This window comes from Onychomys torridus, chromosome X (assembly GCF_903995425.1).
Source record: "Onychomys torridus chromosome X, mOncTor1.1, whole genome shotgun sequence".
Classification (NCBI taxonomy): Eukaryota; Metazoa; Chordata; class Mammalia; order Rodentia; family Cricetidae; genus Onychomys; species Onychomys torridus.
This window is the reverse complement of record NC_050466.1, coordinates 85,465,059-85,525,983: the sequence shown is the minus strand read 5'-3', so window position 1 is coordinate 85,525,983 and position 60,925 is coordinate 85,465,059. Positions and strand designations below refer to the sequence as shown.

General features: G+C 38.3%; 1 protein-coding gene and 1 long non-coding RNA gene across 2 annotated transcripts; one reads left to right on the top strand and one right to left on the bottom strand.

Annotated features, from left to right (window-relative positions):
* The first annotated feature begins 15,119 nt into the window (after positions 1 to 15,119).
* Vsig4 (V-set and immunoglobulin domain containing 4) lies at positions 15,120 to 40,245 on the top strand. The gene is made up of 7 exons (XM_036175310.1): positions 15,120 to 15,224; positions 17,651 to 18,007; positions 27,138 to 27,200; positions 28,202 to 28,351; positions 36,497 to 36,598; positions 38,921 to 38,942; positions 39,569 to 40,245. Exons 1-7 carry the CDS (start codon positions 15,137 to 15,139, stop codon positions 39,804 to 39,806), a joined length of 1,020 nt encoding a protein of 339 aa, XP_036031203.1. The 5' UTR covers positions 15,120 to 15,136; the 3' UTR covers positions 39,807 to 40,245.
* A 3,040-nt stretch (positions 40,246 to 43,285) lies between these two features.
* LOC118574569 lies at positions 43,286 to 47,349 on the bottom strand. Its single transcript, XR_004943747.1, has 4 exons — positions 47,303 to 47,349; positions 46,783 to 46,883; positions 45,118 to 45,340; positions 43,286 to 44,120 (listed from the first exon to the last, which is right to left on the bottom strand). It is a non-coding gene; the product is annotated as an uncharacterized LOC118574569 (long non-coding RNA).
* Positions 47,350 to 60,925: the final 13,576 nt, after the last annotated feature.

Genomic DNA, 60,925 nt, shown 5'->3' with positions numbered 1-60,925 from the left:
CTTCATCTATGGGTCTTGTGAAATTTCCCCCATCCACAGTGGAGTGTCAAACTGGTGTCACTGTGCAGGTCTAATTTAGGAAGCCATATTGTTAAGATTCCTCGGGTTTGGCTTCCCTTTCATAAAAATAAAACAAAACACTGACAGTAGATATTCTTGTCCTCTGGTTCTTACAATCTTCCCACTCTCTTCTCTGTAACCTAGATGTGAGAACTACATTGTTGGTGTATCAATGGGGGATGAATAGCCCACAGTCAGTTATTCTCTGCTCTGTAAAGTTATGGATTTCAATAATGGTCTCTGTCTGCCTCAAAAAGGAGCTTATCTTTTTTTTTCTAAAAAAAAAAAAAAGAGGGGTAATAATTACATTTATCTGTGAGTATAAGGATGGGTATTTAGAAACAGTTAGAAATTAAACTGGTTTAGGAAGCTGACAGCAGTAGGTTCACCTCTGGGGACCATGAACACACCAGCCATGTTTAGTTGGCTAGGCTGGCAATAGCATTCCCTCTTACCGAGTAGTCCTTAAGTCTAATTGGACAACTGTTGGGAATCCTATGAACTATAAGTGCCACTATTGTACCCTTGGGTATAACTTTCACTGTGGGTCATTGCTGTTGTTTATAGGCTTTATAGTTGGGTAGGACTATTGACTGCTTTTCTAACATGGCAGCTTGCATAGCACTTTCTGGTACTGATACCTAGTGCTAATGGAGGAGTTTCCAGATCAGTTCTAGATCAATTCTTACAAGTCCTCTATCTGAGGTGTGTGGTGTCTTTAGCAAAAGGGACTTACTTTCAAGTTTTAGAAGGCAACCAATGGTAATAGCAATAGCCTGAAGGATTTGGGAAGGCTCTTGAATTCCTCTACTGACTACCCAAAGAGAGACTTCCCATGCCTCCCTGGCTCTGGCGTTTAAATTTGAATAGTCTGTGGAACTTGTGGGGGAGCAGTATCATTTCCAGTAGTATGATTTCATTAAGTACATTTGTGTACATACACTTATATCACGCACACATACACACACATAACAAAATAATGTTTCCCTATGGCTTTTTCAAAAAAAATTTTTTGGAGCTGAGTATCGAACCCAGGGCCTTGTGCTTGCTCTACCACTGAGCTAAATCCCCAACCCTTTTTTCAAATAGCTTTAGTGCTCTTTGTCCATCCTTATTCCCTCTTTCCTGTATTGCCTTCCTCAGATAGACACCTCTCCGCCACATGTTTTTCTTGTTTCCCAGAACCTGTGTTTATTTTCCTGTGGTTCCTTTTTATTCTGTGTTTTCTGTGGTTACTCCATGTTATATACTCAGATCTATAAATTTAGAACTACAGCTAACAAATAAGAGAGATCATGTGGCAGTTCTTTTTCTGAGTTAACCTCACTCAATATGGTCTTTTACATCCATTTACCAGCAAATCTCATTAGTTCATTTTTATTTACAGCTTAATACTGTTATATTGTGTATATGTGTATATATATTGTGTACCACATTTTCATTATCCATTTTTCAGTTGTAGGGCATTTAGGTTGTTTCCTTTTCCCTAAATGTGAATAGAGCAGCAATGAACATGCCTGAGCAAGTATCTGTAGAGTAGCATGTCAAATCCTGTAGGCGTGTGTCAAGGAGTGGTATAGCGAGGTCATATGGTAGATTTATTTTTAGCTTTTGGGGGGATTCTCCACACTGATTTCCAGAGTGGCTACACCAGTTAATAGTTGTATTAATGGTGGATAAGAGTTCCCATTTCCTCACATCCTCTCCAAAATTTGTTTTTGGTTACTTTCATGACCATAGACATTCTGATTAGTATGTAGCTAAGGACATTTAGCACCTTTTAAACTGTTCAGTAGTCTTCGCTATCTCTCTTCAGTTAAATATTACATGTTTTAATAGGGCTGTTACCTTTATTCTTAGTTTTTTCTAGATACTATGTATATATGTTCTAGACAGTAATCCTTTTTCAGATGTGTGGTTGAGGAAGGATGAAAAGTTCTTATGGGAAAGAATTTCAATTACACAAAGAGCTGAAACTTCCCACAAATGAAAAACATATGTATCTTAAACTACATAATTTTATATATCTAGAGATATATGTAGAGAGAGAGGCATTAACATTGTTTTTATTTTTAATTTTCCATACAAAATATGTTCATTCATACATATTATGCACATACATTGTTTTACTCTCTTCTTTTTTAACAGTTTTATATAATTTAAGTTTATTTTAGATATTGTCCCTTCTTATATTGCAAATAAAGTTTTTCTTTTCATATTTTCTTTTTTATTATTATTATATTTGTGTTTTAATTTTACACATCAGCCATAGATTCCCCTGTCCTCCCCCCTCCCGCCCCCATCCCCACCTTCCCCCCATCCCATCCCCTCCATTTTATTCTCTTCTTATTCATCTCCCTCACTCACTGCCATCACTTATCACCAAGGCCACCATCTTCCTGATATTCTCCTCCCTCAAATAATCCCTCAATCTATTTTTATGTCACATTTATTCTGATATTCATTTTTTTCTCACTGTCTCCTTACTTGAGACATGATAGATGATGATGATAGATAGATAGATAGATACATAGATAGATAGATAGATAGATAGATAGATAGATAGATAGATAATCAGAAAAACAGAGACACAAAGACAGAGAAAGAGATTGCATATGATATAGAAAATGTGGTTTGTCTTTTCTGAGTCTACATTTAATTAAGGTACTGAACTACAAATACAACCGTTTGCTTTCAGATGCTACTATTTATTTTTCTTTATCACTGCATGAAGTTTCACTGCATATCATACTTTTTGCATCCTTTTACTTGTTCATGGACATCTAGGTTCAATCTATGGCTTAAGTATTATGAATACTGTAGCAATAAATATGAATATACAAGATTACAATGTTTTTCAAGTCTTTAAAAAGTGTTCTTCACTTAAAGAAATGTTCAGCAACCTAAGTCATGAGGGAAGTGCAAATTAAAACTGCTTTGACATTTCATTTGACACCCATCAGAATGGTTAACATCAATAAAACAGGTGACAGCTCACAGTGGCAAGGATGTGGAGTAAGGGAAATACTCATCCATTGCATTGGAAATGCAAACTTAGACAGCCACTATGGAAATCAGTATGCTGGTTCCTTGGGAAGATGAGAATAAATCTACCTTAAGATCCAGCTACAACACTCTTGGGCATATACACAAAGGATGTGTCATCCAATCACAGAGACACTTACTCAAACATGTTCATTGATGCTCTATTTATAATATCCAGAAATTGGAAACAACCTCAACAGAAGAATGGATAAAGAAAGTGTGGTACATTTACAAAGTTCAATATTACTTAGCTGTGAGAAAAAAGAAATTCACAGATAAATGAATGAAACATATTATCCTGAGAGAGGTATTACAGATCTAAAAAGACAAATACGTTTTCACTTATATGTGGATGTTAGCTTTTAACTCTATGATAACCAAGCTGCAATCTGAAGAACCACAGAGGTTATGTGTAGATCTCCCTAGGAAAGGGAAATATCATAGAGAGCTATGAATGGTGGGTGGATGGGTGGAGGGAAGATCAAGTGGGGAGGAGACCAAAAAAGAACATAAGCTAAAACAGCTGAAAGTAAGTGCCATTTGAGAGGTAAACCTGATACAGTTGAAGCATCATAAAATATATGCATATGTTAAGGTGATTTAAATAAAATTACCAAATAATGGCAGAATCTGAGCCCCAGCTGGCCATCTCTTGTCACCAAATGAAGCTTCCAGTACCAGGATTGGGTTACATCTAATTATGTTGTTGGCCAAAGGGGTCCCATGAGAATCCCTAAACGACCCAGGCTGTTGCCAAGACCGTGTGTTGCACTCTACAAACTAATGACAAGGCCCTGTTGCTGAAGACAACACCTACAAAACTCATTAAACATGGAGAAGTTAAATTGGTACCTTCACCCCTACATTCTAGACTTTACTAAGGAAGACACTCTGTATACTATCAAAAGAGAAACATAAACACTAACCCAGTCACACCAAAAAAAAATGTGCTCTTGAAGATGCATTTATTTATTTACATCTGAAAACTCACACTTGGAAGGATTATAACAACTTAAAAAGTAGCTCAGTGGAAATATTAACTAAAAGACTTTGATAAAACTGTTTCTTTCATTGGCTTCCAAAGTAGAGACACGCAACAGCTAGATTTTAGTTGTTGTATGAGTCATATATATTAGAAAGCCATCTGCTATAAGATTTTACCTCCTCACATGGCTCAGCAGCCAGCCAGTTTTGCCACAGATGTCTTGGATTTTAGAATTGTTTGTTCATGCTTCATCCTCACTAGTGCCAGCCAAAACACCTCAGCAACAAAAAAGTAGTAATGAGTTTAAGAATACCATTTTTTAATCTTGGTAATTATGTGGGCTAGTTTTATGTCAACTTGACAAAAGCTAGAGTTATCTAAAGGGAGGGAACCTCAATTGAGGAAACGCCTCCGTAACATTTAACTCATTGTGGTGGCATACCATCCCTGGGCTGGTGGTCCTCAGTTCTATAAGAAAGCAGACTGAGCAAGCCCTGGGGTGCAAGTCAATAGGCAGCACCCCTCCATGGCCTCTGCATCAGCCCCTGCTTCCAGGTTCCTTCCCTGACTTTCCTCAGTGATGGAGTGTTACCTGGAATTGTAAGCTAAAACAGATCTTTTTCTCCCCATATTGCTTGTGGCCATGGTGTTTCATCACAGCAATAGAAACCCTAAGACAGTAACTAAACCATCAGGAAGAAAAGTGCTGGTTACTTCTAAACCTCAGGCACTCTGATGACCCTATTAAATCTTTGTTGGTTATTAATTTGCTTGTTTCACTTGCCCTCTCTGAACCCCAGTTTTCTTCCTGTTGGGGTACTTTCATAATTGCTTCATTTTTCATGCAATTATGATTTTACTATTTTGTCAACAAGATCATTTTTCCACTTTAGTCAGCAAATAATCTGGGTGTGCTTGAATTTCCCAACAACGCTGTCATGAGTTACACTGCCATATCTTACTAGAATATAGTTATTAACCAAAAAAATTGGGGTTGGGGATTTAGCTCAGTGGTAGAGCACTTGCCTGGCAAGCGCAAGGCCCCGGGTTTGATCAAAAAAAAAAAAGGAGAAAAAAATTAACTACTCTGAAGTGCATGAAACCACAAGACCATGATTTGTGAAGTTAAGGCTAATAGAAGTAAGGTTTTACATATAAAACAGAAGAAAAGATGGGGGAAATAGAAAAGTATCTTGCTGTCAATATGTGAAGCTTGGAAATTAGGCCCAAAGCAACTAAACTATTCCCTTGTTAAGATTTCTGTGGGCTTAAGCTGCTAAATAAACATATATTTTACCTCAATTCCTTTTCATTTTTCCTTCCTTCTCTCACTCCCACCCTCTCTCCCTTCTTCCTTTCTGCTATTCTTTTTGTCATTTTATTTGTTTCTGATGGGATCTTGACTCATGACCCAAATTTAATTAGCTTTCCTCTATAGCTGAGACTTAAAACTCATGATCTTCCTGCCTCAGCTTCTCAACTGGCTAGATTACAGGCATGAAGTACTGTGTCAGACCCACATTTCTCTTCTAATAGCAGAATTGATGATCTCCCTCTTTCGTACTTCTGGATTACTTAGTGTATATTACATAACTATTAATCCATATGCACCAAGAAGTCTGGTTATGTTTATTCTGGATTCTGAGTTTCCCCAATGTAGGGATATGTTGTATTCATATTTGTGTTGAGTACATTTTTTAGTCAGCAGTTTTAGAAACCAGAAAAGATTTGGACGGAAAGCTGTAGGGCCATCTGTATCAATAAAGTGCATGTGGTACAAGCATGAGGACCCAAGCTTGATACACAGAATCCATGAAAAAAAAAAGCTGGTTGTGATGGTGTAGACTTGTAACTCCAGCCCTAGTGAGGCAGAGATAGAAGGATTTATGAAACTCAATGGCCAGCCAGTCCTTCCTACTACTCAGTGAGTTCCAGGTTAATGAAAGACCCTGTCTCAAAATGACAATCGTAAAACATGGGGGATAGCATCTGAACAGAGACAGAAGATGTTGACTTTTGGCATTCACATGTATGTGCACATGTGTATGTACACATTCATACCTGTGCACCAATGCAGACATGAACACACTTCCCCACATACACACAGAAAATTCATGGTGTCTTATTCCTTAGAATGTATATCCTATAAACATTAAAATGACAGTTTAAAATTCTAGTTAAATACTACCAAAAAAGTAAATTAACTACAAAATATAAAGATGGTCACCCAGTCATTTGTTTAATAAATGATTGAGCTGTCAGCAAAGCACCCTTCTTAAAACTTAGGACATATCAAAACATGTATAAAATCACCCCATCATAGCAAATACAGTCTATCACCCAATAAAAATCAGATGCAAACTATGGGGCTGATGATGTAGTTTGGTGGTAGAGCATGTTTCAGCATTCTCATGGTCTTGGGTTTCAGCTCTAGTACCAAATATTAAAAGGTAAGTAAATTATATTTCCCACTCCTACCTCATCTTCTAAGAGAATTCTAAGATATTCCAGTTGATATTTAAGTTCTTAGACTGAAAATCTGGGTTATAAGGAGTAATTGTTAGTGAACTTGAGAAAACGTAAAGCATTATCAAAATATTATTTGGGATAAATTTAAGTCTAAATTTGAGATAGTTAGGACCATGAGAAGAAATTGTCTAGTTATGAGCTGCATATAACATCAATGAGAAATTTCATTATAAGGCTGAAGAAAAGAGATCAACACAATGAGGCACTTGAAAGATGTGAGCAAAGGTAAGGGAAGACTATATATTTCCAGAACGAAACATAATACAACAAAATGTATTTACATAAAAACTGGAAAAAAATTAGAATGTTCATATTGGTCACATTCATAAAGACACCTTGTGTCATTTTGATGTCTTTTGACATTGTCAGTTTTTTCCAATTCTCCTTTTCTCCCAAACAAGTGAGATGTAAGAACTATGTTCGCATAAGAGTTTTCAACATCTGTAGTCAGCCCAGAAGTATAATTCCATTTGTACTTTCTAGTCTTTAAAGCCAAGTGATAGTCTGGGTATACATGAAAGATAATGACTTTGGAAGTGGCTATGGGATATATTAGGAGATCTGAATTGTCTTCCATTTGAATAACTCTGGACAGTGTTGTGTGACATGAAAGAACATTGATTTGGAATCACATAAAACCCAGTAAGATTCCTGGTTCTGCTTATGTGTGATCTTCAGCTGACTGAGGCATCTCAGTTTGTTTCTTTCCTTCTTTCCTTTCTTGCCTTCCCCTTCCTTTCTTCCTCCATTACTTTCTTTCATTTTTCTTTCTTTCTTCTTCCTTCCTTGTCATCTACCTCTTTCTCCTTCCATTGTCCAACCCACTGACTTTTTAATAATTGATATTTCCACTTTGAGTTCTTATAAGACTTTTATGTGGCTTTTTGCAAATTTTATGCTCTTATTTTTGACATCATAATATCATTATTTCCTTCTTTCCTTCATTCAACCCTTTCCATATCCTTTTCAAGTTTATTGACTCTTTTACTTTAATTATATATATACACAAAAAAATACATAAATAAAACCTGCTAGGTATTTTGCTTGTATGCATATATTTTAGGGCTAACCACTTAGTATTAAATAGCCTACTAGGTGACTCAACCTCTGGAAGACTAATTCTCCCTCTCTTACCAGTTGTTAATTGCTCTTCCTTTTTTGTGTAGGACACCATGAGATTTCTCCTTTCCACATTAACATGTTGGTTGATGCTATCTTTGTTCAGATCTTATTTAGGCAGCCATGTCCTTGACATATCAGAGATACAGCTTTCTTGTCTTTTCTAGAAGACACTACTTTCATGCACATTTACTGATCCTCTGGCTCTCACAATCTTTCTGCATGCTGCCCACACCCCATTCCATGATAGTCCATGAACCTTAGGTGCAAAAATTCTATTGTATTTGTATGAATTGGGGCTGAGCACACCAGAATCATATGTTCTCTGAATTTTGACCAGCAGTGGTTTTCTGCAATGATCTCTGTCTGTTGCAAAGAGACTCCTGTTAAGTGGGCATTAAGTCCAATTAGACAGCTCTTCATTACTGTCAATACATGAGTGTCACTATTGCACCTTTAGGGATATATTGTCATGCTGGTCATATTGCAGTTCATAAACATCACAACTGATTAAGACTATTGATTGCATCCCTTCCTTGACAGCTTCCAGTAATATGAAAGCAAGTCCTGAAGAGAAAGTTTTGGGATCATATCTATCTCCATTCATCCGAATCCTGTATCTAAAATACATACTATCTACAACAATAGGAAGTTACTGTTAGGAGAGTGATACCTGTTTGCTTCCTTGTCACTGTTTTGGTTCATTCTTTTACTCTACGATAATGTTGATCATTAAAGCTAAGAAGTGTTTCTTGTAGACAAGAAATAAGTAGATTTTGTTTCTTGATCCATTTATCCAGCCATGACTTTTGATTGGAGAACTGAGGCTGTTAATATTTATCATTATTATTGAAAGTTGGGCATTGATTCTAGTCATTATGTTACTGATTTTTGGTGTTGTTATTTGTGTCTCAGTGCTACTTTGTGTTTTTGTAATTATAGTTTTACATTTCATTCCACAGTCTCTTAGATATGCTCATTATTCTATTCAGCCTGAAATATTGCTTACTTTATTTTCTTTACATTTAGTGTGTGGATATAAAATATTTAAAGCTGTTTATATTGTGGAAAGTTTTTCTTTCTCCTTCAACTATGGTAGATAATTTTTCTGGGTTTATTAGTCTGTGTTGGCCCTCATGTTCTTTTAAGGCTTGGAATGTATTGCTCCAGCCTCTTCCAGCTTTCAGACTTTCAATTGAGAATCAGCTATTTTGACAGTTTTCCTCTTGCATTTTTCATCTGTACACTTAATTTTTTAACTATAGTATACTATGGGGAGTTTCATTTCCAATCTTACCTACTTGGTGCTCTATGCTTCTTTGTGGCTGTATAGGTGTATTATTCCAGAATATGGGGAAGTTGTTTTTACTATGTTGAAGATCTAGTCTATGCCACTGACTTGGAATTATTCTTCCTCATCTATGTGAATAATTCTTGGTAGAGGGAACCATTAGGGGGTTAAGGAGAAACCTTGTGCTAGAGAAATCCCCAGGAATCCACAAGGATGATATCAACTAAGACTCCTAGCAATAATGGAGAGGGTGCCTGAACTTACCTTCTCTTATAATCAGATTAGTGACTACCCTAATTGTCATCATAGAACCTACATCCAGTAACTGATGGAAGCAGATACCAAGCAGTGAGCTGAGCTCCTAGGCTTCAGTTGAAGAGAGGGAAGAGGGATCACAGGAACAAGTGAGGTCAAGATCATAATGAGGAATACCACAGAGATAGCTGAACCAAGCAGGTGGGAGCTCATGGACTCTGGCCTGTCAGCTGGGGAACATGAATGGGACCGAACTAGACCCTCTGAATGTGGGCAACAGTTATGTGGCTAGATCTGTTTGGGAGCCCTGGCAATGAGACCAGGATTTATCCCAGGTGCATGAAATGGCTTTTGGAACACATTATCTAGGATAGGATGGATACCTTGCTCAGCCTTGAAACGGGGCGGGGGAGGGGGTGTGCAGGAGGTGTTGGTCTTGTCTCAACTTAGTATGCCAGACTTTGTTGACTCTCCAAGGGAAACCTTACCCTCTCTGAGGAGTGGATTAAGGGGTGGGATTGGGGGAGGTGGGGAGGGCAGCAGAAGAGGAGGGAGGGAAAACTGGAATTAGTACATAAAATTTATACGAAGTATTTGTATATATAAGTATTTCTGTATGTAACAATAACTAAAGAAGTTATAAACTTGGGAGGGAGTGGAAAGTGAAGCATGTTTCTAATTAGTCTTAACAATAAAAGCCCCCAGAGTCAGATGGGTAATGATCGAAAGGTCATTGAGAGTGAAAGGTCACAGAAACAGAGCAGCAACCACTAGAAGCTTCTTAACTCTACAAATCCTCAGACCAAATAGGGGGCTGAGATCTTGTCTCCACCCGCCTTATATTCCTGTCTCCACCTCCTAGTGCTGGGATTAAAGGCATGCAGACCCATAACAAAGGAAGATATTGAAACAATAAAAAGCCTTCTGACTAAAAACAAGGTCCAGGATTAGATAGATTCTACAAGATTTTCAAAGAAGAACTACAACCAATCTTTCTTAAACTATTTTTTTAAAGAAGAAAAGGAAGGATAAAAACTAAAGTATCACTCCCAATCTTGTTCTCTGAAACCAGTAGTATGCTAGTACCCAAACCACACAAAGACAATACAACAACAAAAAACTACAAAATAACATCCCTGATTAATATAGAACCAAAAACCATCAACAAACACTAGCAAACCAAATGCAAGCACATATCAAGGAGATATTCACCACAATCAAGTTGGCCTTATCCTAGAAATGCAGGGTTGGTTCAATCCAGATATAAATCCACACACCTATGTATATCTGATTTTCAACAAAGAAATCAAATTATACAATGGAAAAAAAGAAAGCAACTTCAACAAATGGTGCTGGCATAACTGAATGTTGGCATGTAGAAGAATGTAAATTGATCCATATTTATCACCCTGTGCAAAACCAAGCCCAAATCCACTCAGAGACCTCAACATAAGTCCAGATACACTGAACCTAATAGGAGAGAAACAGGAGACAACTCCCTGAACAGAACAATAACACCTGCACTAAGATTGACAATTAATAAATGGAACCTCATGAAATTGAAAAGTTTCTGTAAGGCAAAGGACACTGTCAATAAGACAAAACAGCAGCCTACAGAATAGGAAAAGATCTTCATCAACCCCACATCTGACATAGGGCCGATTTCCAAAACATATAAAGAACTCAAGAAACTAGATATCAACAAACCAAATAATCCAATTAAAAATGGGGTGTAGATCTAAACAGAGAATTCTCAACAGATGAATCTCAAATGGCTGAAAGACGTTTAAGGAATTATTCAACATCCTTAGTCATCAGGGAAATGCAAATCAAAACGACTCTGAGATACCATCTTATACCTGTCAGAATGGCTAAGATCAAAAACATTGATGACAGCTTATGTTGGAGAGGATGTGGAGCAAGAGAAATATGCCTCTACTGCTGGTGGGAGTGCAAAGTTGTAAAATCACTTTGAAAGTCAGTGTGGCAGTTTCTCAGAAAACTGGAATCAACCTGCCACAAGACGAAACTATATCTCTCTTGGGCATACACCCAAAGGATGTTCAGTCATACCACAAGGATACTTGCTCTACTACATTCATAGTAGCATTGCTTGTAATAGCCAGAACCTGAAAACAATCTAGATGTCCCCCAACCAAATTATGGATAAAGAAAATGTGGTACATTTACACAATGGGTTATTACTCATCAGAGAAACAATGACATCATGAAATTTGCAGGCAAATTGATGGAATTAGATAAAATCACCCTGAGTGAGGTAACCCAGACCCAGAAAAACAAACATGGTATTTACTCACTCATAAGTGGAAAATAGTTGTAAAATAAAGGATAACTATGCTACAATCCACAGACCTAGAGAGACTAGGTAACGAGGGTTGATGGGGGAATACCCAGATCTCCCTGGAAAGAGGAAGTGGAGATTTCATGAATGGACTGAGGTTGGATGGAAATAGTAATATGAGCAATCAGTTTGGGGGTGACATGGAAAGGTACTGCTGGAGGGGGAGCACTTTGGGTGGGCTGGAAGCCTGGTCGGCAATCTCCCAGGAGTCTACAAGGAGAAACCCAGCTTAGACTAGCAATCGTGAATAAGTAGCCTGAACTTACTGCCTTCTTTGACCAGATTGGTACCTGGCCCAATTATCATCAGACAGGTGTCATCCAGCAACTAATGGAGACAGATTCAGATACTCACAGCCAAACATTAGGCGAAGTTCAGGAATCCTGGTGAGGAGGAGGAGAAAAGAATGTAGGAGCCAGAAAGGTCAAGAAAAGCATAAGAATACCCACAGAATCAACTAACCTGGGCTCATAGGGGCTCACAGAGACTGAAGAACAACAAAGGAGCCTGCATGGGACTGACCTAGGCACTCTGCATATATATTGCAGTTGTGTAGCTCAGTCCTCTTGTGGGACTCCTAACAGTGGGAGCAGGGACTGTCTGTGACTTTTACTGGCTTTTGGGACCTACTTCTCATACTTGGTCACTTGCCCAGTCTGAATACATGAGGAGGTGCTTAGTCTTACTGCAGCTTGATATGCCATGTTTTGTTCATACTCATGGGAGACCTGCCCTTTCCTGGATGGATTGGGGGGTGAGAGCAGGGAGGATGGGAGGGGGAGATGGGAGAGGCTGCAGCTGGAATGTAAAATAAATAGATGACTAAAAAAGAAAAACAGAAAAAAAATTAAATCTAAAAACTTTTATGTATGTATACACATGTACATGTATTTCATATACATATTTTAAGTAAATATAAAATGTTTCCCTATGACTGTTTCAACTATCCTTAGTGTCTTTATCTCTCCTACCTCCCTCTCCATTAGTATCAGTATTGCCCTCCCCAGCTCTCCCCAGATAAAGCTCTCGCCCATTTTCCCATTTCTCCTTTCATAGCACCTGTGTCTTACTACCCTCTTATCTAAATCACCTTCCCCAACTCAAAACCATGCTAGTAGGAAAATGGATACAACTTGAACTCATGTTAAGCAAAAGAAGCCAGAATATGAAAGTCAAATTCTGGTAAACATAGGCTATGTGATCTCTGAATATGAGGATTGAAAAAAATTGCATTATTTTTTCTGCTGCTCACCACAATATGTGAGTTCATTACCCCTGGAAGCACTAGAGTTGAAGTAAATTCTCTGGATTAAAGTAACTTTCCATATCCCTCCCTTCTCCCACTCAAATACCCCATACTTTCTGACTTAGCTCAAGTATTACCCTGTGATTTTGAGATCAGGCCAAATCTGAGAGAAAATCTCCCTTTTGCTCATTACATTTGATTGTGTGTAGGTTTCATGGTGCATCTCTACATAGATTTCTTCTACCAGCAAAAGATATTCAAGAGCTTATTTTTACAATGGAAATTTATTTAATTCAGAATGTAAAGTTACAAATGAGAGAGTCAGTATATATCAAGTACAAGCACCACAAAGAAAAGAGAAGCAATGTAAGAAACTAGATGAAACATATAATGATACAGGAGTAAGTACATAAATATTCATCTTAGTACAGTGTCTGGATGAGTACAAAAATGAAAAAAGTACCAGTTGTTATTGCTACAGCTGTCATTACATGAATAATGTGGTTTGATTTTTTAATTTAGAATATACAATATCAAGTCTCATGTTCATGTTGCAATTGAGAAGCTAATTAATATTCAAAGATATTTGGCTTTTTCAAGGTCTGGAAATCAAGCGGTATGGATCCTGGCCATCTTCATACTTACTGACTTCCCAACTATTTTTTTAATGATCAACAGACTGATGAATTCATTACATGGCTGGAAATCCTATGTATGTTCCCCAGGCAATTTTTTTATCTTCAGATCCAAAACCACCTAAAAAGATTTAGGATGCAGCACAAAAGATACACAATTACAAGCAGACAAGCTGGTGCAAGCTTGTAAGTTCAGCATTGGAGCTGAGATATGACTATCATGAGTTAGACACAGTCATGCAGAGATTGGTGACAGTCCAATGGGCTTCCAGTTTATGACAATGAAAGTTACAGTGAAGAAGTGTGTGTGTGTGTGTGTGTGTGTGTGTGTGTGTGTGTGTGTGTGTGTGTGTGATGGTAGACCTGGTAGAGTAGTGGTTGTAAATTTCAAAGAAGTTTCTTTGAAAGTCAGGATTCCCTAAGTGAAGACTAAATGGGGGGAAATAAAACCTTAAAATCTTAGTGAGGGAGACTGAATGAAAGAGCCATAGCATGAAGTTCAACCAGCCAAGAAGATTAGTTCTGGATGAACACAAGCTTGAAAGAATTCCATATAACAAGGTCTCCTCCTATCCTTTGCACATCATCTATATGCAACTATTCCTTAGCAAGCACATCTCTCCATGGAATCTCATTCTGCTTCTCTGCCCAAGTGTCTATCCATGACCTATTACATACATCTAGCAAAGAAAGGAAAATAAATATGAGACATTACACACAATGAAGAATTAATTTCTGTTTTTAGAATTGCTTACATTTTCAAAGTTAGTTGATTGAAGATCTGATAAACCTGTAATTAGACTATGAATGAAATTACTATCACTCTAGGGTCTGTGAAAAGGGGTGATATTTAGAGCAACTACATTTAGTTAGGGAGCTCATGTCTTCATTGTCTTGTAGCAATGCGAAATAAATTAAAAATTGCAACCTAATACAGCATACCCCTATTAAGTCTAGCAAACTACAAATAGGGCTTGTCTTTTTCTTCAGTGAAAAATAGATGCCTTTACAAAAGCATCATGTGGAGTATTAATTAAAATGAATCATTCTTGCCATCAGAGATAGGGCTACCAGCAAAAGTCAATCAATAAACTTACCCACTATGAGATATGAGACACCCTTCTATAACAACTGTACCTCAGGCTTGACAATTAATAAAAATTTTCTGCGTAGAAAGCCTCCTAACACACTAAACTCATACTATGAAGTGTTCAAATGTCCCACCTCCCATATTGTTCATTTATATTGAGGAGTGTGGGTTAATAGTATAACTGATGAAGATTACATATGCAAGAACAGTTGATTTATCATCCCTGGATCTACCATAAAGAAAAACATCCCTGCACTGGAATAGGCAGACTCAAAAATCTGGCACATCAAAGACCAGAGAATAGCACTGGCCTCTGAGAAAGTCCATTCCTAGCAGAATGAGGAACTCTTTCAAATCTCCAGCCTTAGGCAGGGTGAAAGGCAAGATCCCCATGTGATTATTCTGAAATACGGAAAGAGGGGGTGTATATAGTAAGACTGGTGTTTTGGAAAAAAATATAGAGAAGTAAAGCAGGAGCTGGCAGCCACCCGAATTACTTATCTCTTCAGCAGCAGGAGCATGGAAGAAAGAAAAGACGTATCTTCACATAGGATGGAGATCTTGTTGGCCCTGCTGTTCCTGGGCCACCTAAGAGTGCTCACCTACGGTAAGGTAGCCTACTGATGCCTGACTACCACTTCTACCTCTGGCAGAGGATGTGGGTGTTGATGTTGAGTGTTTACTGAGAAAAGCTTGTTCCTAATGGTCAGTCACAGTTACATGCAGTTCTGCAAGCTCTCTGAACTTTGGGCAGAAGGGAGGGAATCATTGAAATCTGGTAAAAGTTCCAGAAGCTGCCTTGGGTAGAAACTGAAAAGGTTCTTCTCTTGGAAAGTATCTGCATGATTTTCCAGTATTTCAGGGATGTCAGAAGACTTCAAAGTCACCCAAACCTCCTTTATTCTTCTTTTCCCTTGAAATTCTACAATAATAACTAACTTCTCACTTCCAAGATTTGACTCTTCTACACTATACAGCCCCCAATGAATAAACGTTTAATAAGTAAGTATGACCTTAGAAATAACCTATAGCCAGGAATGGTGGGACACACATTTCATCCTAGCACTGGGAAGGCAGAGGCACTCTGATTGATCATTGTGAGTTCAAGGACAAATTGGTCTTTATAGAAAGCTCCAGGCCGTCTTGGGCTACATGGTGAGGCTCAGTTTTTAAGTAAATAAAAGCAACATGCACCATCAATTAGAATTATTTACAAGTGCTTAGCATTTGCTGTTCATACACTTTCAGAGCACAGACATTTAATGATCTCCACCAGACTCTATCCAGGAGCATTTCCAAATATTACTTGTGTTGTACTAAATCCACTTCTCTGTTGTTTCTGTCCAAGGACTTCTCACTATCAAGTCAGAACACACATCCTTCCTTTTTCCATGCCAGCACTTAAAATGTCTGATGAAAAGAAGAAACTATATCCCTTTAGCTCTCCTCTTTTCCAAGCTAAACATCTCTAGCTTCTTCAACTAAAGGACTTCGTATATTACTTGCTGCTGAGATAGCTTGCTTCCTTCTGGACACAGTAGCCCAGTTGTAGGGACTGTTTGTGGGAACCTAATTCAGAGACACAGCCCAGCAGCGGCTGGGCTAGCTCAGGGGAGCATTCTCTGAATCTTCCTCCACACTCATTTTCAACTCAGGGAAATGAAACACCTTTCAGAGAACTAAGCACAAGGAAGAACTAAGACTCCGTGCAGGGGAAATGGACTCCTGCCGAACTTCTGCTTCATTTATCTTCCTAGAGGGCAAGACCAGATCAACCATAATTTCAAGTATCTAGCAATATTAAATTATGTTTATTTGCTTTTTTTTTTAACCAAAGTTGGCCTATCTAATGGCTAGAATATGCCATGGATGTTCTAAGAGTTTCTGGTGAGAGCAAAGGCCTTAGACTCAACTTCAGTGTCCCCATTAATAGAAGCCCTGATATCCAGTAAGCTGGATAGCATACCCTCACTCTGTTCACAGGACATCATATTCTACCTGCTTCACTGAAATATATGCTAAATAAAAATAATGATTCAGTAATACCTTGCATTTTGAAACTACATCTACCAGGAAAGACATTGCTGAAATACAACTTCTGGCCCTAGTTGAATAAAATACAAAATCATCAAGATATGTGTTTATGTATGAAAAATTCTAATAAAATGCAATGGGTCCCCATTTTTCCTGCCTCTGGGCTGCTCTCCCCAGCCCATCAAGGAGTGATTTCCTTTGTTCCTACCACAATCACTGGCACAACCAGCTCTAGAGATTACTCAGGTTCATTTCTTTTCCAGACCAAGCATGGATGAAATCTTTTCCCCCCTCAGGATATAATTTTCCAATATTTTTGGTAAGAACTAAAAGAAATGAAAAAATGAAAGAAAGAAAAACGAGAAATGAGGACAAAAAATCAGCTAGGCTAAAGTATAAGTTTCAAACCTAATAGCTAATGGTTTGGTTAAATAGGAATATGCATCCAGTCTTTTTGGTTCACCTGTAGATTCTCCTATTGATTATTTTCCAGAAAAGAACTTGAGTGTGTGTCCCAACCACTGAGCCTTTTCTCTTGAGTGAAGAAAAAATATAGTAGAGCAGAGGGCTGTTTCAAGCATGTATCTATACAAAATAAACTACTTCAGTTCCAACTATTCACCCTTCTTTTCCCTACATCTCATCTGAAGGTAGTGAAAGAATAATTGTGGATGGGTAAAATATCATAGAATCCCTAAAGGCTAGACTACCCTAACTCTCCACATACTACTTGGGAAAAAACATTGGTCCTTCAATTTACTTAGAGTCACCTCCTAGCAAGACAGTGACATAAAAGGACCTGAAAGCACTATAGCTAAAGAGTGTTAAGGACTTAATCCCCCAAGCTCCCTTGGATTGATGAGAAAGCTAACAATATGCCAGAGATGGTGAAAGTATGCTTGAGAGAAAGGGTTTCTTACAAAGCTATTGAGCCTGTCATTCACACCCTCACTCAGGTGAACATGTGTTTGCTCATTTTACTTTGTTCCCTGTCTTTAGGCCATCCTATCCTAAAAGCACCAGACAGTGTGACAGGAACCTGGAAAGGGGACGTGACATTTCAGTGCATCTATGTTCCTGTGAGAGGCTACAGTCAAGTTTTGGTGAAATGGCTGGTACAACGTGGCTCTGACCCAGTCACCATCTTCCTACGTGACTCTTCAGGCGACCATATTCAGCAAGCCAAATACAGAGGCCGCCTGAAAGTGAGCCACAGAGTTCCAGGGGATGTGTCTCTCCAACTGAATGCCCTACAGATGGATGACAGTAGTCACTACACATGTGAGGTCACCTGGCAGACCCCTGATGGAAACAAAGTGATGAGAGATAAGATTATCGAGCTCCGTGTAAAGAAATGTAAGTCACTGCAAAGAATAGAAATGCATTTGTAAACAAAGACACAATAGAATAGTGTAATCCTAAACACGTCTGAGGAATTAAGAGTCCTTGGTTTATATGTTCTTAGGTTCTCTCTAATTCTATATGCTAATCACAGGATCCTTGAGGTCATTACCTCATTTGAGAACTTAATTGTGTTGGGAAATACAAATGCATTACTTTTAAAAATCTCAGGGGTTGGGGATTTAGCTCAGTGGTATAGAGCGCTTGCCTAGCAAGCACAAGGCCCTGGGTTCGATCCTCAGCTCAAAAAAAAACAAAACAAAACAAAACTCTCCCTCTGCCACTCCTTCTCTCCTACATTTACAAAAGTCTTTCTGAGGGAGGTAGTTCCCCATTAGCTGCACTTCCCAGTTCACCACAAAACTTTGCAAACTGAAATCAGCATTGTCCTCTCCATAACAAAAGCACAAACTTTATCCACTCCCATCCAACCATATAAAATTCCCTGCAGCAATAGACCCTGCTGCCATGCCTCCTCCTTTTAACCACTTTTACTTGGCTTTTCCAGTTTCTCAGAGTGATCCTTCCTAGATTATTTACTGGTTCTTTTTCTATTCACTACTTTAAGTATAGTTATCCAAATTTATATTACTGCTGTTGTATACCTAGAGTAGAGGACTTTACTCACTTCACTAAGCTTGAATATTTTCATTTCTAATATTCCAGTCCACAGGTTGTGTCTCTCTTCACTCTTTGAATATTTATTTTCCAGTACAGATACTTTTTAATTGGATGTAATACCATGAGAATGTAATGTTTTCTTCTCTGTGTGTTTTAGATGCTGTAACCAGAAAAATCATTGCCTCTACTCATATCTTGAAGTGTTTTTTTTTTAATATTGGCTTCTAATAGATTGGGAGTTCCCAATCTCACATTGGTGTCTTTCATCCACTTGGGTAGATTTTTTCCCACAGGGTAATTAATGGAAATCAGGTTTCCATCTTAGTGATACCTACTTTTCTCAGCACTATTTATTGAAAAGGCTATTGATTCTCTGATGGTATTTTGTCCATTTACAAGTAATTAGTTAGTTTCAGACATATCAGTTCATTTCTGGGATGTCTACTCTGTTTTACTGACCTATGTGTTTTTATAGCCGTATTGATCTGGTTTTGGAAATTAGACTTCTATGATATGTCCCCAAATCAGATATTGTAATGACTTCAGCATTCTATGAAAACTATGTATCCAAATACTTTAGTCATTTGAAAATTACATTTGCCTAATTATTCTTGAGTTGTGAGTATAATTTATTTATTTGAAATACTAGAACATTTTAAAATTATTATTATTATTATTATTATTATTATTATTATTATTATTATTATTTACATCCTGACTGCATTTTCTCCTCCCTCATCTCCTTCCAGTCCCTCCCCCACTTCCTACCCCCATGGCTCCCTCAATCCATTCCTTCTCTATTTCTATTCAGAAAAGGCCAGGCCTCCATGGATATCAACCAAATATGGCATATCAAGTTGCAGTAAGACTAGGCACTTCCCCTTGTATTAAGTCTGGGCAAGGCAATCCATTATGAGAAAAGGTCCCAAAGCCAGCAAAAGAGTTGAAGATAGCCCCAACCCCACTGTTAGGAGTCTCACAAGAGGACTAAGCTACACAACTGTCACATATATGCAGAAGGTCTAGGCCAGTCCCATGCAGGCTCCCTGGTTGTATGTTCAGTCTCTGTAAGCCCCTATGAGCCAACGTTAGTTGATCCTGTGGCTTTTCTTGTGGTGTCCTTGACCCCTCTCACTCCTATAGCTCTTCCTTCCCCTCTTCCACAGAATTGCCTGAGCTCTGCCTAATGTTTGTCTGTGGATCTCTGCATCTGTTTCCATCAGTTGCTGGGTGAAGCCTCTCTGACCACCATTGGGCTAGGCACCAATCTATGAGTATAGCAATATAACATTAGGAATCATTTCATTGACTTTTTTTCTAGTCATGTTTGGTTTTATCCTAGATCTCTAGGCTATTCACCTCAGAGTCCTGGCACTCTAGGCAGTGTCAGGGGTGGGCTCCCTCTTATGGCATGGGTCCCAGGCTGGACCAATCATTGGTTGTCTATCCTCACAATTTCTGCACCACATTTAACCCAGAACAGCTTGTAGGCAGGACAAACTGTAGGTTGAAGGTTATGTAGCTGGTTAGTCTTATGAAATATATTATTCACAAGTATTTCCCTCCATTCTTCTTTTACAGTTTTTGAGATGCAGTTATAGGCTAGTACCTGCATGTATGCCCATGTACCATATGCATATATGGTGCCTGTAGAGGTCAAACGAGGGATCAGATGCTCTAGAACTGGAGTTATAGATGTTAGTAAGCCATCATGTGGGTGCTGAAAACCAAACCCATGTCCTTTGCAAGAGCAGCCAGCACTCCTAACTGTCAAGCCATCTCTCCAACTGAACATGCTGTCGCTTTACTTTAATGATAGTAACCTTGAAGACCCCAAAGTTTTTAGTCTTGTTGAAGTCTAGTCTACTTAACTTTTTTATTAAGTTTTTTATTTATTTTTCATACCAACTATAGATTCCCCTCCTTCCTCTCCTCCTGTTCCCTCCCCCAAGCTCTTTTCTACCCACCTCCCATCCACTCCTCAGAAAGGATAAGGCCTCCCATGGGAGTCAACAAAGCATGGCATATCAAGTTAGGGCAGCACCAAGCTCCTCCCCCCCCCCGAATCAAGGCTGAGTGAGGCATCCCACCATAAGGAATAGGTTCCAAAAAGCCAGCTCATGTGCCAGGGACAGATTCTGGACCCACAGCTAGGGGCCCTACAAAAAAACCAAGCTACGCAACTGTCACCCACATACAGAGGGCCTAGGTCAGTCCCAGGGAGGCTCCCTAGTACTTGAGCTCCACAAGCTCTGGTCAGCTGTCTCTGTGGGTTTCCCCATCATGATCCTGACTCCCCTTGCTCATATATATAACCCCATCTTCCCCTCTTTGACTGGACTCCTGGAGCTCTACTCAGTGCTTGTCTATGGATCTCTGCATCTACTTCCATCAGTTACTGGAGGATGGTTCTATGATGACAATTAGGGTAGTCACCAATCTGATTACATGAAAAGGCCAGTTCAGGTATCCCATCCACTATTACTAAGAGTCTTAGCTTGGGTCATCCTTGTGGATTCCTGAGAGTTTCCCTGGCACTAGGTTTCTCCCTAACCCCATAATGACCCCTTCTATCAAGATATCTTCTTCATTGCTCTCCCTCTCTGTCCCTCCCCTAAGTTGACCATCCCACTTCTTCATGCTCCCATCCCCAAACCCCACCCCTTATCCCCCTCACCCAGAGTTTACCCAGGAGATCTCTTCTATTTTCCCTTCCCAGGGTGATCTATGCATCCCTCTTAGGGTCCTCCTTGTTACCTAGCTTCTCTGGGGCTGTGCATTATAGTGTGGTTATCCTTTGCCTTACATCTAATATCCACTTATGAGTGAGTCCATACCATGTTTGTCTCTCTGGGTCTGGGTCAACTCACTCAGGATGATTTTTTCTAGCTCCATCCATTTGCCTGCAAATTTCATGATGTCATTGTTTTTTTTTGTTTGTTTGTTTGTTTGTTTTTTAACCACTGTGTAATACCCCATGTGTAAATGTACCACATTTTCTTTATTCATTCTTTGATTGAGGGGCATCTAGGTTATTTCCAGGCTCTGGCTATTATGAATAATGCTGCTATGAACATAGTTGAGCAAGCATCCTTGTGGTGTGATTGAGCATCCTTCGGGTATATGCCCAGGATTGGTATAGCTGGGTCTTGAGGTAGATTGATTCTCATTTTTCTGTGAAACTGCCATATTGATATCCAAAGTGATTGTATGAGTTTGCACTCCCACCAGCAGTTGGGGAGTGTTCCTCTTACTCCACATCCTCTTCAACATAAGCTGCTATTAGTGTCTTTGATCTTAGCCATTCTGACAGATGTTAAGATGGTATCTCAGAGTTAGTTCGATTTGCATTCCCTTCATGATTAAGGATGTTGAGCAATTCCTTAAGTGTATCTCAGCCATTTGAAATTCTTCTGTTGAGAAGTCTCTGTTTAAATCTGTACCCTATTTTTAATTAGATTATTTGGTATTTTGATATCTAGCTTCTTGAGTTCTTTATATATTTTAGGTATCAGCCTTCTGTCAGATGTGAAGTTGGTGAAGATATTTTCCCATTCTGTGGGCTGTCGTTTTGTCTTATTGACAATGTCCTTTGCCTTACAGAAGCTTTTCAGTTTCAGGAAGTCCCATTAATTAATTATTGAACTCAGTGTCTGTGCTACCAGTGTTATATTCAGGAAGTGGTCTCCTGTGTTACTGCCCACTTTCTCTTCTATCAGGTTCAGTGTAACTGGATTTATGTTGAGGTCTTTGATCCACTTGGACTTGATTCTTTGAGAAAATCGACAAGATAGATAAAACCTTATCCAAACTAACCAAAAGGCAGAGAAAGAATATCCAAATAAACAAAATCAGAAACTAAAAGGAGGACATAACAGACACCAAAGAAATCCAGGGAATCATTAGGTCATCTTTCAAAACACTATACTCCACAAAATTAGAAAATCTAAAACAAATGGACAATTTTCTGGATAGGTACCACATACCAGAATTAATCTAAGACCAGATAAACAATTTAAATAGACCTACAACCCCTAAGGAAATAGAAGCAGTTGTTAAGGAACATTGCCAAACTCCTTTTATTAGGCTACAGTTACCCTTACACCCAAACCATGCGAGATACAACAAAGAAAGAGAAATACAGACCAATTTCCCTCATGAACACTGATGAAAAAATACTCAATAAAATACTGTCAAGCTGAATCAAAGAACACATCAACAATATCATCCACTATGATTAAGTAGGCTTCATCCCAGAGATGCAGGGATGTTTCAACATACAAAAATCTATCAAAGTAATCCACCATATAAACAAACTGAAAGAAAAAAAAACACATAATCATCTCATTAGATACAGAAAAGGCCTTTGACAAAATCCAACACCTCTTCATGATAAAGGTCTTGAAGAGATCAGGAATACAAGGAACATAGCTAAACATAAAGCAATATGCAGAAAGCCAACAGCCACCATCAAATTAACTGGAGAGAAACTCAAAGCAATTCCACTAAAATCAGGAATAAGACAAGGCTGTCCACTCTCCCTTTATCTATTCAATATAGTACTCCAAGTTCTAGCTAGAGCAATAAGAAAACAAAAGGAGATCAAAGGGATACAAATTGGAAAAGAAGGAGTCAAATTTTCACTATTTGCAGATGATATGATAGCAAACGTAAATGACCCCAAAATTTCTACCAGGGAACTCCCACAGCTGATAAACACCTTCAGTAATGTGGGGAGATAGAAGATTAACTTAAAAAAATCCCAGTAGCCATCCTATATACAAATGATAAGTGGGCTGAGAAAGAAATCAGAGAAACAACACCATTTACACTAGCCTATTTTTGATCTTAACACTTGTGTTTTTGTAGCATGTCCTGCTAGATCCAGCATTCCTTAACTTGACTAAGGTCTGGTAGAACTGAATAGTGAAGCCACTTTGGCTTGATGTTTTCTTTCTTAAGAGCTGTTTAACTAGCAATCCAATAATTAGTTACTTGTTTACATTCCATAATTTAAAGTTTCCCAGTTCATCTTTAGAAGTTAACATTTCCTTTTATAATTTATTTATTTGTTATTTTATGGATATGAGTGTTTCAAAGGGTTAGAGTGTGTGACACCAGAGCAAAGGCATGACTACAGGAACAGTTAGAGCTCACATCTTGATCTGAAAGCAGGAGGCTGAGCAAGAGAAAACTGGGAAGGGCACAAATCTTTTGAAACTTCAAAGCTGATCCCTAGTGACATATGTCCTCCAATAAGGCCACATCTCCTAATCCTTCCCAAACTGTTGTACCAACTAGGGACCACAGTTTCAAATATATGAATCTATAGGAGCCATTTTCATTCAAACCAGGATAATATGTATGTACAAAGTACTTGCCTGGTGCCTGTGGAGATCAGAAGAGCACATAGATTCCCTGGAACTTGAGCTCTATACAGTAATGAGTGGCTATGTCAGGGCTGGGAACCATACCCAGGTCCTCTGCAAGAGTAAAAAGAACTCTTAACCAGTAAGCCAACCCTCCAGGCCCTACTTCTAATTTTATTTTCTTTAGCTGGAGAAGATGCATGTTATTTTGGATATTTTTTTAATTTACTGAGATGTATTTTATATACAAACTATCATCTGTTTCAAATAATGTTCCCTGTGTACTTGATAATATTATCTACTCTGCTATTATTACATGAAGTGTTCTATATATGTCCCTGTTGGTTAACAGTGTTGTTCAACCCTTGAAGCTCCTTAATTACCTCCATTCTAGTTGTTATACATATCATTTAAAGTGAGATATTGAATGCAAATTATTATTGGTAAATTGACCATTTCTCTCGCCAATTCTACTAATTCTTTCTTCATGAATTTAGGGGGCTGTATTATTATCAGTATATGTTTATAAATGAGTTTTATCCTTCACAAAAATAATTTTGTGATTACAAGTTGTTCTTCTTTGTACCTAGTAAAATTTTTTCTCAAATATAATTTGTCATATATCAGTATAGTCATTCTACCTATATCTTGACTTTTTTTTTCTTTTGAGTAAGCAAGCATATCATATAGTTAGATGTGATACTCTGAGACTCTCTGCCTTTCAATCTGAACGTTTCTACTTACATTTAATCTAATTATTGATAAAAGATTTACATCCAATTTTCTATTTACAGTCTTTATCCTTTATACTTCTTCCTATATTCGTTCATTGCTTCTACCTTTGATGCTTAATAGATAATGTCTAGCACATTATATGCTTCAATTATTTTTTAGTTTACTGTGTTGGCTAGTTTTATGTCAATTTCATAGAAGCTAGAGTCATTTTGGATGAGAAAACCTCAACTGAGAAAATTTGCCCACTAGACTGGCCTTTGAGCAAGCCTGTGGTGTATTTTCTTAGCCAATGATTGATGTGAGAGGGCCCAGTTCACCACAGGCAGTACTACCCACTGGGTTGGTGGTCCTGGGTGCTATAAGAAAGCAGGCTGAATAAGCAATGGGGAGAAATACAATAAGCAACGTTCCTCCATGGCTTCTGCTTCTGAAGTTCCTGCCTCTAGGTTCCTACCATGAGTTCCTACCATGACTTCTCTATGTGACAGAGAACCCAAGGTTTGTAAGCTGAAATAAATTCTTTCCTTCTCAAGTTGCTTTGGGTCATGGTGTTTTATCACAGCCATAGAATATTAACTAAGGCATGTACTAAGTGTTTTCATTATTTCTGTCTGTGGGATATCATCAATTCCTAATTTATTGGATTTATTCCAATTTAATTTCATAGTATACAAAATGCTGTTTGTGTACAGCTCAATTTCTTATCATTTAATTCTATCATTACTGCAAGTTACATCTTAGTATATTATAATGATATGAGCGTTGATTAGAATTATTGTTTTGCAGGGCTGAAGAGATGGCTCAGCTGTCAAAGCCTAGGCTCACAACCAAAAATAGTATTGTTATGTAAAGTTGTTTTTGTTTTATGTCAGGTTGGAAAACTATGTTTACACTTGATATTCACCTATATAGTTACCTCTACAGGTGCTTTTTTGTTTCTTCATGTTAGTTTTGGATATGATCCACTGTCCCTTTATTTTAACTTGAAGAGTGCCTTTTGACATTTCTTATGGGTCCTATCTACTAGAGAATCTCACAATCATTATTTATCTGGGAAATGTCTTGGTTTCTCCTCTTTCATTTGGGGGTTGTTTACATTTTAGGTGGGAGTTCTCTATGCTGCCCAAACTAAATTTATACTTGTTGGGACTACAAGCACATGTTTGTTCTTCTTATTTGGATTTTATTTATTTAATTGTTTGCTCAGGACTTTTGTTGGTGATTTTTGAAAACTAATTTTGTATAGTCTTGTGTATTCATTGTCATGGGGTAGCCACTGAATTGACTATTTGATTAGCTTAGAACTCAGGTAATAACTGGGTAGAGATTTTCTTAACTGCCAGGAGCAAATGAATCATGCATTATTTACCAGAGAACTATGTTACTTGTTTAGCAATGATATCAATATGCACCCATTTTACAATTGTGGCACATTATTTATTTTATTTTAATGTGAAACCTCAAGGCTAACCATAAGCGTGACCTTATGCCTTTCTTATATTTTTTCTGAATATACACAAGACTTTAAGAAAGGCTATGACATCTTTGACTCTGGGGAATTGTCAAACTTTTCAAACTTCCTGGAGATACCTAATTTGTGAGCATTTCCTTTTAAAATTATTGGTTACTCTCTTCTTTCCCCCAAACTGTATGACAAATTTCTTCCTAGCCATGGAGAGAGACTTTTAGTACAGATGCTAAATAAAACAAGCATCTGAAGTCACATTTTTCAAGAAATCATTAGATAGGTCAAATAAAGGTAATATTTCTGGAATGAACTGATTTCTCTTGCACCTGAAATAGGGTATTAATTTTTATTACCTCTGAGTTAAGTTCAAATGCCACAAAGCTTCATGTTATTACTAAAACTTGTCTGTTTTTCTTCCATAAACACCATAAGTTCCTATGAACCAATTTCCAAAATTCTGGGGAAAATGACAATATCAAAATATTTCAGCTATGCCTTGATTTCTGTGAGGGGGTAAATTTTTAGTAGCCATTACTTGACCATTTTCATTGAAGTCACTGACTAACACCTTCTTTGTTATACTTTTGAAATCTTTCTCAAGAAAAAATCATTATATTTCAGTCAAAAGTTAGTGATTATTAAAATACATTTCCTCAACCAAGTTTTCAGACTCCCTCAACTCTAGATACAGATTCATTGCAAGTCTTTGAACCTTGACTTATGAACTTTACCTTAGAAAGGTGTGTGAGGTAATAATGAACAGGCAATAGAAGTTGCCAGCATCATAAGGGAAGGGTTAAGAGGTCAAACCTAATTCCTAATTTTACTAGTATCTTCAATTGTTTATCTAAGGGTATTAGATTCCTAAACCAGGCTCCTTTTATCCTTGCAGACTCCTCTAATCCACGTATAATCAATACTGAAGCACCTACAAGCACACAGTCCTCTTTGGAAGGTAAGTTTTACTAGGGCTTTGTTACAGAATTCTTTAAAAATGTTTGGAAACCAGGGATATGCAATTCCATTAACTTTGGTCAACGAGATCACTGTTATTACTCAGAGATGTCATGGTAGTGAATGAATGAATACAAAAGAAACAGCAAAGATTTAAGGATAGTGGAGAAGTTGAATCATGAATATACACTTTTCTTTGTGAAAACAAGCAAGAAGAATGCATTAAGTTACATTTTTCCTAACCTGATTTACTATGTGACTTTGAGACCACTTCTTCTTTGTGTATCTTGTTTTCACTGGTAACTCCTTATAGAAAAAAAAGGTATTTTACATCATAGTACCATATACAATAGTACCAATGATATGGCTTGTTGCAATATATTTGATTGCCCTGTAAAACCCATAGACTGTGTTAATAAAATCAACCTTGGCTCAGGGAGAAAGCCAGTGACTAGATGACAACAATTAGCCATAGAGAGTACACAGGACCCAGGAAGACAGATAGAGAGATGCACAGGAAGGAGTAGGGAGGGACTTAGAGATCCATGGTCTTTTTAGTTAGGGACAAATGGAGAGATGTTCTCTTGCTGGGTCTCCAGCCAAAAGGAAGGTCAGCTGGTTGCTTCTCAGCCCCTCTGAGCTAACAGGTTTTTACCCCAACATCTGATTCCCAAATCTTTATTGGTAGATAGAATAATAAACACTTAGTTAAAAACTGTATTTGACAGCAGCAACAGAGCCAGTGCTGGCAGGACCAGAAATCCTGCCGAGCCACACGTGGCCTGAGCAGAGGAGTGCTGACTATGCAGAGCTGCAGACAGTAGTTAAAATATCAGTGGACTCAGGTGGAGCCACTAAGCCAACACAAAAACACCAATGACTAGAAACCCTGGAAGCCCAGAAGAGATCTCCAGCAAAGACATCAAGCCTTTTCTGTCATCCCTGATCCACATCTCTTCAGTGCAAGAGAGATCTCTGACCTGGATTCTCTGTTCGCCACAGAAACAACTACAATGAATTCAACCTGTGACTGGACCACTAAGGGGAATGGAAAACTTAAAGAGTCCGTTGCTGGCCCAGTGAATAGAAAACATGACAGGACCACTGCTGGCTCAGAAAATGAAAACCATGAGAAGACCATTGCTGACCCAGGTAAGAGTAACATTAGGAATCCTATCATTCTTGTTTGACTCTGAACTTTGTGACTCCTTATAAGTTCTCTATGCACAATTCAACTCCACAAACAATTAAGGAAGAGTCCGGAAGCTAAACTGGGTAGGTAAGATAGAAAGGGAAAGATAAAGATACAAGAATAAAAAAAGTCAAATTGTGGTTAAAGAAAGTGATACATGTGTTCTTAGTTTGTTTTCTATTGCTATAGCAATATACTTCTCAAACACTGAAAAAAAAGGTAGGATTAAGACCATGAACTCAGCCTTCTATCCTAAGGAAACAGGAAATGGAATAGCTAAAGATCAAAGCAGTCCTCCACTACTTTAACTCTTGACAAAGAGCTTTTGTAGTAGCTCACAGCTAATTTTTATTCCCCAAAAGTCTCACAGATTGCCAAATCAGGATCTCAGGGATTAAAATCTCAAAGAAAAAAATACTCTGCATTATTTCATCACAAGCTTCTAGTCAGCTAATATGCCCTAATATGCCTAAAATAATGATTGATTCTTAATATAATGAGCTTTTTTACATTAATTGTTAGCTGCTACTCTTAAACAATGAGATTCCCATTTTCACTTGTGCTGCTACAGAACTCTCTAAATTATTTCATGGTTGTGCAAGCAGTTGTTAATTCCAGATGAACCACAGAACATCTATGACTCCAGGTACCCATCAAGTATCTGTTTTGATTATTCAGTGAGAAATAGTTTGATAACTATTACTCCTTGTGTCATGCTCTGACCTTGTATCATTGAAGGCATACTTCTTTTTATGATACTGGGGATTGAACCAGTGGTCTCAAACATGCTAGATAAATTCTCTACTAATAAATAAAATAAAAAGGACAGCAGAAATCATCATGAACAGATCAGATCAAGAAGAAGAATGAATTTCCAGGATGAGTAACAAGGTAAAGAAAATAATATGTAAGGAAACTCATAAAGAAAACATTAATGAACACAACTAAAATATTTGAGAAGTCATGAATACATTCAGGAGACCAAACCTAATAGTCCATATGTAGAAGAAGGAACAGAGATCAAGTCAAAATGCTTAGACAATATATTCAATGAAATTGTAGCCAAGAATTTTCCAAACCTAGAGAAAGAAATATACATCCAAATAAAGTACTAACTAAAAGTTGTACAGGGAAAATGCCAACACAGAGGCAGAAGCATAAATGTCCTCATAACATCAGATCTCTCATCAACAACACTAAAATCCAGGAAAACAGAGAATGATATATTTCAAGCTCTGAAAATAATGTCAACTGAGATTGGTATCATCAACAATGTCTATCTTAGAATTGATTGAGAATAAGAGCCCCTGAAACTTGGAAATGGGTGACAGGGCAGTCCCTATATGAACAGCCTGAGAGGGCAAGATGCCCTAGAGCACATTGTGTTATGCTGTGAAAATGAAGCCTGAATTGTGTTGGATATCCCAAGATGTTGATGATGCTAGCTAGAGTCATGAAACATCTGCCAAGGAGAACTGCAGATTGGGAGTGGTATCAGCCCAAGAAAGAAATGCCTGTTGCAGACAGCAAGGCAGGAGTGGCAGTCATATAACCCCTGTGTCACCAGAAATGAGGTACATGATTTGATGTCTGCCTTGCTAGATTTTACTCTCTCTTCATTCCATTATTTCCTTACTATCCCCCCATTTCTGCCCTTTGGAATGGTAATGTGTATTCTGTGCCATTTTTATGTTGGAAGTATGTGATCTACTGTTTGATGTTACAGGAGGCTATAGATAAGACATTTATTTGGGTCTCAGAAGAGACACTGGACTTTTAAATAGTTTTGAGACTGTCACAGATTGTGAGGACTTTTAAAGTTTGACTACATGCATTTTGTATTATGATGTGATCATAAACCTATCAGGGTCAAAGAGTGGAATGTAGTGGCTTGAATGTCAATGTCCCCTATAGGTTCATTGAGTTTTTGGTCTCCAGTTGGTGGTACTATTTAGCATGGCATGGTCTTTGTAAAGAAAGTATGTCGTTGGAGTTGCCCTTTGAGAGTTTATAGCCTCACCCCAGTTCCAGACTCCTTTCTCTGCATTGTGTTTCATGTTGAAGAATGTGATTGAGCTCTCAGCTCCCTGCTTCTGCTGCCAAGTCCATGCTTGCTGCCATACTTCCCTGCCATGACAGACTCTTATCCATCTGGAACCATAAATTTTTTGTTCCTTGAGCTGCCTTTGGTCATGGTGTTTTCTCACAGCAGCAGAAAAGGAACTACTGCAATAAGGCATGTGTGTTTAGAGACTAATCTATTTCTTACAGTTTTCCAAGTTCTTTATGATTTTTAAAGTGTTTTAAAATAATCCTGATTTCATTGAAGTCTAACAAAGCCCTTTCCATCTTTAATTTCACTAATTTGAGGCTTCTTTCTCTTTCTTTTGATTATTTTAGCTAGAGAGTTTGTTCATCTTGATCTATTTAAAGAACCAACTATTTGGCTAATATAGTATTATTCTTTCAATATGTGTTTTATTTATTTCAGTTCCTAATCTTTATTATGTCTTGTTATGTACTGGGTTTGGGATTGACCTCTTTTCTCTCTAGAGCCTTGAAGTGTGTATTAGCTACTTTTCTATTATATGATGAAACACCATGACCAAGGGAACTTACAGAAGGAAGGGCATACTTTGAGATTATAGGTTTAAAGGGCTACAGTCCATGATGGTGGATGAAAGCAGGTGGCAGGCATCAGGCAGTTGAAATCATGTAAGTCCAACCACAAACAAGAAGCCAAGAAAATAAATTTGGGGTAGCACATGGCTTTTGAAACCTTAAAGTGCACCCCCACTAACATACTTCCTCTACCCTCATAATACTCCTCAAACAGCAACCAACTGGGGACCAAGTATTCTAAATCCCAAGACTCATGGGGAACAGCTCACTCAATCTACCACGTTCTAGTCCCTAGCCTTAATGCCCACATCATAAAGCAAAATTCATTTAGTTCAACTTCCAGAGTCCCCATAGTCTTGCACAGTCAGAATAATATTTAAAATCCAAAGTCTCCTCAGATTAAATTGATCCTTATGATTACATTGAATCAGAAGCATTACAATTAAGGCAATTTCTTGATTGTAATGCACTGTAAAAAAAAGTAATTATATCTAACATACAATAGCACATAATATATATTACCATTATAAAAATAAGAAATGGTGCATAGTAAGGAAATACTAGATTGAAGGAACACTGAAATCCAGAAGGACAAATTCCAAAATCCTATAGCTCCATAGCTCCATGTCTGATGTCAGAGGGCCCATATGGCTCTACCCCTCTGATTTTGCTGCCCACAACACCATTCTCTGTCAGGGCCACTTGACCTCTCAGAACCTTCATGGATGAACTTTCTTGCCACACTTTGCCTGACCTTAGAGGCTATTTGAAACCACAGGGGAAGAATTCAGGACCCACTAACTTTTGCATCCTTCATTCCTCCAAAGTCAATTCCATGTGGACAGCACTGCCATGTATGACTATCAACTTAACCTGATGATCTCTACAGATACAGAGAAGGCATTTTATAAAGTTCAATGCAGCTTATTAATAAAAGTTCAGAAGAAAGTATGAATATAAGGGACATACCTCAACACAATTAAATGCTACATATGAAAAGTCTAAAGCCAACACTATACTAAGTTGAAAAACAGAGCATTCTAAAATAGGAAGTGAGATAAAGGTGTGTATCACCTTCAGTTTTATTAAATACAGTGTTCATAATAAAGTTTCAGGATACAAAATGAACATATAAAATCAATATTTTCACATATACAACAATTGCTGACTACAAAATAATTTAAAAAATATCCCATTCACACTTCTGGGCATATACCAAGACTTTATATCCTACCATGGACATATTTGCACATCCATGTTTACTGCTGCTCTGTTCACAACAGGAAATAAAATCAGCCTAAATAGCCACCAACAGATGAATAGAAAAGGAAAACACATTATATATGACAAAGGAATTTTATTCAGTCATAAAGAAAAAAATGAAATGTCAAGAAAATGTATGGAACTGGAAAATATGTTAACTGGGGTAACCTAGGTTCAATAACATAAGTGTTTTCTTATATGTTGATTCGAGCTCCTAATTTTTATGCATGTGTATTTTTGTAAGAATGAGTGATATATAAGCTATGAAACTAAAAAGAAGCTAATGAGAAGGAAAAAGCAGTAGTGTGTGTGTGTGTGTGTGTGTGTGTGTGTGTGTGTGTGTGTTTGGTATAATGTACATGTGTGTGTGCATGCTTGCCTGTGTATGCTCATATGGAGACCAGACCTCTTTTTTAGATGCTTCTTCTGTTGTTCTCTACCTTATTTTTTAGAATTTATTTATTTGTACTTTATGTATATAGATGTTTTGCTCACATGTTATGTCTGTGTGAGAGTGTCAGATCCCCAGGAACAGAAGTTACAGACAGTTGTGAGCTGCCATGTGGGTGCTGGGAATTGAACCAAGGTCCTCTGAAAGAGCAGCCAGGGATCTCAACTGCTGAGCCATCTCTTCAGCTCACCCCCTTTTTTTGAAACAGTCTCTCACTGGCCTACAGCTCATTATCTTGGCTGGAGTAGCTGGCCAACTAGAAAGGAGAATTCATTTGTCTCTGTCCCTGAGCACTGTGGTTACAGATTCTCGTGACTTTATCTGATTTTTATGTGGGTAATGGGATGTGAACTCTGGTTTTGCTTATACACAAATATGTTAACCACTGGCCCATCTGCCTCCAAAACAAACAAACAAACAAAACTAGTTTTAAGGAAGGAGGTGAGGAGGGAAGTACAACACATGTGACATGAAATGGTAACCACAGGGACAGGCTACAAGTGGCAAGAAGGAAGGATGCAGTGTTGGAGAGAAAAATCAATCAGAACAAAGTATGATGAATATGTTATTTTGAATGCTGATTATCATTAAATGAAAGTAAATTTAAAAAGTGTATTGAATATCACTCATATGCGTCATTGAAGTTATGAGGAATCTAAAGTCCAGCATCAGTTAATGATTTGACTAGCTTCACCATATTAACTTTTCTGTAACTGATATGAAAATGTACCTCAAATTTTCCATATTAAAATGACATAAATATGTTACCTCATATTTATGTTTATCAAAAGTCTGACATAATTATTAGTGTACTAAAATCAGGTGCCAGTAGTGTTACAGTTCTTCTGGAAGCTTTGTAAAAGAATCCATTCCCTGATACTTTCCACTCTGTAGAAGCTACCTACATTCCTTAGCCATGATGACTTCTTTTATCTATTTCATCTATAAATTGGTAATGTAATATGGTCAGATCTCCCTCTGACTCTTACCTTCTCTCATATCTCCTACCTTCACCATTAAATCAATCTTTAGGATTATATTGAGCCCATTAATGATCATTTCCCTATTTTAGCCGCAGGTAACTATCAGCCTTTATTCTGCCTTTAACCATTATTCTTCTTTGGATTACATATAATTCTAGGCATCTGAATGCAAACATGTTTGGAGGAAGGCCCATTATCTGTCCTATATGGCTACACAATAAGTAAATAAGATTTTAGACTGGAATCTTTGTAGAGTATATTCCTTCAACCGTATTAGTGCCTGTATGAGTTACTTACCTCATTTCTGCAACGAAACACCTGACAAAGGCAATTTAAGGAAGGAAGGTTTTATTCAGGCTCACAGCTCAAGGGGATGGTCTAGCATGGCAAGGAAGTCATGGCTGATAATCACACCAGATCTACAACCAGAAAGCAGAGAATGCTTTTATTTATTCTCTCCATGATGCCAGCCCATAGAAGAATGATGCCCACAGTTAAGGCAATGCCCAGAGGCTTGGCTCCTAGAAGCATCTAGATCTTTTCAGGTTGACACTATTAACTCTCAAGGTACTCTAGATGGTTGAGTGGAAATATTCTTGAGAAAAGAGGCAGGGAACTTGAGCCAAAGAGTACTATAGTGAAGAGAGTCTTTATGGCTTAACATAACTTGCCAGAATCTCATGAATACAGCATTTCTGAAAGCTGATGAGTCACAACACCACTTTCTTTTTCTTAAGGCAAAGTGAAAGCCTCCTGTCTTGGCCCCATGGAAAGAATGGAAATCGAGCTGTGGCCAAAAAAGCAATCAACCAGTGGGGCTTAGAGAATTGGTTTTGACATCGTATCTCTGACATTTATCAAGGTTTTCTGAAGAATGTGGGATTTTGTTTGTCTCTCTGGCTAGCTCAGAATGGCAAGATGCTCTAGGCTGATACTTAGAGTTTCTGATTTGATCTTTTTTCCCAAAGCTGATTTTTGTTTATTTGTCTGCTTTTTAAAAATTTAGCAAACTTTTTACTGAAGCATAGTATATGAATAATGTATAGGTAAATTAATATTTAAAAATCTAAAAAAAAATGGCATACTTCACAACCACATTACCTGTTGTCAAATCCCCACCAAATGATTTATTTTCCTAGTCACTATTACCATGCATTATTTTAAGATATTTTGTACTCTTATAAAGGAATAAAATAATGTATTTTTGTAGCTGGTTTCTTTTCCTCAGTATGTTTATCAGATTCAGTGGTGGTTTCATCTGAATATATACGTGTATGCTATAAGCAAATATATTTCCATTGCTAGATAATTCGTTAGTATGTACATCTGTGTATGTGTGTGTGTGTTTAACAATGAATTTATTTATTTTATTCTTGAATGTTAACTGAAAAACTTCCCATTTGGATCATTACCAATAATTCTTGGATAAACAATTTGCATTATTGACATATGTAGCACTGACTATCCAGGAGCCAGCTATGTATAACAGGCTGACCCCAGACTCACAAAGATCTGCCTGCCTCTGCCTCCCAAATGCCAGGATTAAAGATGCACACCATCATTCCCACTCAATCTTGTTCTTTTAAAGGAATTTTATATAAACATTCAATACTCATATTATAACTTCCTGATTCTGGAGAATTTCATACATGTATAAAATGAAATACGATCATACCCACCTCTCATTTCTCTCTTCCAACTCCAACCATATACTCTGCAAACTGACCCCTGCTAACTTCACGTCTTCACTTTAGATAACCCACTAAATCTGATCAGTACCACCTAGATGTGCATGAGTTTGGGTCCATCCACTGGAGTATGGGAAAGCCCTCGGTGGGAGCACACTGAAAAGAGAATGAGTCTCCTCCTCCAGAAGCTATCTTCAGTAAGGAGTAGGGCCTGAAGAACACATCTATCTATGTGGGACTTTTGGCTTGATCTTACTTATGTCAGTCTTAGGAGATAACCCTAGCTACTATACTACTATAAATTCATGAATGCAATAGCCTTGTCATGCTCAGAAAACAACATTTCACAGCACTTTTCCTCATTGTCTGGCTCTTAATCTTTCTGCTGTCTCTTTCATGATGTTCTTTGAGCACACCCCCATGTGTGTGGGTGGGTGGGTGTGATAAAAATGTGCCATTTAGAAATGAGCATTTGGGCTGGGGAGATGGCTCAGTGGTTAAGAGCACTGGCCATTCTTCCAGGGGACCCAGATTCAATTCCCAGTACCCACATGGCACCTAAGAGCTGTCTGTTACTCCAGTTCCAGGGCATCCAATACACTCACATAGATAGACATAAAGCAGGTAAAACACCAATACACATGAAATAGAACTATAAATGAGCACTTAGTCTCTTCTCAGCACTTTTACCAGTTATGCATCTCTGCATTGATTGCTATCAAATGCAAAATAAGCTTCTTAGTCCAATACTGAGAGAAGCCTGGGTTTATGGGTCTAATGTTCAGGTAGCAAATTGAATATTTACAAAAATAAAAATAGCAAGTTCTACTCTAGAGCCCATGATCCACCTCCCCCTACCCCAGACGTGGACTTTTGGCCAGGATTACAGCACCATGCATGATATTCCCACCTGTGGAGCAGTCCTCAGTTCCAATCAGAAACCTCTTAGTTATCCTGTACTGATCTTGCTACTATCACACCATGGGCATATCTTGCCTGGTATGTTGGTACTGTTATGTGCAAGGTCCAACACAGGGTAAGGCCTTTGACTGACCTCATCTTTAACCAAATACCACTTAGTCTTATTTTGTCTTTTAGGAAGGAGCCTGCCAATTGCCATCATCTTCATCATCTCACTTTGCTGCATAGTGGTTATTACCATAGCTTACATCGTGTTCTACTGCAGGAAATTCCAACAAGGTGAGTGATAAGTAGGAACGGTTGGCTTTTGTTCATTCATTATTTCTGACAGTATATTTATCTACATTCTATGTGAGGCAGTATGCCTAACATTTCAACAATCTTGAAGACTAGTTTTAGAGTAATGGTAGAAATAAAAGAGACAGATATTCATTGTCTTTGCAAATAATGATGTGAGACTCATGACACAGAATATAAAAATCTAAGGGTACCCAGCCAAGTACAGCTATCTTTGTAATGAATCATCTTACAAGAATGGAAGAGAAGCTGCCCTCAAGTTGCTTGCAATTTATGTGAGAATTTCAAAGTTGAAGCATAGAATTTATCAATAGCATACATTGCAGAAAGATTAATAATTCAAAATGTAGAGAAGATGATATTGAACAAATAGTGGAGAAGAGAGCAGAGCTGGAATAATCAACAAAGCCTTTCAAAAGGTATAACTGGAACTAGGTCATGCTGAATGAAGACAATATTTGAAGGGACAGTGTTCCAGGAACATGAAAACAAGTGAGCAGAAGAATAAAGGCCTAAACTTCAAATGCATGTGGATCATCACAAAGGGAAATTAATTTAGTTAAGCAATAATGAAATACAGGGGAGAATGAAGTTTCCTTTCTAATCATAGCAGGTTTTTAATTCCAGCCTAAGAATTTCTTCACTAGGCCTTGCCATGACCCTAAAGTTAACGCAATTGTTTTGATCAGGGAAGTAGTATGATGAAGACAGCATTGTCAGAGCTATTTAATGAATATGGAAAAAACCCAAGGTTGGGGAGGATTGGATTGTTTGTTTCTAAGACAAAGTTATAATTCAGTACCCCTGCTCTAGTCATTTTTGCCTGGAATTATCTTGTCTACTTTTCTGTAGCATCTTCCACTCATAAACACCTTTTCAGCTGTGGATCACTTTAATCAAATAGAAGTGAGCCTTGTCTATCTCCTTCCCCAGGGTCTCAAATAGAACCTATGATGTTGGCCAGTTACTATGACTGTGATCCATCAGACGATCTTGGGAGTGGAAATTCCTCAAATGACCACAAATACTAGCTCCATTTGAAGGAAACCATTCACCATAGTCTTGTTAAGGTTAAGAGAGTAACTACATATTATTTGTCTCTTAAAATATCTCCAAATATTTCATAGTTACTAGTAGCTCAAGGGAATAAGACCCTCTATGATGTGGGTCTACCCCTATTTTCTTCCCATCCAGTAGTCACTTTTACTTACTCTTATTTCTAGTCACTGAATTCAAACAAGCAACTAAAGCTTACACAATGTGTCTTTGTGCTTTATTTTTTACCCTTCTTAGTTTGCCTTCCCATAATTCCTGCTTTCTGTTTCTCTTTAAGAGAGACAGCTTCAGAGTAGTAATTCAATTTAGTCTGTAGCTAATGAGCATAGTTTGTATTCCGCATACTGAGTATATATATATATAAATGGACTTAGAAGTACAGAAGGTCCCAGTCCAGTTGGGGAAGACAAAGCATGGAAATGTGGGTCTCTACAAAACAAAGCTCCCATAATTTAGTACATGAATTTCCAGTCGCTACCCTGAACTAGCATAAGCACCTAGAGGAAGAGGGCTGTATCAAGAAATACTCATCTTTGTGCCAGTTTAATCCTCTGCAATAGAGGACAGTTCTCTTCCACAGACACTAGGGGGCAATGATTATCTAGTTGGGTCCCTTTGAGTTTTAGGGTTTTAAGTAATTATATATTTCATTAATTAAATGAAATACAAATTTTTCCAACATATGATATAAATCACATGCACACGTGTGTGTGTGTGTGTGTGTGTGTGTGTGTGTGTGTGTGTGTGTGTGTGTGCATATACATATGGTAAAAGAGGTTATGTAACAACTGAGCCCTTTCTTGAGTAATATCAGCAGCAGCACACTTGAAAATAGACTGGGTTATGATCTCTGACATGGAACCAAATTCAGTGCATTTTTCCTGGGCTGCAGCTGGGCAATCAAGTTCCCTACAGAATTTTCTGAGACTCTTTGATGAGAATCCTAGATGAAGAGCAGTATGGCGTATTCTCCCTTTAACCGCACCGAACAATATCTTCAGCCTGATGTTCTAAGTCAGAAATGGCAAAGGGGATGGAGATCAAGCACGTGTACCTGTGTACCTTCCACTTCTCTGACAAATCTACATCCCTGGATATCAATGACAATATCTCTCAATATTAGAAAGCTGGTACCTTGAATTCTCTTCTGTTTCCTTCCCCTAATTTTGGACTGGTACTGAGGTTTCATGCTTGGCCCTTGTCTACTCTACATAAAAATTTTTAACCTGATTCTTCCTTGCTTTCTAGAGCATGTCTATGAAGTGACCAGGTAAGATACCCTCTCCTTTTCTAACTTATTAGCCATTCTGTGCCCTAAATTCTGTTGATCATTGGCAAAAACCTGGAGATTAGTCCTAACAGTCCTTCAGGGTCAGAAATATTTTACCCCTCAGATGAATGCTCTCATGTTATATCCTGGATCCATGAATACACAAGATGATTTAGGTATACCAACTTTCTGTCCCCACAATACCCTATTGGTTAAATTATTAAGGCCACTCCATGTAGTTAAAAGGGAGGTTTATTTTGTGAGGTAACTTACAAATGAAGGGGTAGGTTACAGGGTCTGGCAAGGGTATAGCGCAGTCCGGCGGTGTTCTCTGGAGAACTCTGCTCGGTCTACCTCCAGCGTCCAGAGTCCAGGAACCAAGAAACAGAGCTCCTCCCGATCCTTGGTCTTCCGCTTCCTCCTCTGCCCCGCCTTGTGGGCGTGACCATTACCAAAGCCTCAGTGGGGGTTGGAACTTCCAGGCCAATGCTGGGATGGCTACCCACTACAATACCCATCTAACATGATCCTAGGAGTCAGTGGATAAGAACTTGGGAGGCAGGATGCTAGAAAGCAGGATCTAAGCCCAAATTCTTTCTCTTGAGTAATTGGGTCTTGGTCCATAGGATGTGTGCCAGGGAGACAAGCAACTCTGAAGAAACCACAAGGGTGACTACCTTCTCAAGTGGACACTGCAATGATGAACCAGATTCTCATGCTCTGATCAATGACTATTCTGATGAACCCTGCCTGGGCCAAGAGTACCAAATAATCACCCAGATAAACAATGATTATTCATGCCTGTTTCACACAGCTCCCAGAAGCTATGAAGTTCTTGCTACTGAAGACAACAGCATCTGCTAAAATGCCCCTCTAAGTCAAGGTCTACTGACTTACTGAGTTCTTGCCCTTAGCATAGCTTTCATCCTTGCTTCCTTTCTTCCTACACAACCTAAAGTATCAACTCTGCCAATGTTGGGGCCACTGGGAAGGAAATCTGGTTTGGCTAAGAATTTACCATATGCGCCTCAAGAAAGCTAGCTTCTGGATTTGGCCCTGGACCCTTCAATGTTCTGCCTAGGGCCTCTACAACTCCTCTGCAAACACCAGAAAGAATTCCCATAGCACTAGAGGTTCTTCTTTATGCCTCAAGGCATCACCAGAAAATCAGACAAGGCTCAGTCCTACCAACTCAGGCAAATATCTGTGTCCATGATTACATCCCTTTCTCCAGTACCAGAGGACTTTTGATTAATATTGCCAAATCACAGGCCAAGGTACAGATCTGTTCCTACAATGAGAATCTAATGCCCTTGTATTCTGTTTGATGTTAATAAATGTTTAATCATGACAGCAACTTCAGTTGTGTTTGTCTTCTCTCAAGACACAGTAAGACCTACCTGAAATGAGACTAAATAAGATGGTAAGCACCCCTGGAAATATAGATCACACACTTTTCTGCTTTCTCTCTATGTGTGTATGTTTTACAAGAAAGTCTCTCTCTCTCTCTCTCTCTCTCTCTCTCTCTCTCTCTCTCTCTCTCTCTCTGTGTGTGTGTGTGTGTGTGTGTGTGTGTGTGTGTGTGTGTTACAAGAAATTTAACCTGAGTTAACCAAGTCCTCTACCACTGAGCTATATTCTTGTACTCCTTTTACTTTTTATTTATATGAGCTCTCGTTAACTTGCCCAGGCTTGCTTTATTTCATTCTCTAGGCTTTGAACTTGCCAGGTGCCTTAGGCGTCCATGTATCTGGGATTAGAGGGCTGCTGAGCTATAGCTTTGCCTTTTGTTGCTGTCAGTTGTTTCTTAGTTACCTGGTCTTTCACCTCCAAACTCATGTCATCTCCCTTCTCACACCATGGATAGTCCTATCTAAAGCAAATCAATCTTTTTTTAGACAGTATTCTACATAACATCCATCCCAAACTCCATCTTTCTTTAAGCTATGCTTAGTGACTCTTTTCAGGGCAACAGGAAGTTTGACAAGAAGCCCTACTTCGTTCTCACAGAACTATGAATGCAGATATGAAGTAGTTCCCTTCTTTTCAAAGTATTGTGTAGTACCAATAAAATCTTTGGGTTAGTTACAATATTCATTGGTCATCTTCTTTAACTCCTGAACTCTTCTTACAATGTGGAAAGGGTTAAGAGTAACAGATGCTTTTTTTTTTTTTTAGGGGCCAAGTAGTTTGCACTGTTTCCTTCTTACCATGTATTTCATGCCAAATCAACTTCCTTACTTTTCATGAGAATTACTACATTGCCTATGTTTCCTGCATATGCACGGGATCAGATCAGGTTTCAACAAGAGCTGCTCCCACTTTAAGATGTTACAAAAGTCAAAATAGTATACAAAAAGAACAAGTAAGAGTCCTCCCCATTTCACCCCCACTGATGCTACCAAGTCAGTGATTAAAACCTCAGCATTTTCCTCTTTGCTGAATGCTAGCTACACATAATCGGTGAGAAGTACAACTTCTTCTTCTCCATTTCACTTACAAGCCTCCACAACAGGGGCCCCACCCAGTAGAAACCTCAGCTTCCTTCATGAAACAGCTTTCAGTCCAGCCCCCCAAGCCTTTGAAAATACTCATTTATCTTATTCTGCTGAAAAAAAACCCACTGGGCTTGAGGAGAGAATTTTTATTGAAATTTCCCTAGTAAAATTAATCACAAATTCAGGGAACCCTCTACACAGGAACCACCAGGGATGCCTCCTAGTCTTTCATCTGAAAAAGCTTAAAGATTGCTGATCTGAGCATTCACATATCACATATTGGGAAATGAGGGCCAGAGAGAAATGATGACTTGTCCAGAAAGGCATACATCAAGCCAGGGGCAGAACAGAGACTGAAATTGAGACCTATGGATTTTTAGCAGTGTGCATACATTGCAGCAGACATCTTATAAAGATGCTCTTTGCCCCTAAACTAAGATGTTTTTCCATGTAGGATAAACCAGTGAGTCATTCCTATATAGAAGAGCCTTCTAAGCAAAAATGGGGTGACAAGACAGGTCTTATCATTTAGGTGGCTGGCTGGTGAGTGGAAAGTTAGAGTGAAAGTAGGTAAAGTAGGTATCTCCAGAAGAGAGGGAAAGTATGGGATTTCTCCGGAGAAGCTTGCCAATACATCATGAAATGTTAATGTGTGCGTGTGTGTGTGCGTGTGTGTGTGTGTGTGTGTGTGTGTGTGTGTGTGTGTGTGTGTGTAATGAAATGTTAGACTCTGCGGATAATTATTGGAAATTCTTTTCTATAGTTCTGCATTAGAAGTTCACTCAGTGCAACATTAGATTATTAAAGGCAGATTTCAGGCCAGAATGGGGCCAGCTATAACCTTCTATTCCTGTACCTACATCCCTGTATCAGCAAGCTTGGCCCCATGTCCACTACATTCCCCGGCATCATCACCATCTCAAGACCAAATGTTCAAACAAATGAACCTATGGGGGACTTCTTATGTTTAATCCACAATATAGGGGAAATGAAGACATGGAGCTTCAGGTTATCCTTTTCTCTCATAAATTTGATGTCTCACATTTTTCTTCAAAGTATACATGATACAAGGTCATCTTTGGTGGATTTTTATAAGAAGTAGGATAGATGGTAAGACCATGTTCAAATTATTTTCTTGGGACCTGTGTGTGTGTGTGTGTGTGTGTGTGTGTGTGTGTGTGTGTGTGTGTGTATTGTAGTTTTCTTGGATCAGCACTATTCATGAGAAGAACATCAGATTATCTTGCGAATGAAACCAGCTTCTGTTTTTTGCTCTATGGTACTTGATGGGAAATGTCACGAAAGTTGGGATATGTGGTTACTTAGATATTATTTCTTTCTCTAACTCAATGGAGTCTACCTATACCATCATGATGAGTTTCTCTGTCCCTGTATCTGTGAGATATGTTAGCAAAAGCATAACATATGTTGACAAAAAAAAAAAGTGTAACACACTTGAAGTTGGACCCTGCTTTCTCTAGGCCAGGGTAAATAGCATCACAGGCTCAGGTCATAACTCCAGAAAACAAAACAAAACAAAACAAAAGTTCCATGTAAACAAATATTTCCAAAATTTATTTGCCCTCTGAGCCTATTTTTTCTTCATCCTCCTTCTCCAGACCTAAGTCCTATTTCTCATAAAAAAAAAATTTCCAATTATTTACTACTTGTATATACTATAGCATCCGAATACCCACAGCTTGGTTTTTTGTTGTTTTTTTTTTTTTTTCAAAAAAACCCTGAGTGATATTTGACCCACATACCCAAAGGCAATGGACAAGTAGGACATCAATTAATTGGTTAACTTTTATTAAATAAATTAAAATGTTGAACAATGGTAGGAAAGACAGCAATCAAGTAAAAATAATATGCTCTAGACACTTACAATGTAAATGGGGAATTCAAGAATATACCCTGGAGCAATTCACTGACAGTTTAGGAGGATATATTGGGTGGCAGGAAATGTAAAAGCACATACCTGTATCTAGTCAAGGAGTAAAGAAAAAGTATAGGTGAACTTTCAAAACTGCCCAGAGAGATTGGAATTTGGCATGGTCTGAAAGAACATGGAAGAATTGGGTGTGCAAAGGGAAACAGGAAGAGTGATTTAAGAAGGAGAAAAGCAAAGAGAAAATGATAAAATGTAGGTAAGGTCAAGATATGCTCCAAGGGAAAGAAAGTAGATTTCCATGTCCTACTTTCTTATAAAAGTCATGATGCTTGTATGAAAATTCTGGTGTTCAGGCTGCAAGAAGAAGAATGTAAAAGAAGACATTAATAATAAATCAAATAACACTTCTTCCTGGTATCACTTATGTATTTTCAATACCATTGTGCATTCCATGGCATTCTCACAAGGTAAGTAGATATATCCCAGATTTTTGGACCCCAGAGCTGCATCATTCTTACCCTTATGTCCCCTGACGAAATGTTATAGTTCCCTCAAAAACCATAGAGTAACATGAGAGAGCTTGGTGTTTCATAAACATTCATATATAGCCAGCAGGCTATTCGTTCTGTCCTGGGCCTGGTGCTGACAGGCATGAGCCACACTTGGGGTATTTGACAAACTGACACTCTACCACACAGAGTGTCCAACTCAGCTTGTCAAATACACGGAGCGTGACACTGCAGAAGGCCAGATCAGGAACTTCCACTGGGCATCTTGGAAGATGTGCACCTGAAAAGAGAAGGAGTGTGGTCATTAAGTTATACCCTGAGCCTCAGGCAAATGGCAGAGGCCGACATGTCCAGCGGAAACACCAAAAGAGGGAAGTGAGCAAAATAGGCCTAAGGCTCCATGCCAAAACAGGGATCTTGAGTATTTGTCTGAAGAATCGTGGCCCAAGCCGTGGTTAACTCTTCTATTCAGTTGAAACAGGATAGTGTGGTCACCATCCTGCCTCCCTGATTTGAAAGGCCCCAAAGAGATAATATCCTTGTTCCTTCCTTCTATCGACTTCCTTCACACTGTGTTTTTAGCATCCCAGTTATGTACCTAGACTTTGACTTTTAAAAATGGGCTTGAATTCCAGCTCTGCCATTAGCTAGCTGGACAGCTTAGATAAATGATTTTATGTCCCTGACACCTAGTTTTTTTTTTTTTAAATAGCCACAAGAATGTGCATAAAGTCATTGTGACAATATGTGATAAAGCATATAAAGCCATTAACTTAGTACTTGTTATGTAGCAAATGCTCATGAATTGTGGTTATAACCAGTTATGATAGTACATGCTTGAATATCAGCATTCATGGACAGAGGTAGGAAAACTTCAGGTCTGAGGCCAACCTGGGCTATGTAATATGACCCTGTCTCAAACAAACAAACAAACAAAAAGGCCTAGGGATAAAACTCAGTGGCAGAACATTTGACTAACAGGTACAAAACTCTGTATTCTATCCCCTGTACAGAAAGAAAGTGACTAAAATGTGTTTTTAAAATTAAAATAAATATCAACATGAACTAAATGATTGACAATTTGTTTAACAGAATTGAAACAGTAATTTCTTGTTGCCTTAGCCAGCTTTCTCATAAATAGTAGAGAACAAATCCTGTTAAAATTCCCTTATAAGTCATCTGGTTTTACCAACTCAAGATTGTCAATGAGAAAATGAAGTTTGGGGAAAGACTTGCTATAGGTCATACAATAAGTTGTGTCCCTCAGCTTTCCTCACCATCCTGTTTTCCTCTTTTTCTTATAATCCCCTGCAAAAGAGCACAGGAGGGCGGTGGATTTTGCAGGGCAGCGTTAGGCTCTTTGAGCTCACAGGCGCTGGGACAGTAGGGAAGCTTCCAGGAGAGCCACTCCTGCAACTTGTTTGAGATTGTCTTTGCATCACATGAATCCTGTTATTCACAATGCCAGCTTGCCAGTATCGAATTTTGTCCTGTCCAGATCTAAATGTAGGTTTGAAAAGAAAAAATAGATGGTCTGTATTAAGCACTGGCACAAAAAGCAGCAGACATCCCAAGATTGCTAGGAAAGGAAAACTTCCCTGTATGGTATTTCAGTAAGAATATGCTGTTTTTTCTACTCTTCGCTGAACACAAGAGGTTAACAATCACTCAATTTTGATGACTTAAAGGCTAGAGATCAAACTGTCTTTTCTACTCTCTAACTTTTCTCACGGTCTCCCAATCCAGCCTACATCTCCCGGAAGTGTGGCTTTCTGGCCAAGCAGCTGTCATGCCACATGTGGTACAGAGGAAAGACTCAGACAAAATTAGATACTGATCCTAGCCAATCACAGCTGGGATAAATCTTTCTTAGGCTTCAACTTGTCTACTCTAGAGATGGAGACAGAAGTCTTACATGTCAAGGTGGTTGAAAATTGTCTAATGATATTTCTATAGCTTCTTCTAAAGGTGCTTAAAGAGACCTTGCTTCGGACTCTGGAGCTACTAAAATTCAAGGAGAGTTTGAGTTTACAAGAGCAGAGAAAAGAGTAATGGACTGGTGGTGGTGGTAGTGTTATTTCCTGTCATCATCTCCACCACCTGTCACCTGCTGTAAGAAGAGTTGGACACTCCAGAATGCCCTATCTGACCCCATTCGCCCCAGGAAGCCTGAGAAAGAGGTATAAGTAAGTGCATTGAATTAAAAGATTATTATAAATACTGTCTCCCAGTATCGGTGGGAGGAGTCAGTCATTAAGCTGGATGTAGGCCCGTTTCATTTTCACTCTCAATGTTCAAACGAGTACATAGCAGAAAAGCAAGTTCATTTGAAAAAGCTTAGTCAGACCCATAGAACGAAGAGAGAGATGACTACATGGGGTGCTAATTAAAGAATTCTTAAACTCTTCTGTTTGTCATTATCCAATTTGAAATAGCATCATTTATCCCCATGAGAGTGCAAAATCCTCCGTTGGATAGCTCCAGAAAGCTGCTCTCAATGATTGGTCTTCATGAAGGAAATTGGAAGGCATAAGCTTGGTAAAAGAGGTATGAGGTTTTACCAAAAGATCTAAGTGTGCAGAATAAGCCACATACCAGGACATAGATTAGTTAAAAGAAGTACTCAGGACATGCCTGAATATCCATATTTCTTCCAATATAAGGAGATCCACCTGCCTCAGTTGCAGGGCACCTTTTACTTTTTGGTATCTCAGTCCTCCTACAGCAGGGCAAAAGAACACTGGCCTGTGGTTAGACCGAGCTATGGTATAGGTTCTGTGTGGCCTTTGGCAATTACCTTCTTTCTTCTCTCTAGACCTCTGTTTCTCACTTACACATTTGTTCTCTTTCTACTCCAACTTCCTTCTGTGTGACTTTTAAATTGTCAAATTTGAGTAACAAAGTAGAAGACTAGAAAAGAAATTTTCATCCCTCAGTCATACCTTTCATATCAACACCAACTTTCCAGGATGTGTTCAGTACTGCTTAGAGGTACACATTCGAGCTTCAGTCCCATCACTGCTCCCAGCTGAGGGCTGATAACCTCCAAAATAAGAGATATGGAGAATAAGACATAGACAGCACTCCATCTTTGACTTCCTCTTCTTTGAAAAACAGACTCCAACACTGAGCACTAGAATGCAGAAACAACTCTCTGAAAAAAAAAATGGTAGACAAAGGACAAAATAAAATGTGATCTTCAGAACTCCTAACTTCCGGCTCTGAAGAAATTTAACTTCTATACCACTGTCTTCTAAACACCATCATTTGTTAGGAATTATCATGTCCCTCCTCTCAGTAATAAGCTCTAGGACAGACAGCCAATAGAGAACTTCGGCTGTCTCATCTTTGACCTGCATCCCTCACTATGATCTGAGAGTCAGTTAGGCATATCCAAATCACTGTTAGTTGTTTTAGGCACTGTCTCAGCATGGAAATCAAAGAGAAAAATGGATACTATACCTGTCTTTGAAGTGGTGCCTGAAGTGGTCATTGAAGTGGGATACAGGTGATGAACCGAACTATAGAGATCAGGGAAAGCTGCGCTTTATGTGGTGAGCAGGAAGGTCACATGTTCGGAAGGACTCTGTGTCATGAAGGGGAAACAGAAATGAGGAAGATAAAGTTGAGGCTAACCAACGGAAATCTGGGTACAAAATGACAAAAGCGAGCTGTTGTGAAAGGAGTTGCTAATGCAGCAATCGCCCCACTGCTCTGTCTCCACCCATTCTCCACCAACCTCCAAGACACTCGCTGACTTCCCATGTTATAGAGTAGGAAAGCAGGAAGTTCCAAGCCGCCTTTGCACTCTGCCCATGAGGCCAGGAGGTTTCCTGAGAGCAACTGAGGGAATCCTCAACTATCAAAGCTATGATATTATTTAGTGGAAATCTATTGTCAAAATTTAAAATTTGAACCAAAATTGTGTCAAATTTGAAATGTGATACCACACCATTTCCATTGAAACAATGTTAATCTTAGTCTGTGAGAAGACCTTCTAGCCCTGGAATACCGCTTTACTTCTTTTCTGAAGTAAACAGACAGAACCAGCTACACAATGTACAAAGACTAGAACAAAATAAGTGACTGAGTCACCCCTACCCTCTTTTAAAGACAAGCTAATTCTCTTTTGGGCATGACTGTTCTTCCCATGAGACTAGATCCCAAACTATAGAACAGTTTTAAAAGATTAAGAAACAGAGAATGTAGAAAGTTCTAGCCCCTTGCCTCCAGGAATGGCAGGACCTACTTGCCCCATCTTCAGAGCACCACTTTTGTGGAAGTAGAGGTGGCTGCTTTACCAGGCCTCAGCCGCATGTGGCCTGAGGCTCTGTGAGTACAACACAAAGGGCAGTTCTCCTGAGAAGGCAGCACCCACTGGGCCATCTTGCAGATCATGCAATTCAGTATTTCTCCATTGTTTAAGTAAATGAGCTCAAAATCAGGGCTGAACCTCACCACCACCTGGAATGTCTTGCCAGTGTGCACCTTGATCTGAACTTCAGGCCTGGCTTGAGGTGTTCAGGGGTGTTGCTAGTATATTGCTCCCTCCCTGTGAGTCTCAGAGAGTCTGCATTCTCACCAGAGATACAGCAAGTGAGACAAGCCATATTTGACCAGGATTTTGCTGTGAATATGCTGGTAACTCTCTGCCACACACTGTAAATAAAACAGTCTGTCCAAGCAAACAACACTAGGAAATAATGGTGAAGGCAGAATTTGCCCCAGATGTTAGGATGCTTTAAAATGTATTTTATTAACCATAAAGAAGAAAAAAGTAGCTAAAATAAAATAAAAGATAATGCTACATCTTTAAGTTCAATGTGACCTTCAGGATGAAAAGGGGAACTAAAGAGTTTGGGAAGACAGCGAGTTGTATGCTCAAGCCTTATGTCTGCAGGCCCTGGGAAGTCTTTCTTCACAACCAGAAAGATGGTGGATACTTGTTAGGACCTTCCACCTTACACTTTAATGGCACAGAGGACAAAGGATGGGGACAGAGCCAGTGATGTTTTCAAGATGTACTTAAAACAAGTTTGAATGGTTGCAGTGCTTGGGCCTCAGCTAGTGGAGAAAAGGTTCTGGGCAAGATTCAAGCTTCTGTGCCCGTATAATCTCACCGTGCCGTATAAAGTTGTTTTGAACATTTGAACTCAAGCAAAGACACCATATCCTGAGAATTACGAGTGTGAGGACCTAGTTTCAACTCTGTTCCTTCTCTAAACATCATAGTTGGGAATCACTGTTGTTTTCAGCCTCTCTGACTCAAACATTTCATGTTCCTTTATTAATGACTTGATCCCTGATCCTCTTTATTTATTGTGTGTTTTCATGTGATTACAGGGCCTAAGGCTCTGAGGATAGCATACAGTAGGGATCCATTCACATTAACACTAGCTTGCAAATAACTTCCTTCCACCAGAATAATTTATTAGCTTAGACCCTGAGAACAGTGTCTCCAGATTTGGCTTCTAGAAATATTTGACTCCTGTTTCTTTTAAGTTCTGACTAAAAGCTTGGAGCAGAAGCAAGGCAATAAGCCTTTGTCTAAGAAGGGACTATGTTTTCTCAACTAACTCTGGAAAAGTTACATTCAGCAAGTCATTCCTTTAGCATGCCCTCAGTTAAGGTATTTTACTGGCCATTTTGTTTTCTTTTATGTGTGTGATCTGGAGGATTAAGATCACGGCTTCTCATATGCTAGAGAGGTGCTCATACTGTTTGAAGCTACGTTCCCAGCCATCTCCACTAGCTTCTAAACAAGATACCCCTGGAGACAATGACTTCACTAAAGGAATAATTAATGGTGTCTGTTTTCATAACATAGAACGTCCAGGAAAGAGACTATTAGGGGTCAGCTAGGTGTTTTGAAAGGCCATCTGTAAGAGAATATAAAGAGAATACAAAGGGTTCTGAAGGCCTGGGAGTTCCTCTTTACCCCACAAGCTCAAAACAAGTTGGTAACAACATCACAAAGGGGCTGTTCATTTTATTTTTACTTTTGAGACAAAGTCTCCCTTTAAATCCAGAAATTTCAGGATCTTTCTCTGACTAGCTCCAAACTCAAACTGAAGCAATCCCCCTGCCTCAGCCATATAAGTGCTAGGATTCTGTGTTATGTGTCACCACATCCAGCAAAGGGGGCTTCGTTTACTATGCCTGTTGTCCACGCCGTTTTTCAGAGCTATGGAAAGTCAAACAGACTTCCTATTTGAGTCTTCCACAGCTGTGTTTGGGGAGAAAGGCAGATGAGGAAAAACAGAAAAGAGTAAGAAGGAGAAATTGCAGGCGGTGACGGGGACCCATTCTGTATATATGTTCATGTACTCAGTACTAGATGAGAAAGAACACTGAGACAGAGTCCTTCAACTCAGCTCTGTGATTCATTAACTATATGACCTTAAATAATCATGTAGTAGCTGAACCTCAATCATCAGATCTGATTCAAGGATGCTCAGGCTATAGGAAAGGGGATAACAGAAATGCATGAAAGAAAATATGCTGCTCTATAGAATGGGGCAAATATTTGATAAAGCTATAAAGTATCATCAGAAGTATAGATTAAAACTTACAGTTCTACCAGGATCAGGGACAAAAAGTTGACAGGTTAGAAAGATTCTCAGGAAAGTAAGTTTTTAGGTATGTCTTAAAAGATAGAAAGATAAAAAATGATGCTGTCTGTTACTAGAAAGTCTTCTTTGAAAACCTCAAGCAAAATCAGTAGTTAGCCTACTGTCCTCCTGTACCAATTTTTATTAGAAACCCCAAGTCAGGACTATTTCTAAGCCTTCACTATCTTTTCGAGGCAAGGGATTAAATGTTTACCCCAAGACTATCAGGTGAGTAAATGAATGACAAAATGCATAAGAAGACCTCCTGGCCTTTACTCTCCTTATTTACCTTTAAGTGGGAACCAGGAAAGCACCTTTTTACTTTGAGTTCATTTCCTTAGTCATTCACCTCCACCTCTTTAGGGAAACCTTCGAGAGAAGGAGCACAATTGCAAAGCTATGGCCACTTCTTGTGCAAGAGATGACTGATGTCCACACATTCCACCCCAACCTTGATGATTGCTCTGCACAGGATTGCACTGGGCTTCCTGTGAAAGGAAACCTACAGGCTGATGCAATGTGTAAGGCACACTGAGATCAGACCTGAAGAACTTCTTTTACACCTGAATCTAGGGACAGCAGTTTCACTGAGGGTCCATACACAGACAGTATTATCAATAAAATAAATTTCAGCATTTAACTCATCAAGAAGAGCTGAAATTTATTCAGTAAAGTTGTGTCAAACATTTACTGCATATAAAGCTCTGCATTTGGTATCAAGGGAAAAATAAATATATACCAGTAAAAATAGGCAATAATTTACTAGAAATATAATGTGCCCACAACATGTTAATAACCACACTTCTTTTTCGGGACAGGGTTTCTCTGTGTAGCCCTGGCTTCCCTGAAACTTGCTCTATAGACCAGGCTGGCCTTGAACTCAGATATCTGCCTGCTTCTGACTCACAAGTGCTAGGATTAAGGCCATGTGATGTAAGGGCATACACCACCATCACATACTGTTTTCAATATACATGTTAGGGTTGAAGGTCATAGTTCAGTGCTTATCTAGCACACCCAATACTCTCGGTTCCAGCCAAAGCACCAAAAAGAAAAAAGTGCAATGATGAGAAAGGACATGAACTGATACCTCTAGACATATTAGAATAATGAGGAAAATCATTGGATCTGCCAAAAATTTGTTTTGAACTATAATCACAATAACAAAATTTTTGTGAGCTCGCTGTGAGACACTGTTTCAATTGTGTGTGTAGATATTAGTCTAATGCTATCCTTACCATAGCTTAAAGAAAAAGACTTGGTAATTATCCTTTTAAAATATATTATTTGCTTGAGAATTTCATACAATGTGTTTTGATCATATTTACTCCCTTGCTGTAAATCCTTTCAGATCCACCTCCACCTCCTATTCTTATTTAATAGATGATGTAGGTAATGTCACAACTAGAAAATGAAAGAGGCAGGATTTCAGTGGCTTATGGAAAGCCATGAATGAATTGAATCTTGCAACAATGTAAATAAAATAGACAGACAGACTGATTGATTGATTAATTGATTGATTGATAATATATAAAATATTAACTCTAGCTGAGAAATGTTAAGTTTTAGTTAAGTTAGTTAACTTAAATTTAGTTAAGTTTAAGTTTTGTTGAGTTTTTATATTACAAGAGTGGTCATACATGGAGAACTTCACTAATTTTCAATTTCTGATTGTTGTTCTAAGAGCTTTGCTAGAGCAAAACAAATGAAGCAAATTGAATGGGATGTCAAGATCTGTAGTTACAGTTCAGCGTTGGAGCAAAACCCTGAGTTCAATGCTCAGCACTGTAAAGAAAAAGAAAGGGGGTCAAGAGAGTTGTTTAAAAACAGAAAACCAAATTAACTACACTCTTCTCTCCCCATACTTTGTTCTTGGTCAGAGTCCTAGCCAAATAGTCTTATCTGTGTCTTACAGAGGTCCACCAAAGGGTCTTTATCAGGGAAGGAAGGAGAAACCAACATGTAATGACCTATTACAAACATTTGGAGGGGAAAATTGCATTTATTTCTTAATATAGTGTTTTCAGTGAATTCTTTTAGAATTTCACGCATGCATACAATGGACTTTGACTATATTCACTACCCACTCCTCCCCCAGATTCCCCCCAGCTCTACCCCACCCACTCTCAACTCCCCCCCTTTCTCTCTTCCTCTCTGTCACCCCTCCAAAGATTCCATTTTATGCTACCCACAGTCTCATAGATCTAAAGGCATCCACCATAGCATAGTAGACCTAACTGGGGCCAAGATCTTAAAAAAAAAAACAAAAAACAAAAAACCTGACTCTCTCTCTTCTGGCATCCATCAACTATCAATAGCGCCTTACTTAGGAGTGAGAATTCTTGGGTCTCTCTTCTCTTTGAAAATTGCATTACTTTAAAATATATACCGCTACTACTCAGCCTTAAAAATAAAAAAAAAAATCCATTATTTCCAACACATAGTGTAAAAAATTATGCCAAGTGAAATGTGCCAGGCACAAACAGATAACTACTTTATATTCTCACTTACCAGTAGAATCTAGAGCGGTAGAATTCAGAAGTATAGAGTAGACTGATACTTACAGAATCTGGGGATGTGGGTTGAGAAGAAAATATTCAAAATATGCAAAGTCTCAAAGGAATGAGTGTAAATGTACTTAAATGTAGCATATTGCATATTTCAAAATTACAAAGATCAGATGTCAAATCACATAGTCAAATGTAAGTATTTGAGGTAATAAACATGGGAAATAGTATGATTCAATTACTCTACAGACTTTTCATTAATCATAACACTACTTTATCCTCAAAATCCACAAAATTATGAATTTACAATAAAAGCTCACATAGATGTGTGTGTGTGTGTGTGTGTGTGTGTGTGTGTGTGTGTGTGTGTGTGTGCTTACTAATTCAGTTGAGGGTTAGTGCCCCTCATATCACTGAGTTGATACAAACTATTTTATCTCTCTTATGTTCCCTCTTAGTGAAAGAAGGGAAAAGTAGTGCCTTTAAGGAAACAGATGGAAAATATAGAACACATCCTTGGGTTTTGACTAGAATCAACCATTTGCTAGAACTCAGTTTGACACTGATTTAGGAAGCAGTCCATTCCAAATAAGTAGTGTATCAGTTACTTTTTGCAATTGGATACAAGTGAGGGTCATCTGGAAAGAGAAAACCTCAACTGCTGTAACAAAACACCATGACCATTAACAACTTGCAGAGTGGGTTTATTTCAGCTTGCACATCCTGAGGTCACACTCCACGGCTGAGGGAAGTCAGGGCAGGAGCTCAAACAGGGTAAGAGCTGACACAGAGGCCGTGGAGAACTGCTACTTGCTGGCTAACTTCTGGCTTGCTCAGACTATTTTCTTCTACACTCAGGATCACCAGACCAAGGGTACCACTGCCCATAGTGAACTGGTTCCTCCCACATCAACCAACAGTCAAGAAAATGTACCACAAGTTTGCCCATAGACCAGTCTGAAAGAGCTATTTTCTCTATTGAGTTTCCCTCTTCCAAAATAAATTCAGCTTGTGTTACATTTCCATAAAAACTAGCTACAATTGATGTAACACACAAACACATTACTGTTAAACCATAACCTTTACATTCTTGCTCATCCCCAAAATTTCATATTTAGTATTAATAACACGGTATAAAACATTCTAATATTTTGAAGTCCCACAGTCTTTACAAATTCAAACATATTAAAAGTTTAATCTCAAGCCCAAGATGCTTTTTTAAAAATTCTATTAACATTTTTCTTCTTTGTTTTGGTGTGGTTTGTTTTTTAGATAGTCTCACATGGCCCAGACTAGTCTCAAAATTGAGGCAGAGATGAAGATGACTTTGAGTTCCTAACTGTCTTGCATCTACCTTTTAAGTACTGGGATCATGGGTGTGCATCTCACACTTAGGTTATCAGTGTATTTTGTTGAAGACCATTAATTTCAGTATATCCATGTCAATCTACCTCATGGTTTAAATGGCTGTCTTGTATTCCTTGTCCGTATATGTCGTAATTAATTAAACTAGTTCCCTGCCAAAAGAAAATAGTTCTATCTCTTTAAATCATCAAAAGTCTTTTTCTAATTTCAAGCCTTTCTAAAATATACAAAGTCTCTTGAAAACTCAAGAGTTTCTCAACTATGGGTTCCTGTAAAATCAAAATAATTTCAAAACTTTATTATTCCAAAGAGAACCATGACACAATCACAATCTGAACAAAAGAAAACCAAACTCCACCATTGTAAATAACTCAGGAATCAAGGTCTGGGATTCACTTACGATCTTCTGGGCTCCTCCAAAGAGCTTGGACAGACAGCCATCACAGTATGCTCAGCTTGTCTCCTAGGCTCAGATCTATTGCTGTCTCTAAAGGTCATTTTATGGTACTCTTATTTCCAAAATGCTTGGGTCTCCACTTCATCGGGGCTATCCCTTCACCAGTAGCCTCCCCTAAGCTTGCTTTCTTTTTTTTTTTTTTTTTTAAGATTTATTTATTTTTTTGTGTATACAGTATTCTGTCTGCATGTGTCCCTGCAGGACAGAAGAGGGCACCAGATCTCATTACAAGTGGTTGTGAGCCACCATGTGGTTGCTGGGAATTGAACTCAGGACCTCTGGAAGAGCAGTCGGTGCTCTTAACCACTGAGCCATCTCTCTAGCCCTCCTAAGCTTTCTTAATGGACTCTAATCCTGCCACATGATGCTAAGCCTCAGCTTCTCTCCATGACACTTTCTATCCTGGGTCCTTTTCTGCAACCAAGGCTACATTTTCACCAGTGGTTTCTCTTGGGCTCTCTTCATGGATTCCAACCCTGACACACAGTGCCAAACCTCAGCTGTTCCTCATGACCTCATCATGCTTAGAAAAACAGTACAATCTGGGTGAATCTTACACTTACCAAGTTTAGCAGCCAGCATGATGTACAGCCTTGGCCACCTCTGGAACATAGTTTCTATGTGCTAACTCTGAGGTAACACTTCCCAGAAGGCTTTACCTCAAATATTCTGGTCTCTTTTTGATTCTTCAGCCCCAGTTGACCAATTTCAGTTGTCTCAGTAAAGCAGAGGTTTCACTTTATTAGTTCATAATTCAATAGCCTCAACACAGTCTTTAAGGGACTTTCAAACATTGCCTGTGGAACTTCACAAGCAAAGTCTCCATCATCTGCACTGCTCACACCATGCTTATCTTCTCAGCTCACCCAGAACAGCCCATTGAACTCTGATCACTCAACAGCTTTTATAATCCAAACTCTGAAAAGCCTTCCATAATCCTTTCCAAAATACTTGTCAGGTTTGTCACAGCAATTCTCCTGTAATAATAACAATAAGCCTGTGAGGCATTTTCTTGATTAATTATTGATATGGAAGGGGACAGCTCTCTGTGACAATGCCATCCCTAGGTAGGTGTTCCTGGATCATGTAAGAAAGCAGGCTGAGAAAGCCATGAGAGGAAGCCAATAAGCATTTTCCACCATAGTCTCTGCTTCAGTTCCTGTCTCTGGGTTCCTACCTTGAGTTCCTACCCTGACTTACCTCAATAATGAACTGTGATGTGGAAATGTAAGATAAAATAAACTCCTTCATCACCAAGTTGCTTTTGGTTATGTTGTTTATCACAACAAAAGAAAGCAAACTCATATCATGGGATTTCAAAGAAGTTGAATAAAATCTTTTTCACCAATAAATATTAACTGAGAATCTAATATAGGGAAATCAATAGGAGGCACAAGGCATACTGTTGTTAATAAGTTAAAAATTACTGGGGCTGCAGAGATGGTTCAGTCTTAAGAGCTCTTGATGCTCTTGCTGCTCTTCCAGAGGAGCCAAGGCTTATTCTCTGCACTCATGTCAGGTGGTTCATAAGCTCCTGTAATTCAAGCTCCAGAGGACCCTTTACCTCTAGCCTCAGAAAACTCCACTCACATGTACATACCCATACACAGATATGCATGTATACACATAATTAAAAAGAAAATAATCTTAAAAATAGATTAAAATCATCACCCTTGATATTATATTTTAGTAAGGGACATAGATAACACACAGAAGTATAAAACTAGAGGAAAAGGCAGAAGGGAAATGACAAGGTGATGGAAATGTTTGTGTGTATCATGTACAATATCTCTTTAACAAAGAACTCCTAAAATAAGTTAAGGAAAAGAAATTAACACTGCAAATGGTAGCTGAGTTTAACAGACACCATTCTTGCACTCATGGAGTCTGAAACATAGTGGGAGAGCCCCCCTTTTCTAAGGCTCATGGAAGTAGCAGAACTAAAGAATTTGAATGGCTCCTCCTCCAAACAGTAAGTCATTAGGTAGCTCTTTTCATATTATCTTGGCCTTTTCATTAATAACAACTGAGTATAGAGTATCAGAAGGCCTGAGTTCTAGGCTCACCTATGTTATGTCTTATGGCATGAAATTTGGAAAGTCCCTTCTTTATTCTGGGACCAGAATCCCCACTTAGACATGGACCTACCTGACTGAAACATTTTTAAGAGCCTTCCTCTCCAACCCATGGATTTGTCAACTGATCTGAGTGACATAGATACCAAAGACAACAAGCACAATCAGAATTCTGCCTTCTAGAATTCATATTTAAATGAGGAAAAGAAGCAGATACCAAAAAAATCTCATAATAGAAATATGTTATATAGAATAATTACAATCATAAAAAAATGAAAATGAATTTGATATAGTGTGTGAGTTTAGGAAAGTCTTTTTCCAAAGAATATTTAAAACTAAGTCTTGAGATTGAGTCAGACTAAGTAAATTTCTCTAAAACTTGTATGTGTGTGCATTATGACATGCATATAAAGCATTAATATTAAATGTATTCATTTGTCTTTCCTTCTACATGCTACTTCTGGTTATTATAATAAATATTATTACTTCTTTTCTATATAATTAATAATTATATTATAAACATTACTTAATTTACATGCTTACCTAACATTTGTGAAAAAGTTTTCAAGGCTATAAGATGATTACACAATTGCAACAGATATTTTATCCTATGTCTTGGGACACATTTGGATTTGTTTAGGGTTCTCCATTTATGACCCTCATTGAAGGGATCTTTGTGGCTGGACCTAAGCCTGAATCTGTGTCCACATGGGAATTATAGGAGAAGCTACCCATGCAATTAGTAGTCATATATCCCTAATAAGGAAAGTTAAGTTCCAGAGTTTGGCAAAGCCTCTAACTTCACATTAGGTCCACTTCTGTGATTCACTGATGCCACTGGGCATCTTGAAAGTCTTCTGATGTATCCTTAAAGTTTAGCAGTAGTTGCAGAACAAGAAAGATAAGAGGCTTTGTAGGGCTTTGGGGCAAGCATGACTCTAGCTTGGAGATAGTTATCTCCTAGACAATATGAATCCCCAGAATCCATAAGTCAGTGAATTTTTCATTATCTATTAGTAATTTCTAAATAGAAAAAAAGGTGACAGAGGCCAAGGGCAGCTAGAGGTTTTAGGACCCTGAGTAGGTAGAAGTAAAGAGACAAAATGGAAAAAGAGAGCCAACAACTACAGATGGCTGCGTGTCAGGCACCCTGCTGTGTGGTTTACATATATCCTCTTTCGCAATCTTTAAAGCCACTCTAGGAGGTAAGTATTGTTATGATCTTCTTACACATCATGAAACTGAATTTTAGAGGATCTAAATGAAGATACATTCAAGTCTTTTAATAGTCAGGAGAGCTATATTTCAAATCATCTCTCCTGTTGTCTTTCATACCATATGCCACTTGGGAGGACCACTATTCCTTTCCACTAACCCCACTTGAGACCTTAACTTTTTTTCAAAAGCAGAATTGATTCTAAGTTTGGGGGTGGAGATCATAAATAATGAGATTCTCTCACTTCTCTTTCCATGAGCCATGCTCTGCTGGCAGGAAGCTGATCCTCACATCTTATCTGAACCATGCCTGCTGTGGTTTAAGTCAATTTCCTCTCCCTTAATCCTACTTCTCCAAATGTTCTTCCCTGAGTGGCAAGCTGCAGCCTTAAGACTCTGGTGTCTCTTGTGAACCTTTCAGTTCATCCTAATAGAATCAAAAGGGTATCTGAACTGGAATTCACCACTCTCTTTTCATCTTATTCCATTACTCCACAGGCTGGGTTCTCACAAATTTTATCAACACAAAGGCCCCTTCTGAGACATCATCCTGTTTTCTCCTTCATCTGTTGATATTTCCGAGTATAAGTATACTCTAGCTACAGACAACATTTAAAAATTCCTTTCCTTACAATACTCATATCGTTTTTCAGATAATGTATTACTATCATTTTAGAAAAAGCAAGTTCCATATATTATCTCATTGTCTCACCTTCTAATATACCATGATTTAGTTATTATGTGTTCTCTATCAACATTTCTGAACTGCTTTTCAATCTAGTATAATCAAATTATCACATACCCCTAATAAGGAAAGGTAATAGCCACTTTATGAGTCTGAATCCCTCTTGATGCCTCAATTAACTACTATTTCTTTCTTTTGAAAATGTATGTATTATGTTTGCATTTACATATAGTGTACAGTGTTACAATTTGATACTTGTGTACATATACAATATGTAATAATACAATCACCAATATGATTACAAGGCATCATCTTTCTTCAGATTCAATTTGGTCATCAAAAGCCAAATGAGTGTCATTTGAATGTGATGTAAACATCAATTCCTTGACAAAAAAACAAAAAAATAGTTCATTACAGGCAGATTAGCTTTAAATTTGTGGACCTACACTTACTATATTCACCTATTGCCCTAACCATTTTTGTCCCTATCTCCTTATTACATACTGATATTTTACATGATTCTTTACTTTTGCCCTTTTGTTTCTCATGTTTTAAATGCTTACTGACTCCCTTCTTCTTCTGAATGCTTTTCAAAACATCTACAGGGAAATATTCCTTTGATGCTCAAATCATGAGTCCTTAGCTCTTCTGTCTCTTGATCAAAATGATCAAGTTGAGTATTGACCATACCCCAAGTATCTAAGTCCTCAGATCCTTAGCACCACCTCTGAAACAAATGTACTCATCATTGTGTGTGCCTTATCGCCATGGAAGGAATACATACTATAAATGTTATCTTTGATCATCATTAAATATCTTGATTCTCCAATTGTAACTCTTGCTGCCTTATCATGTGATGTTTTATGTTCCCACTCTTTCCTCATTAGTAGCCTGCAGCTTCTTCAAGGACAAAGATCTTGTTTGACCTAAAATAATTATTTAGTAAATATTAAAAAGAGGTGATGACGTTAGTACTAGTATGCTTTATAGAGGGCCAAGACAATATGGTTCTAACAACAAAGATGAAAATGAAGGGGAACACATGATTTATGATGTGCATTTCCACCCAATAAAGTCTTTATCCTTAATGTTTCACATTTATTGCCAGAGTGGTCTTTTAAAACAACACAATTCTAATGGTCAAATTACACTGCTTTGAAAGAGTCAGTGGCTCTACATTGTCCATTCTGAAATTGTCAGTCAAGTGATCAAGATTTTTCACAATATTACCACAAACTGCATGTTCATCTGTCTCTCCTTATTCTATATTTCAACTACTACATGCCATGTACATTAGTAGACATCTAAATTTCATGCACACATCTCTGAATCTGGAGAGATTTCTAGTCCCCTCACATCTATCTTGTCATGAGATGATATTGTGTTTATTCTTCAAGTTCAGTTCAATTATCTTCTCAATTACTTTTCATCTAGGAAATTTTTAGCTCTTCTCTCTCACAAATAATTTGCAACCATGTTAAGATTATGACTCCAATTCTACCCTAGTAGAAAAGTCTTTAAACAGTAAGTGTTTGTTTCTGTAGACTTCATACATAGAACACAAGAAGTTCTTAGTAAAAGATCAAGAATTAAGATCAGGCAGGAAGTGAACTTTCACCTACTATTGCAGCAACTATGTTGATGAGTGATATCCTCTAACTAACTCTCTGCTTTCTTCCCAGGGACATGATGAGATGCATTTCAATGAGAAACAAATATTAATATAACTTTAACCAGAGTTACATTCTTATCAGCCTTAGTGATGAAAAGAACAAAATAAAAAACAGAGAAGAAGTAGGAAAATCTGATTGGACAGAAGAGAAGAAATCTATTATCTAAAGTCAAAAAACAAAGCTGCAATTATACCTTAGTCTCTTAGAAAGATGCTAGAAAAGTTAAATTCAATTGATTTATAACCTGCATACCTCTATTCCCAGCACTAGAAAAGCTGGAACAGGAGGATAACAACTTTGATACCTGTCTACATTACATAATGAGACTCTACCCCAACTCCCCAAAATAAATAAATAAATAAACAAACATGGAATTTTCAGAGAGTTCACAGAGTTACTGGTTCTGAATCAGGACCTAAGACAGATTGCAGAGTCTAGTCACAGAATTATTTAAGATAAATACAGGACAACTCTGAGCTTTGTACTGACCCACTGTG

Coding starts and splice junctions, on each gene's coding strand:
- Vsig4 (XM_036175310.1), top strand. CDS start 15,137: ATGGAAGAAAGAAAAGACGTATCTTCACATAGGATGGAGATCTTGTTG. Junction 28,352..36,496: donor GAAGACCATTGCTGACCCAG/GTAAGAGTAACA, acceptor TTTGTCTTTTAG/GAAGGAGCCTGCCAATTGCC. Junction 38,943..39,568: donor CATGTCTATGAAGTGACCAG/GTAAGATACCCT, acceptor CTTGGTCCATAG/GATGTGTGCCAGGGAGACAA.